The sequence below is a fragment of the Pezoporus flaviventris genome, unplaced genomic scaffold (assembly GCF_033815535.1).
Source record: "Pezoporus flaviventris isolate CSIRO_AGI_PZ_B2104156 unplaced genomic scaffold, CSIRO_AGI_Pfla_v1 ptg000008l, whole genome shotgun sequence".
Classification (NCBI taxonomy): Eukaryota; Metazoa; Chordata; class Aves; order Psittaciformes; family Psittacidae; genus Pezoporus; species Pezoporus flaviventris.
Genome location: NW_026892556.1, coordinates 2026143 through 2087243, shown reverse-complemented (window position 1 = coordinate 2087243; position 61101 = coordinate 2026143). Strand labels below are relative to the sequence as shown.

General features: G+C 53.5%; 2 protein-coding genes across 4 annotated transcripts in view; both read left to right on the top strand.

Moving 5' to 3' along the window:
* YRDC (yrdC N6-threonylcarbamoyltransferase domain containing) overlaps window positions 1-445 on the top strand; it is a 3242-nt gene extending 2797 nt beyond the window's left edge. For all 3 annotated transcript variants that reach the window (XM_061449887.1, XM_061449886.1, XM_061449885.1), the window contains exon 6: window positions 1-445. This exon is cut by the window's left edge. The gene's annotated coding sequence lies outside the window, so the exon portion shown is untranslated.
* Window positions 446-25322: 24877 nt separating this feature from the next.
* Window positions 25323-60863, top strand: EPHA10 (EPH receptor A10). Its single transcript, XM_061449859.1, has 17 exons — window positions 25323-25418; window positions 26343-26407; window positions 27627-28296; window positions 42418-42573; window positions 43242-43571; window positions 48884-49008; window positions 50698-50860; window positions 52104-52212; window positions 52428-52483; window positions 53735-53860; window positions 55348-55533; window positions 56214-56275; window positions 56381-56584; window positions 57910-58059; window positions 58226-58419; window positions 58518-58682; window positions 59558-60863. Exons 1-17 carry the CDS (start codon window positions 25334-25336, stop codon window positions 59670-59672), a joined length of 2961 nt encoding a protein of 986 aa, XP_061305843.1. The 5' UTR covers window positions 25323-25333; the 3' UTR covers window positions 59673-60863.
* The last annotated feature ends 238 nt before the right edge of the window (window positions 60864-61101 follow it).

The following is a 61101-nucleotide window of genomic DNA, read 5'->3' as shown; positions in this document are numbered from 1 at the left end:
GGATGAGGGTGTGTGTGTGACCCACCCTCCCCTTAACCACTTATTCCATGTCTTGGTTTATTGTCTCTGCACTGAAAGAAAAGCAAAGATGGAGAAGATGGTTTTGAGCTTTTACAGTGTTAGAGCCCTGGTGTTCTCTGGCTGTTTCTTTCTGTTCTAAATGTAATCAAAACCTGCTACTGAGATAAAGCTATAAATGCTTTTGAAAACTAAAGTATTCCAATGATCCTTGTCTAGGCAAGGGCTCAGAAGGACCTGGCTTCCTCCTAATACCAAGAGTGAAACAAGCTCTTGGTGTGCTGGTCTTCGTTTTTTAGATGTGGCTTCTCTCTCTTGACTTTGTTCTGGAAACAGTGCTAAGCTGGGGAGTAAATAGGGAACGGATGGAAGTGTCTCCTGGTATTTATCCTTCATTGAAAAGTAAAGTAAATGGAGCTATTGTTAATTTGAAACAACTCGGATGATTTTCTTATAAATGCTGATTTTTGGACATTGTTGTCCATCACTTCCAAGTGCTCAGTGAGAACAGTAACTGTTCTGTGAAGATGATCTCTGGTCTGACCCTGAGAGCAGCCTGCAGAGCTTTCATAGTACTTCCCACTGGCTCTGCTCCGAGTGTTGTGGCTGGTCAGAGGCAAATGTAGCCTGGGCTGACCCTGGGGATGAACATCAGGTTGTTGGAGGCACAGAAAGTCTTCATTTGCTTTCCAGTGCTGGTGGCATGAGCCAAAAGAGAAACCATTGGATGCAGAGTACATGTACGTACCATTGTATCCCATGGAGCGGACATCATGCTTGTGTCCCTCCACCGCCAGCAGGGCTATGAAAGTGGTGTTGCAGAGAGAGTGGGAGTCTTGATGGCCCGGGATTCAGGTGGTGTCTCCAGGAACCACCTGCAGGGAAGGAGGTGGTGGGGCTCAATGGCACTCCTTTTTGATGGGTGGTTTTAAATGGCTCTGTTGAGCCCATCATCCCACAAGCAGCTGCTGTCATTTTCTTTTCAAATAGCTTCCTTTGGGCTACTTGCAGAGGCCAGGCTGCTGAGGGTGGGTGCTCCAGGGAGGTGGGAGTTGCTTTGTCTTTCCCTATCTAGTGTCAAGGACAAGGACACTGCCCAGCCATCCACAGCCCAGTGAATTTGCTGTCGCTGTTCTGCCTCTAGAAGCTGTCTCTGGGAATTTATGAGTGGGCAAATGAAGGAGCTTGAAGGCAGGGTGGGACCATCCAAATAGCAACCATTTGGAAGCAGTGAGTGTGAGGGGAGAGGTGCAACAGCCAGGTCTAACCGGGTCAGCTGGTTGCATGGCTCAGGCTGGGTCTTCATGCTTGCAGTGTGACGTGTGCTCAGCAGCATGGCAAGGATCAGTTTTTACTGGAGTCCCATCCCTGAGCCCACCTGACTCACCTGCCCCGTTGTGCAGAAGGCCCCAGGAGTTCCAAATACCACTGCACCAGGACCCCTTCTCACTACTGCATCGCTGGAGATGATGCTCATCCTGAACAACTGCATCCCCTGATGCCTCCATCCATACAGGCTTGTTCTGGGAGCTGAGCAGGACCCAGCCTTTTGCTTCCAGGGTGGCCCAGCCACGGGAGCCGTGTCTGCCACCACTAGAGCGAGCTCCGGCCACTGCAGGGAGCCTTGGAGCCAGCACTGCACCGGCTCTATGGCTCCTTAAAGGCATTAATAAGTGAGTGCTGGCCTGGGGCTGCGCTAACATGGTCTTGCTGTGGTGCAGAAGGTGGTTTGTGTGCTGAGCTGCCTGCTGCAGGCAGGGGGACAGGACCTGGTGCCACTCCTGCCTGTGCCTGGCCCTGGCAAAGCCCACACGGGGCTGATTTTCCCCAGTGCCATGCAGTGGTTATGGATCTATTGCTCGTGTCTCAGTCGCTGCTAATGGACTGTAATGCACGTGGGGCTGACCCCCAGAATGATGTCTTCACAGAAATTGCCTGTCTCTGGAGCTTCTGCTGTAACAGGCCAGAAGCACCAGGCTGGGTGAGTTACTGTCATCTGCAAAGCGTGTGCGTGAGGGGTCTCTGGGTGCTTTCCCTTCTCTGAGCCCTTGCTCTTGCCATGTAACCTGCAGCATAGAGGTGTGACTTGATGGGGATGGGGGGGTTCCAGCCTGGAGCCCGGCAGGCAGACTGGGTGCTCTGCTCTCCCCAGCCTGATGCTGAAGGTGAGCCAGAACCAGCTGCCCTGATGCCTGGCTTCCCCCACACCTGGGCACAGATGTAAAGGCTGCTTGGGGACTCACAGAAACTTCTCATCATAGTGAGCAATTTCCCTGCCGATTCTGCTCCCTCTCTGGATCTGCATGGCGAGCCTCCCTCCATCCTGTTCCTCAGCTCATCAGCTATTCATTGATCTTCACCAGGCTCCTCCAGGCCTCATTCATCACTCTCACGCCTGCCATCCACTTTCCAAATGTTTCCTATTTTTCCAGTGATGTATTTCCCTGCTCAGACAAGCTAATCTGGCCCCATCAATAACCAGGGTGCAGCGTGCTCCTCACCTCTGCACTGCCACAGGCACAGGGACGCTGGGTCAGGGGCCTCCCAGGAGCTGCTGCCCCTGGCTGCTGGGGCTCATATGCAGCAGCTCATCCTTTCCATGGGGATTTGGAAGGTGAAAGTGATGCCCTCACAGCCAGGACATGTCTCTGCTTCTGGCTCATCCCATGCTGCTGGTGCTCAGCATCCCTGCGAGCGGCAGCTTTATTTGTGCCACCGGCACCAAGAGGATGAGCCACACTCAGGAGTGGGTGAAGCAGCTGCTGGCCTTGTTCCCATGCAGGAAATGCAGGCACTGTAAATCCCTTTATTTCCTCTGGCTTCTGGGTGGCTGCAGGTCACTGTAGCTGCCAGCGTGATGTACTCGGCACCAGCCAAAATGACCAGCCTTTCCATCAGCATTTGGGCACTGTCAGCGCCTCCGGAACACATCAGCATGGAGCAAACCCAGGCTTTGTTGCTCCTTCAGGTTCCTGGTGCTTTCCAAAGCTGCCATCCTGCGTGACTTTGTGCCAGGAGCTGTGCGCGCAGCGTGCGAGGGATGCGGCATCGGGAGCAGCAGCCGTGGTGAGTGCCTGGGATGCTGCAGGCTGTGTCTGCTGAGATGTGGCGTGTAAATACAGCCCTGGACATGCTGAAGGGACAAACAGATCCTGCTGGAGTGGAGAGCTGGAAACACTTCCATCAGCCAGTTCATGGATGAGGGTGACCCTTGTGGAAATCATATTGGCATGAGCGCTCCGAGCAGGAACCACTTGGCTTGCATTCTAATTAGTGCTTGCTCTCCACATAAAAATGCATCTTTAGAACCTCATTAACGGAGCCAGTTCAAACTGATCGAGATGATTCCAACGAGCAGGACCAGACCAGGCTGTGTCGGCATCAGGAGTGAAGCTGCTGAGTGTCCGACCCTTCCCATCCCTGTGGAAGCCACTGGGGCAAAGTGCTGCCAGGGTTTGTGTTGCATTGGGAAGCCTTGGGTGAGTGATGGGGTCTGCTTCTCACTGTGATCTTATCGATGGATGGCTCTTGAGTGCTTCCCTTCGTCCACAGCGCCACTCCTGCTGCAGCTGGTGCCTAAAAGCTTGTGGCTTTCCATACCCATGTGTACTTTGTGCAACTGTTCCATGGCAGAGGTGGTTGTGCTGAGAGCATTTCATAGCTGCAGCAATGAGTGTAACAGGAGAGGTCTGTGGAGCAGCACATGGGAAGGGGCATCCATGAGAGGACCAGTGCTTGGCTGGGGCTTTTCTGCCTCTCCAACACGTCTCTGAGCCAGGGCTTTGTTGTCTCAAGAGGAATCTGCTCTAAAATGCTCCTTGGAGTTTACCTCTGGAGATTATAGGGGCCTACTGCAAAACCCAGCTTCCTTTTACACGCTGTGCATGCAAATCCTCTTCTAGTGTCCTCCAGCTCTGGAGCTGGCGGGATGCCTGGCACCCTTCCACAGGATGCTGGTTTAAGGAATTAGCCTGCAGAAGCAGAGACAGAAGGGACCTTGAGGCCATCTGGAGCACCCGCTTCCCACACAGCATCTCCCGAGTCACTCCAGACACATTTGTCAGATCCGCTCTCAGCTCCCTTATGTGGAGGAGATTCCACCTGGATGCTGCTCATCTTCATCCCGTTTTCCAGTGCCTTAAAGGACGTTTACCGGGAGTGGGATTTTTGAGGGGACCTCGCTCTTATCCCCTCCCTTTACCAAAGAGGCTGTGATTTAGCCTTTCTGGGATTGATACCTTGGATATGGCTGCAGGGTGAATCCCTAGGGAGAGAGCTTTGGGCAGCACAGGTCGAGGTAGGGATGTGCCATGGGGTGTGAGAGGCTGGGTGCTGGAGCGATGAGCAGCTCGTGCTTGCAGGGAGGATGGCTCCAGAGATCAAGGGGTTTTCACTGCGGGGTTGTTAAATTAACAACTCATTTAATTACATTCTGATTGAATTGGATCCTTTTTTTTTCCTCTTCAACATCACCAGCAAACGGTTCTGGGCACAATGAATGGTGCCCACTGCTGCTCATTCATTGCTGCTGCTCAGGGGCTGAGGTTCCGCTTGCAGCCTGAGCCGTGGGCCGGGTCCAGGAGCTCGTGCTGCCCATGCTGTGCCATGAGCTGCCCCAGGGGCCAGCCTGCAGCTCCCCACGGATCCAGGGGGTCTCTGGGGTAGGGAAAGCCCTGGATCAGCCCCCTCCATGCAATGAAGCTGTTAATTGTTACTCAGCAGCCAGCTCTCCCCTGTGCCTGTGATGATGCTCTCCATTAACTCTGCCCACCAAGCAGCTGGGAAGTGGGCTGGCTGCAGCTCCCTCAAGTGCAATTACTTGGTTACTCCGTGATGCAGGCTGTCATTAGGCACAGCTTGTTGTGATAAGGGTGGCTGGCGAAGGGGGAACTCCTGAGCCTGTGGGAGCCACAGGGTCTCATAGCCTGAGTGCCCCAGGCCTGTGATGGCCCAATTCGTGCCCTTCCTTCATGGGGCAGCTGCCCCACACAGAGCACGCTGGCCCATGGAGAGGGAATGGGATGGGTCCCTCTCTGCACTGCATCTCCCCACCTCATCCAAGACCTGGGCATCTCGTGGAGCCCTTCAAGGGAGGCAAACTTGTGGTGGCCAATGGGTGCCTGGGGGTGACTCTGCATGAGAAGCGAGAGCATGGAACAGCTTCACCCTGCTTCTTGTTGGGGATGAACCCCAAAGCAGGCCTTGCTTCTGCAGGAGCTGTCATTGCTGGGGGCTGAGCTGCTGAGAAACCCATTGAGTTAACCTCAGGTTAGCCAGGAGAATGGGAGTCTCTTCTTGGAAACGATACCATCGAAACCATTGCACCTGAAACGATCCCCACTGGAAGCGCAGCTGGAGACAGTCCTTCATTCACCGTGCTCCCATACTGATGCTGCAGCGTGACTTCGATGAGCCTTGTCCAGCTGCAGTTCTGGGCAGGGAGCCCTGGGACGGGCAGGCTGGTTCCTGGTGGTTCCTGCATAGGTGACCAGCAGAAGATGCTTTCCAGGCTGTTCTTGGTGTACAGTCGCATCCTTTAAATACCCTTCAGACGCTGAGAAGCTTCCTGAGGTGTGGAGACAGCACTTCCCTGCCTCCAGGTGTCTGCAGGCACAAGAAGAGGGGAGTCTCCAGGGATTTGGGGGTTTAATCATGAAAGAGCATCTTTAAAAACTGCAGCGTGAGCACAACCATTGGTTTAATGATTCCGAGCAGCTCTGGCTGGAATCCCGTGCCTGTTCCAAGCCTGTGCTGGTGGTGGTGGGGGCACAGCACCTTGCTGGGGATGCAAGTGGTGGAATGGGGACCGTGGTGGAACAGGGACCACTGGTGCCTGTCTGGCCCTGGGAGCCAGAGGGGCTCTGCAGTGCCTGGGTGGGGGAGGCTGGTTTGGGTTGAAGGGACCTTAAAGCTCCTCCAGCTCCAGCCCCTGCCACGGGCAGGGACCCCTTCCACTGGAGCAGCTTGCTCCAAGCCCCTGTGTCCAACCTGGCCTTGAACACTGCCAGGGATGGGGCAGCCACAGCTTCTCTGGGCACCCTGTGCCAGCGCCTCAGCACCCTCACAGGGAAGAACTTCTGCCTAAGAGCTCATCTCAGTCTCCCTCTTGCTCAGCATCCAGCACCTTCCTGAGAGGCAGCAATGCTGAGGTGAGCGTTGGGTGCAGAGCCCACGTCTGGCACCGACCCTTCTGTGCTTAACGCTACTGCGAGCAACCTCTTGGAAATGCTTCCAATTAGGCGAGCACATCTCTTTGTAATCTGGATCCCTGTTGTGCTGTCAGAATCAATTCAAATTTAATTTGCAGGAGGTGTATATTGGGCAGCTTTTTTACTTAGCACAAAACGGAGAGGAAGATAACATTGATGGAAAAAATAATGCGAGTTCATATCCTCCTTACCTTAAGGAAGGAAAAGAGATGCCAGACAAACTTGGCCAAATTTACATTTTAATGGGAAATGTTATGACTGCCTGCTCCAGGAGACACAAATTGCTTTCCGGATGGGACCCGGGCTTTATACCCGAGAGCAGGGAATTAAATCGAGCAGCCTTTGATGAGATGAAAGGGATCTCTAGAAACGCAGGCGCTGCCACCAGCCAGACGTGGGGATGCTGCCTGTCCCTGTCCCCATCACCCTGAGGGGCACGGGCAGGATGGGCTGGCGGGAGGGAGGCTGCTGGACACAACCTGTGCGTTTCAAACCCTGCTTGGGCAGACCCCCTTTAAGTGGGTGATGGCAATGGAAGGGCTGGCTAAGAGCAGGCTGTCCTTGCTCCCTTGGCAGCGAGGAGCCTCCAGCAGCATTGACTGCACTTGCACAAGTGCCACTTCAGCCTTTCCCGCTGGCAGCTGCAGCCGGAGCCCTCCATGGGGTTTTGCTACCCTCCGGTCTCATTGTTCCTCATCGGAGCATCCCAAGCTCCACGGGGCCATCCGGATGCCTCAGTCCTGCTCACAGGTCGCTGATGTGCTCTCACCCACCCCTTGCACCTGCAGCACAACAGCAGTGAGCTTTCCTTAATCCCTCTGTGTCCTCGGAGCATCCCACTGCTGCTGGGGTGTCCCCGCTGTCCCCCAGCCTGGTCTCGGCTCCACTCCGTGTGTGTGGTTGCCCCATCCTGCAGGATTTGGGGGGTTTTCCAGCCTCTGAGCTTGGTTTTCAGGTAATTTCCCTGTGCTCGAGGGTTGGGTTCCTGCACGCATTGGATGTTTTTATATTGGCAGCACAACAGGCAACCAGCTTTATTGGCATCAGATATTCTTGTTAGCAGTGACCAAGGTGTCTCAGCACTTGAACTGACAGTTCATCATTCAAGTGGCTCAGCTCACCACCTATTTATTTACTTCCAGAAGTTGCTGGTGATTATTTGTCCTGCTTCTAAAGCTGCAGCTGCCAATGGGGACTGGCTGCGAGTAGTGCTTGGCTGTGCCCTTGACCCTTCCCTTGCTGTGCTGGGCTCTCATAGCCCTGGAGGGGCAGAATCGGAGGCCAGCCCTGGGATGGAGGGATGCAGGCACAGGAGTAGCTGCAGGCTGGGATCTTGCATCCACAAAGCAGACGGTGCTTTTCCAGTTGTCAGAGCAGTTGTGGAGTGTAAGCTCAGTGTTGGATGGCAAAGGCATCACTGAGACAAGGAGACAGCGCGCTTATAGGGGATGCTTCCAACCCAATCAAACGAGCAAAACCAGCGCTGCTAGAGGCTCAACCAGAGCAGATGCTCTGGCACCCATGAGGCTGCTTCCCTGGGTGAAGCAGTGTCACTGCCTGCAATCCAAAGCAGTGATAAATCATAGGTGACCTTCAGTGATGTATTACTGCCTTGTGCAAAACACTGCTGTTTCTGTTGGCCTGCTCCCGGGCATCTGCCTGGGATCACAGTAATTCCAATCTTTAGCATCATAATGGGTTTGTCATGGCTTAGATAATGATAAAAGGCTGGGGATGGAGGGGACGAGCAGATACTGGAGGCAGAGCAGTGCCTGCACCAAGCGGCAGCTCCCACCGGTGTTTCCTGATGTGGGAAGTGGGATCCAGGCTGCCGGCTCTGCAGAGCCAAACGGGATCGCTGCGAGGGGATGGAGAGAGGTTGGTTGTGCTGCTTTCAGGCTGGCAGGCTCTGCTCCAGGCTGCACGCTGCTCGCAGCAGTGACTGGTGCTGGTAGTGCTGAGCGATGGGAGCGGCGCTGCAGCAGATGTTCTGGTAACGACATGGAGCAGCCCGGGGCGGATGAGCGCTGGGGGATTGGATTTCACAGCAGTGTGCCCCGATGCGGAGCCACGTCTGGAGCCTGTAGAGCTTGTTGGTCACAGACTGGAGCTGCATAATGGGGCTGTGGTGTAGAGGTGGGTGCTTGGTCCTTCAGAAGCCTTGTGGGCACCTATTTGGGTCTAAAGTACAGGGGTTTGTGCTTCAGCGTGGACAATCGGTCTTGTAGCATCCCCCCTCCAGCAGGGATGCTCTGCGCTGAACCACATCAAGGGCTCAGGACCCTTCCTGCCAGCGCTGGTCCTGAAGGTCCTTGTTCTGAGTCTCCCCCTTCTCGCTCTCGGATGCTCTGCCTCTGTGTGAGCATTTCAGCATCCAGGAGGGCTCTGAGGACACCCTGCGGTGCTCAAACCCAGGCCAGGCCCCAGATGCAGGTGCCGGGCTTGGCTGGAGGCGATGTGATTTCCCTGCAGGAAAATCACAGCGAGAGAAAAGACTTTCTGGAAGCAGAAACTTCCAGTTTGCGAGGCCAAATTTGCATTTTGATTTTGGGAATCAATAGCTATTTACAAATAGTGCTCCTGCACTGCTACGGGTCATCCATCAGCTTTGGGTTTCTGCTCGATAGAAGCCATTACTGGCTGCTTGTTTGTTTGCTTGCTCAATATTAGTGGCTTGTTCAGGTGCTGCAGGTCTGTGTTCCAGTGACAAATTACAGACTCGTGGGCTTCTTTTTTTTTCCCCCAAGCAGGAAAATGCAGATGGTGATGTCAGTGCGGTGCCACGGAGCCAGGGCACGCTGCCAGGGCAGCTGTGAACATCTGGGATGAAGTGATGCTATGGAGGGCATGTCCCTGTGCACTGAGCACCAGGTGAGCCTGGCTTGGGGTGGGCAGGGTGGACCTCGTGCTGCTGCCTCCTTGCCCATTCAACCTCTCCCTCATGGAATCACAGAATGGTTTGGGTTGGAAAGGACCATCCAGTTCCACCCCCTGGAGTTTATCCTTGTGCCGATGACAGGTAGAAGGACCAGGGCTCTTCGGGTGCTGCTTCTGCTTCCCCAGTCTGCCTCATCCTTTAGAATCACAGAATCAACCACGTTGGGGAAGCCCTTTAAGCTCATCCAGTCCAACCCTTACCCCAGCACTGCCAAGGCCACCACTACCCCATGGCACTGAGGCCTCGTCTCCATGTTGTGTGAACACTTGCAGGGACGGTGACTGCAGCCCTGCCCTGGGCAGCCTGTTCCAATGCCTGAGCACCCTCTGGGGCAGGAATTGGTCCTCAGCTCCATCTAAACCTGCCCTGGGGCAGCTTGAGGCCGGTTCCTCTTGTCCCATCCCTTGTCCTTGGGCAAAGAGACCAACCCCACCTTCCATCCTGGCCGTGTTGTTGGGCTCCCATCACAATGTGCCAGAGGGGAGCATGCAGGGCTCTGCAGGTCCGAGGCTGTTTGCCGGCACTGGCTCTGTGCTATTATGGACAAATTACCTGTGGAATGCCTTTTTCATCCTGAAAGAACTAACTTGATTAGCAATTATTGGTGCAGAACACTTGGGGAGTCTCTGCAGAAGGTGAGGACGGGCTGTTTGGCTGGAGCTGCTGTCACTTTTGTCATCTAATTATCAGAGTATTCAGTGCCAAGGCTCTGGACAGAGAGAGAAAAAAAGCCCTCAGTGTAATTGTATTGGTCACATCTTGTAGCCACTAATTACTTGCTTCACAATTAAGGTTCCTCTGGCTGGCTCTGGAGCTGTCATTGCCTCAGCTTCGGACAAAGAGCTCCATGCTTCTCGTTGCACAGCTTCCATGTTAAATGTGGGGCTGTGTGGGGAAGGGGCTCGGCCCCTGTGTCACCCATCTGCTGCTGCCGAGCTGGTGGGTGCTGCTGCAGTCTTGGTGCTCCCGGGTGCGCCCTTCAAAGGAACACCCATATAATCCATCACCCCTGCACCCCGGATCCCGCTAATGCCCATGGCTGCCGTATGGGAGGCAGGAGGAGAAAGGCAAAGTCCAAGCCTGGAGGAGAGGAGCGACAGGCACTGAGCTTATTTATTGTTCCCTGTTTTCTTCTAACGAGCATCATTTTCAGCCTGTTAATTGTGGCAGGACGTGAGCTGGGCGCAGATTGATTTGGACCCCACCGTCGAAGCGGTCAAACACTTAAGGCCCTATTTTCCGCTCTCTAACCAGACACGGTGCTTGTTCTCCTCGCACACTGTTTTACACCGGTTTAATTCCAACACTAAATTGAAAGCAAATGAAAAAGCAGCTTCCCAGCCCAGAAGGCCTTCCTGGCACGTGTGCCTGAGAACAACAGCCCCTAGCAGGGACATGTGTCCTGCAGCACCAGGTAGCATAAAGAGCCAAGCAGAGCCAGCAGACAGACAGGTGGATGGAGGAGGGCTCTACATCTTTAGCTGTTCATGTGCCTTGTTTGTGCGAGGTACACGGTGCTCCTGCCATTGCAAACTGCAACTTCAGCCTTGCAGTGCAGATGGTTTGGTGTCTGTTGGTCTCCTGCAGCCAGGGTCTCGGTGTCTCTTGGCTCCCAGCCTGGCCCTGGTCCATGGGGACCTCCAGGGCAGCCCAGGAAGGAGATGAGGGGCTTGCAGTCACTGGTAAGGGATGCACCGGTTCCAGGTCTGGGTCAAGGTGCTGGAGCTGGGGTTGATGCTTCCCCCTGAGCATCGTGTGCTCATAAATCAAACTCTGGATGTGAACTTTAGCAGCATCCATAAATTCTTCATTTATCATTATTAAAGATATGTCAACATTCCAGAACTGATTTATAGCTGGTAATTTAGATCACGGATTGCCTCTGATACAGTAAACTATTCATATCCAAAGTACGTCATGCGGTTTTCCACCATTAGGAGTTAATGACTCATAAAACAGGGCCAGAAGAGGCTGTTAGTGCGACTGAAGGGAAGGCTGTTGGGGTTTCCCTCCTGAATTAACACGAAGGAACCCCTGATAACCATCCCTGTGAATGCCCCATGGGCTGGGGTGGGTCTGGACCTGGTTGGGATGGCTGGGACTCGGCTCGCTGCCACCACCGAGGCAGAGCTGTGCCAGCCACTGTCAGGCTGCACAACCAGGTGCTCTCCCCTTCACTTTTACAGTGCATATGTTAAAGCTCCACTTCTCCTCTGCACTGACAAAGCTTTAAAGTCCTTCATCTCCAGGAAGGACCATCTGCTGCTCCAACGCCATGGAAACAGCTTTCGGCAGGTGAAAACTTTAGTTCAGTGCTTTAATTTAGTGCAAGGTCAATAACTTATTGTGCACTTTACAAGGGATTTCTTGCAAGCCTTCAGTAAGGCTGTGGGGTTTTTTTTTGGTAGTGATTTTGTGTTTGTGTAAGTGCCACGGAATTGACATTATAGAGCGAGACAGATTGGCCCGTCTTGAACAGCGTCTCCAGCAACAGCTGCTGAATTGATGGGCTGTGTTGGCATACCTTCAGAAATGACACATTAAGGCCTAAAATAAAACTATTCGAACATCTAAATTAAATGGAATCAAAGCTTAAATCATAGCTAAGTACATTTGCAGAGGCTGGGCCGTCGTGCTGTTGGGGGGTGATGGGAAGTGGGAAGGGGATAGAAGCCCAGCCTGGTTTGGGTTGAAGGGACCTTAAAGCTCCTCCAGCTCCAACCCCAACACCTTCCACTGGAGCAGCTTGCTCCAAGCCCCTGTGTCCAACCTGGCCTTGAACACTGCCAGGGATGGGGCAGCCACAGCTTCTCTGGGCACCCTGATAAGAAGCTTCAGGTGTGTGGATGGGGCTTTTGCAGACCTTGGTCTGATGGGGATGAAGCCTCCTCCCAGGGCGGAAGGGGCTCGGTGGCCTTGCGTGTCCTGCTCAGTTTCAGAAGGCTCTGAGATGGGTTTGTACTGAATCATTTCCCAATTTGTTGGTTTTTTTTGGCTCTATAGGGGATGTTTTGCATTCCAGTGCCTGATGAGTGAAAGCTCTGCTCACCCGCTGTGACAAACTATTGTATTTTGGTTAAAATATCGCGGAGAGATGCCGGCGTGATAGAATGTGCAACGTTATCTCTAATACGCAATTATATTTCATAATACGAATTAATTAAAATCTTACTCTTAAATGAAGTAGCTAATTGCAGACCTTTTAGCTTAATAAAGATAGAGAGCGGAAAGGGATAATGTATATGGTAATTATTGAGTTAAGCAGAATGTAATGTGCATCCGGGGCTCGCCTTGGACATTCTCAGTCAATACTTAATTACTTTACTGCTCTCTGAAGCCTCTGTGGCACCTGGCTGCTCTGCTCGTGTTTCCTCTCCTGAGACATCATCCCTGCTGTGATTTACCTGCGGCTGCTCTTTGCAGTGGCTGGTGGGTGATGGATGCCATTGGGTCCCATGGGACGACGTGCCCCGATGGGCTGCAGCCACCTTGGTCCATGCCTGCGGCGTGCTTGGCGCAACGTGGCAGTGCCCAGCTCTACCTGGCTCCTTCCCGTGGGGCCTCTGCACAGCTCTGGGCTCTGGGCGCAGGCTCCACTTGGTGCTGCACAACTGCAGCATCCTGCGGATCTCCTTGGGGTCTCTGCTATGGCTCTGTTGTGCAGGGAGGAAACGTGTTGTGAGATGTGGATCTGTGCTGGCAGCTGGAAAAGCCTCCCAGCCCCGTGCAGCCTGGCAGCGTGCGTGCCTGGTGTGCCCCGTGGAGACCCTTTGCTTCTCCAGCTCGCCTTGATTGAGCGGCGTTCCCGGCATCGCACAGCCCTTACGGGAACACGGAGGAGAAATGCATTTAGCAGAGCTGAAGGTCAGGTTTTGAGAGTTGACGGTTACAAGGTCGGGAACAGGGAGTTACAAGAGAAAAGAAAGCACAAACCGCAGTCATTGCTGGGTGCAAGGGCCAGGCTGCTCCCTGGGCTCTGCTCCGGGTGCCGCAGGGCTCCTGCATTGTGCAGCAGCACAGGGATGCACAGAGCCCTACTCCCTGCCTGGGGTCTCTGCAGCCCTGCCTGTGTTAATCCTGTTTGCTGCCAGTGAAAACAAGGCAATGCTCCTCGTGCCTTCCTATGGGGCGGGATGGATGGGAAGTCCTCTGAGACCCAACTGCCATGTTCCCTTATGGGGATGTTTGGTGATGCTGAACAACGCTGGAGAGCTGTCAGCATTGACCACAGCATCCTGGCACTGTAACAACGGGCAGACAGCTGATATGAGCTTAATGACTGAATGCAAACCTAATGACTGGCAGGCAATGGGACTCGCTGCCTGGGGAAGCTGGAGCTTGACACAAAGCCAGAAGTGTCCAGCTGGAAAATTCTGGCCTGTTTGGGAAAGGCCACTGTGAGCAGCAACACTTGAGCTAGCTGGATTGAGAACAGCTCCAAAAGAGCCAGCAATAGGTGGAAAGAGGGATAAGATGCACCCTGGGTTCCTCAGCAATGGATCTGGGCAGGTTGTCCTGGTGAGGCAGGCATCCAAGGTAGAGAATGGGAGTGCAGGAGATCTAAACCACACGTGCTGTCAAATGTGAGACAAATTGTTGGCTACAACACAGCAAACCGAGATTAGAGCAAGAACAGCAAAGTGAGAAACACTTTCTGCTGTAAGCAGAGTTCATCAGGTAGGAAGAGCTGCTCTGGACAAGGACCTGAGTTTATCAGTGCATCATTGTTCACTCTGGCCTGTGGGAAATGGATGGAGCTGCTGCACAAGGAGGTTTTCCCAGCAGATGCACTCACAGGGCTGTGCAGAGGGGCTCGAGCACCACGCATTGAGCCACAAGCGTGTGTTTGCCCCCTGATGCTTTCAGGTTTGTGGTGGTGAAGGGCTCGGTCCCATCCCTGGGCATGGCTGAGGCCAGAAGAGCGTGCTGGAGGGCTGGTGGCAGGAGAGACCTGCAGGCTGCGGATGGAGGTGTGGGTCCTGGCAGCACATGGCCGGGTCCTGCTCTGCAGCTGGACCTGGCTCTGCATCCGCCTGGTTCATCCTTCACGCAGCACCCCTGCGAAGGGCTTGAACAAGGATGAAAGCCCCCTCCTTAGGAAGAGAGGCTGTTTTCATTCGTCAACTTTCCTCCTTTTCAGTCAAGTGCTGCGCTGCTTGGCAGCTGCTCTGTGCCTGCAATAGTTATGTCAAAGCCTGGGGTGCCATCAAGGGTCTCTGGCCATCTGCAAGTGAAGCGCTCCTTTCCAATTACCGGCACTGGCATCCCGTGTCCTCGCTGGTCCAAGCTGATGTTTGCTAAAGGATATTAGAAGAATTAGGAGATATATTTCTCTCTAATCCTGTCCCTAATGACAGCAGAATCAAGCTAAAAAGCACCAGCTCGTGTGCTGTTGTTTTAGGCAAGAGCCCAGTGGTGTTAACAAAGGGTTTTATCATTCTGGGGGCTGCACTGATGTAGAGAACAGAATATCCAAGGTACCAAAGCTGGATGAATTAAAAGCTTAACAGCGTGAAGAGGTGTTAGAGCACCAAAAATCCTATGGGAACTTGTCTGGGCTGTTCCACTCCTTGACACAGGTGTCCCTACCAGACAGCGTTATCCTTCCCTTGGGGGTGTCCTCATGCTCAGCTCCTGGATTTCCTCTCTCCAGGAAGGAGGCTTTAGGGCTTCCCTGCCTTGCTGGCATCACTTATCAGGGGCAGGCACAGGACTTGCCTGCCCCCACGGGTGCCTTCCTCACCAGGAAACGGGAACAGCGGAGGGGCCTCACTTTGTCTTGGATGTGTTTGGCAGGGATGCAGCACAATGGGGCTGTTGGGGGGGGTCAGAGATTCTGTCACTGTCTGTGTCTGTGTTTTGGCTTTTCTCTCATGCTGTCAATAACTGCAGTGTGTCTGCAAAGGTGATGCTCCTGCATGTCCAGCTGGCAGGGAGCAGTGGCTCTGGGGAAGAATAGCAGGGAGTGGATGCTGCTGAGGATCTTCTTCAGTCTTCGCTCTTCTTTCCTGGCAGTACCATCGAGCTTTCGAGCACCTCTGCTCTCTAATCCAATCAGTCCGAGGGAAACTGGATTTGCTGCAGTGCCTGACCACTTAGGTAGCTGCCTGCAGAGGAAATTCCAGCTCTGTTTTACAGGAGTGGCCCAAAGCTACCCCAGCACCTTTTAATGCAGAGATTTAATGCACAGACAGGGCTCCAGGACCTGCACCTCTCCCTGCTTTGTGCTGCTGCTCAATTCCAGCACTCCTGGCTTTCAGCAGCACTGACAGGTACGTTCCCTGGGACAGAGGGGGATATGCAGGTGGGGAACTCCACTATCAAGAGCCAGTTACTGCCCTCTCCAAAGCCCTGTGCTGGGGACTGATACAGCAGCTCACCAGGCAGCTCTGTACTGGTGGCTGTGTGTGTTGATAAAGAGAAGAAGCTTTCCAAAGGACTTGTGACCACAGTCCTATGGCAATGGCACGTTTGCAACTGCTGCAGGTCAAAATGTGAAACGTGAAAACGTGGCTTTGCTGCTCCAGGGTCTGAGCATCGGCTCCGGATGTTCCCGAAGGATGCAGCCTGGGAGACAGAGGCTGCTCGGCCAGGGCTCACTGGTCCAACTTTGCTTTCCAAGTGACAGGAGAGCCCTAAATTATCACTAAATTACTACTCAATTTCTTATGGATCTGGTCCAAATGCCACTTTTCTGGCTACATCCCATGTGTTTTCCAAGCAGCAGCAGGACTGGGTGGTAAGGAGGGGAGATTTGATTACTCCTGTTAATGCTCCTTTATTAAAGCTCAAGTGATGGGAGGCCATGGTTTCTATCTGCCTGGAGAGTGTGAACCTGGCAGAGCTCTGGCTCTGGGTCCAGCTCCTCCTCCTGGAAGCAGAAGAGTTTCTGCTGGGTCCTTGGTTCTACCAGGATGGTCAATGCCACAGGGATGCTCAGCCAGCACGCATCCCAGCACCCATGCAGCCCAAGGGCTCTGCTCTCCACCAAGGTACCATTTGGCAGGGACAGGGGATGCCTTGGGTACTTGGTACTGTGGGTACCTGGTGCGATGCTGCTGTCTGCCGTACGGATTGCTGTGGCTCTGCTGTATCTCCAGCAGATGCCTTGGCCTCATGGACATGTTGGTGGGGATCATGCAGGAGCTGCATTGCTGGAGCTGTCACCGCTTCACCGTGCTGCAGGCTGGGGTTTCCCTGGGGATGCGTTAAGGGATCTATGGGCATCTTCCAAGGTTTTCTCCTTTATGATTCTTGATGGGTAGATAAAAGGCCCCTTTCTTCCTTTAATGGAGTCTCAGATGTTAATGGCCTCGCTCCAGTCAAATTAAGGTGCTTTGGCCTGGTTTACTCTAATAGAGGATGATTGAGAAGCGTCTGGCTGGGTCGCAGTTGGCTTCCTCGCGTGTCTCGTTGTGCCGCGCTGCTGCCACCCCTGCTCATGAGGAGCTTCCTGGAAATTCAGGAATGAGAAGGCTGGAGGAGCTCATCCCTCCCGCGGCAGGGGCTGCAGCGTTCCCTGTGGATGCATCTCGGGACGGTCGCAAGCAGGGGCTGGCGGTGGGATGGGTATGGGGAAAGGCTGTGCTGCGGCTGCACCCATCCTGCTTTGTCCCTGGGGTAGCTGGGGCTGCAGTGAGTGCGGGAGCAGCCCTGCCTGCCTGCCCCTTTGCCACGTCCAAGGGCAAAGCAAAGCGCTGGAGTCTGCAGGGTAATCAGAGCTATTAGAGGCACTCATGTGTGCAAGAGGGTGTGAAATGCAGATGGATGGAGGACTCCGGGGAGCAGCAGACAAGTGGGGATGTGCCCGTGCCGGTGCTGAGGCTGGAGGGGAGCAGAGGCTGTGGGAGCCAGCACAGGGCATCTCTGAATCAGCACAGAGCAAATCCCCATTGCTGCATTTTAAGTGCGTGCTCCTTGCTCTTGTCCTGCCTCTAAATGATCCTGGAAATGTATCGTCGACTTAACTGCCTTTTAATTAAAAGTCAGGGATATTAGAAAAGAGAAAGTCAATTCCTGTCACAATTAAGCTGTGGTTTGAACAATTGCAGCATTTCAGCAAAGGATCCTCTCTGGACTTATTGATCCGTGTTGTCATAACGTCTGCTTTATTACCACCGCTCAGACCATCTTCAGTGACTGTTTTGCCTGAATTATGCACGGTATCTGGCAGGCAGAGGAACCTGCCTGCTGCCAGCCCCAGCCTACAGGGCAGCCAGGCCCCCACGCCTGCTCCTCAGGGCTCATCTGTGAAGCCAAAGCCTTCCTCTTCCTCTCCCTCTGCAGACGGGGGGTACAGGGAGGTCTCCATCGCTCTCCCCTGTGGAAGTGACAGGAGTGCAGGACACTGATTCATCCAAATCCACCACGATGCCGGCCCCTTTTAAAGGCAGAGGTTCCAGTTATGGTTTCCCTGCCCTTTCAAAGTTCTAGCAAAGGAGGGGGTCTTGGAGAAAGGAAAATGGATTTCTCATGGCTTCAAAAGGGCCCTGACACGAAAGGTCAGAGTCTCTGTTCCTGCAGCAGATAATGAGATCTCTCACAGGCAAATCAGAACACTTGGATTTCAGCACAGAGGAGCTCCTGGTTTAACCCAGGCTATTGGGAATAGCAAGAAGAGAGGGCACGTGCTGAAGTGCTGTCTGCTGTGGCATCCTGGCAGCGGGGATGCTGCAGCCCCAGTTACCCAGGGCTCGGTGCCGTATCCTGCTGCCCCACGGTGCCTGGCACAGCCAGTGCGTCCCTGCAGCTTGGACAGAGCCTGCTGGCCTCCCCCTGTGCCGTCACTGCTCTCTTGTGCTGCGGTCCCTGTGGATGCTGTGATTCCTGGAGATGCTTTCTCTCCTGGAGCCACCTCACCCGGATGTAGGGATGGGGAAGGAGAAGCCTCACAACCTCAGCAGCATTTCGTGCAAAGCAATGGGCAGAGCTCCCAAGGCTGCAGCCCCCTGGATACCGTTTGCTTCGTGATAAATAGGATTCATGTAATAATTTCTGGCTCTTATTAATGTTTTTAATCCGCAGACCTCAGGAGCACTCAGGCAGGGAGAGGTGAGCCAGCAAAAAAGGGAGGGATGCTCAGAGAAAATGGGCAGAAGCAGAGAAAAGTGAGCAGGATGAACTCTTTACCTCTCTATCCCATTAGCACACCCACCTCAGACTGCTAAATCCTGTTAGGAGCAGGCAGCCTGCAGAGCAGGAAGGCAGCACGGGGCACTTGATGCTGGGTAGTGCCGGGGCTCAGCACCATTTGGGGTGTTGGGAATGACTCCAGCCCTGCCTGCCCCTGGCTCCAATTGTCTCCCCCTTGGGACAGCCTCTGGCTTTGCTCTTTACCCCTCTTACTTGTGGGTTAAGTGCCCCTCAGGCTGCCTGTTCGTGCCTAATGGGAGCAGTGCCTCATCTTGTCCTCCGCCGATGTTACCGGTCTGCGGCTTGTGATTAAACAGGCTGTCAGGCGCAGCTGTTTACAGATAATAGTGCTGCTTTCTCTCCATTCCTCCACTATCAGACTCATTAGGAAGGTTTATGGGTGAATCAATCAGTCTGGGATTGAATAACGTCTAAGAGGCATCTGCGCGCTCCGTGCGTCCAGATGTGACTCTGGTGACCCCAAATCACTGCACAGGGCAGAGCCCCGGCTCCACACCAAGGTGACCCCAGCTCCTGCTGTCCCTGCATGCAGACCCTTCCAGGGCTGCATCTCCTCACTCTTTCTCCCAGACCGGAGCCAGCAGTAACAGCCTGGGTTGGTAAAATTCCTTCTGATGCTTCATTACAGCAGAATCTGCAGCACAGGCAAAAAGCCGCTGTTTCCACTCATGCTGAGGGAAACGTTCATGCATTTCCAGAGGAGGCTCCTGGTACGGATGGAGCTTGGCCTTCCAGATCCAGCAGGAACACGCTGCAGCTGCAGCTGGGAACAGGTTGTTTCTGCCATTTGTTGTTCTTTCCCTTAATTCTCATGCAGATGGGACACTCACTCCAGCTTTTCCTCCCTTTCCGTCTGTTTAAGCAGGATTTCTGTGAGCCTCCGAAGTGATCACGCTTTGGGATACTGAAACTGAATTTATCTCTCCCCTTTCCCCCCAAAGCCCCTTCCACAGGGGCCAGGGCTGACCCTGGGAGACAGACTGGGGTGCACCGGTCAGGGAGGGCTCATCCCTCCATCACTGGGATGCAGCTGGCATCCCGAGGGGTCAGTGGTGGCGGTCCCTCTGTGGGGGGCTGCCTCCAGCCCCAGCATGGTGACAAGCAGAGCAGAGGCACCCAGCGGCACGGGAAGCCATCCAGCTCTCCACTCTGCAATTACTGGAGAGCTTTAATGGAGCTGGATGCAGCCGGTGCCTTATTTAAAGTCTGCCCAAGTGCAGAGTCCTGGAGTGCAAAATGCATCTAGGAATTAGCCCCAGCTGGAGTAAATTGCTAATTATCATTTGCAAAGTATATTACCCTCTTTTTATCCTGGACAAATGCAACAGCCTCGCTCTGCAGGACCTCCCTGTCCCCCTCACCCTGTGCCTAAGGGATACCTGGCGAGTGCCTTGCGGTGATTGAGCTGCTGAGTGAGGCCCCAAGTGTCTGTCTTCATCAGTGCACCGTGCAACTTGCATCTTTGATGGCCTCGTGGACAGGAGCCCCAAGGGAATCCACTGCAGCTCCGTGCCCTTGTTGCAAAGGGAAGCTTATCGAGGGGCCGATCAAAGGTAGGGATCTTGGTAATCGATTTGAAACGGTGATCAGCGCAAAGACTTGAATGTGAAAAAGCCTTTGACAATCAGGGGAAGCATCGGGAGCTCTGGGAAGAGCAGAGGCTGTGGTGAGGGCTTGGCACTGGCCTCTGCCATAGCCACTCTGGCTTGTGAGGCTGGACTCTCACCCATGTGTGGCCATAGAGCCAACAGAACCAGTCTGGCCACAGGTGCTGGGCACACGCTGCCCATCCCTCTGCAAAGCATCAGCAGCCTGCTGTAAACTGGTTTCCGATGCCACTGGAAATGAAACCCCTAATGACAGCACTTCAAACAGAACTGCTGCAAATCTCTGTAAGTGATTTTAATGAAACCAGCCAGGAATACAAAGAGAGCAAATCAAAGCTGGGACAACTCCTTTGTTCAAATTACACGTAATCGGTACCAAAATTATGATAATGGCTGTTTGCACCATTATACTTGAGGAATATCATCATTTCTATCAGAGACCTCAGGTCTCAGAGGCTCAGACTGAGCGCTCAGTCTGCAATTCAGCCTTTCAATCAGAGCAAGAAGCAGCCGGTCTGTGCTCAGTGCTCTATTCAGTGCCACCAGCAAAGCATCTCTGCAGGGCAGGACCTGCCTCCCTGGGGAAGCTGGGGGGTCATTGGGGTGCCAGACCACCCCCAACCCCGTTATAACTGTGCTGTGCACCCTCCATCCTGTGTGTGCACAACACTGGAGCTTGCTCTGGCTGTGCCCACCAAAGGAGAGCTGGGATTCACTGGCCTCATGTGCTTGGCACTGGCTCCAGCTCTGCCATGCACCTCCATCCCCACGGGCACTGAGCTGCATGAGTGGGCATGGGTCCCCTAGGAATGGCACAGGGAGTCTGATTAATGCATGTAATAAATCTGCAGGATTAGGTGGCCCGACTGCTCTTGTGCATCTGTTGGTTCCTCCTCCACAGAGACAATGACATCAGAGAGCTCTTAAAATAGGAGGGTTCTCCCTTACGGGGGTTTTGTGGCTGGAGCTGAAGGCAGCACCAGGACTTGTGCCCAGCTTGGGATGGAGCACCCTGGGACGGCTGGATCCTGGGAATGCTGCTGGCAGCATGGCACTGCCAGGACCAGGGGCCCTTTGTAACCCATGTTGGGTCCCTGTGGCTGCAAGTGATGCATGGCAAGCCCTGGACCCTGATAGAAGCAGGGGATGCGGGGTTTCTGGACAGTGATTTGCACTCACCTCATGCATGGCACGGCAGCATCTCCCGTGAGCCTCCTGCTGCTCCCAAAGCTCCAATGGAGGTGGGGAAAGGCGAGCAGCATCTTCCACACACAGCTCCCCAGCTCCATAAACGCCTTGGCTTTGCCCTTCAGATTCTGCCACCGGATGGCAGTGCCTGGATCCCTCCTGTCTGCTTCTAATCGATAGCGTGTGATAATCCGGCTCCGGTCGAGCTGGACTTTCATGCTGAGTGGATCCTTGCCCCCAGTGAAAGGCTGCTTTCGTATTGACGATGACAGGACGGAGTATTACTTATAGAAGTGCTGCCTGGAGCTCTGGGTTTTCTCAGAGTATGACGAATGGGAGGCATTGACAAAAATGAGCCCTTTGCTGTGTTTTACATTACTTGCTAGGACGTGGACCTCTGTGGGCTGCCTGGGAATCCATTAGCAGGAGCTGTAAAGATGCTTCAAGGCATTTACCCAGATTAGCTGCCGTTATGTAGGCAAGGATCTTTTATGTGATTACCTTAAAAGCTAAAGAGCTGCTGCAAACTATTTCTAGCGCAGCGATCCTGAAGCAAAGTGCACCACGTCTGACAGGGAAATGCAGCCCTTAGAAACAAATGCGTAGCTCTGCTTGCTTTGATTCCCATGCAAACAACTCAGGAGGTAAAAGGAGTGAATCCACAGAGTATTCCCCTTTTGCAGCCCAACAGCTTTGGCTGTGATTTATGGGGAAGCTTTACAGTAACTTCCCTCCTCGCTGTGATTTCTACCAGTTAGCAGAGAGGAGATGGTGCAGGGAGGGGACGGTGCTGGCTGTGATGGAGCAGGGAAGAGGTGTCTGAGCCCTGGGGTCAGCAGTGGGATGCTGAAGGGCTATTGGTACCCGGTGCGGATCATTTGAGCTGCTTTCCTCAGTGGGATATTTACTTTACAGATGCCTCAATGCTGTTGTCTGCTCTGCCTCCACCCGTGTCACACCAGTAACACCAAACCTTGTCGTGAAGCATGGTTTTGTTCTCTGCCCAAACCAGCATGAGGTCACACAAGTCCCTTGTCTCCATGGTAAGGAAATCCTTTCACGTGTGGAAGAGGACGGTGCAAAAGCTTCTGTGAGGTTTCTGCTTGCTTCAAGCCGCATCCCAAGACCCACATCCTCCTGGCTCCTTTGTCCTTTAGCATAAAAAGTCATTTGTCAGCAGAAGAAACCAAGGTTTTGTTTTCCAGGCCAGATCTGGCTGTCCTCCCACTGAGACTTTCAACTCTTTATCTCAGGAATTGATGGTTTTGGATTCTGATCCTCTTTCCTTGGTGTTTGTATTGATTTCTGTTTTTTCCAGGAGGGTTATTTTCACTGTGGTTTCAAACCTATCTTTCTGTCTGCACTTACAGCAGGTAATAGCTCAGCTCAGTGAATTACACATTTCCAGGGCTCTGCTGGCCCTGGCTCTTTGCAGAAGCTCCCCTGGCAATCTGGAACTTGGGTATCCTGGATATTGCTTTCCCACTCGTGTGTCTCCAGGCTCATGTGGCAGCATTCAGGATGAGGGGAAGGTATTGTGCCATCCTGGGGACAGCATCTCCCTCTCCTGCCCCCCAGCCATGTCCCTGGTGCTGGCTCGGCTGTGCCCCAGCCTGCCTTTGGGCTCAGAGGCCAGTCCCTGTCATTCCCTGTGCCTGATCAGGAATTAATCCAATAGTCTCCATTGAAAAGGCGTCTCTGTTTCCTTCACCGCAGCACTGGCTTTTAGTCATCCAGTCTTGCAGAAGAAACATTCATGAGATCCTTTCCCCCAAACAACACGATACTTCACAATCATAATTAAAACACCCTCTGGCTGCTCTAATATTAAGCTCTTATTAGTGCTTGGAATAATATTTCAGATAAATGGGAAAGCCTTGTGCTCTATTAGCATGACATCCTCTTCTCCTAGCGAAGCATCTCTCTAACCTCAAAGCCTCCATACACCTCCGTGCGCTCTTCCCTGTTTGGCTCTTTGATGACATGAATACCTACACCTCCCCTGGGTTTCGGAGGTGAATGGAGCTCTCCCAGGGGGATGTATTGATTTGCTCCACGACGTTAATACCTTCCAACGTACCAGCAGCAAGATCCTGTCCGTGAATACTAAATGGCAGGCAGTTGTGCCCTAGGGGCTGGTAAGTGAGATCCCATATATTACACCGTGTGAGTTGTGTGTCATATTAGAGCAATCTAGTTTTAAAGGGCATCTTTCAAGCACAAACTAGCTTTCCCCCACACTTGACTGATCACACAAATAACTGTGATTAAAGGTCAAGTGCCTGGGTTTTTCTATTTTACTCCTTAAAAATTTATATGCAAAAGAAAACCTCGAAGTTAACATAGCGTGAAATTGTTATGCAGTTATGAGCCTTTAACGACGACTAAATATCACTTTTCTTCCTGGGTGGCTTGAAAAATCTCCAGTAATAATGGGTCACTTCTGCTTTCCACTTGAGGAAGATCATAAATAAGCCCTGACTTTTGCTTCCCTGCCCTCTAATGTGATGGAGGGAGGGTTTAATCGTATGAACTTGTGACTCCAGCCACCAGGGCGGTACCCCGGGCTCACCGGGAGCATCGCTTGGGCTCAGAGCACTGATGGGATGCAGCAGCACCGCAGCAATGCGCCAACCCATGCTGAGCTCTCACAGATGGAAAGAGCATTGATAAATGGATGGGGATTTTCTCCCCCGTCAAGATAATGCAGGGAAAAGGTAGTGGCTGTGTTTGCAGAGGGGCTGAGAAATAGAGGGAGGGATAGAAACACTCTCCAGCTAGGCTGGCTGTGTCCCCTTACAGGTGTCTGCCCTGGATTAGGTTTCACTAATGTGGGAGCTGAACAGAAAGGTTTGGGGCTGAGCTGGAATATGGGGAATTGGTGCTTTGGGGTGGGAAGACATGGAGAGCAAGTAGAAATATTAGAAGTATATATTGTCAAATCCAATTGTGAATCCTCTGCAGGCTGGCTACAGCAGCAGCATCTTCCTCTGAGCTGGCTGAGAGCCCCAGGTTTCCAACAGCTTTATACTCGAATGCAATGCCTCCCAAACGTCTCAAAAGAAAACATGCCTTAGGTGTTAATAAAATGCTTGGAAAGGCAAGATTCCTGCGGAACAGACTAAAGAAACATCATGCTCAGGGTTTTGAGCTGGTACCTGAGCTGCTCACGGTTCCTGGTCCTGCAGGGACTTTCAAATAGGTTTCACATGGGTAGTCCCAACTGACTTCAGGAAGAGAGAGCTTAGAAGCTGGGGTATGAGGCAAATGAACTGCAGTCACCATATCTAATTAATCTTATTATGCAATGTGCAAATCTGAGCCTGACTGGCAGCAGGCTTCAGTGGGATGCCCGCTCCAGCAAGCTTCTCATGCGTGGGGCACCGCAGAATTCAAGCTTTAGGGTCTAACGCTTTGAGGTGCTTAAACGGAGCGTGTTTGTGCAGACACACGACACTGCTCTTCTCCTGCAGCACCGGGACCTGCGGGAGCCTCCCCATTCAGTGCTGGCCACTGCAGTGCTGCCTTTCTCTGGGGCTTCTTTCTGGCTGACTCTTAGGGCAGCCGCTGGGCTGGGAGGACCTGGTGAAGAAGCGGAGAATCAAATCTGAAGGTAGAAAGGCAGAGCAGAGGGCTTGGCATAAAACTGGTACTCCTGGGGATCACTGAGAGCTGCCCTGCTCCTCTCCTGAGCCCTACGGTGCAGAAACAAGGCTCTGACTCGCCACTGGCTGCCTGTTAATAGCAACAGGGAGCAGATGTCATCCTTGGAGCGATGGGCACAGCACTGCGGGTTGTGGTTATGGTTGTGACCACAAGGATGCAACATCCCAGCATCAGGAAGGGCTGTCTGCGCCCCAGCGGTCCTTCCGCTTCCATGGGGTGTAGAATCAGCTGGGTTGGAAGAGCCCTTCAAGCTCACCCACTCCAACCCTTACCCCAGCACCGCCAAGGACACCACTGAACCACGGCGCTGAGGGCATCGCCGGCAGCCGGGAGCCCGCAACCGGACGCACCCGGTCGGGGCTCGGGCCGCCAACGCCATCAATAGGCTTCAGAGTGAACGCCTCGCCCACCCCGCCCCTTCCCGCTGATTGGCCGTTCCGGCCGCGGCCCCGCCCCGTCGTCGGTGATTGGCTGTGCTGGGGCCGGAGGGGCGGGGCTCAGCGGCCGGAGCGCGGCGGCGGTGGCGGCGCGGGGCGCGCGGAGTTGGCGGCGCCATGGCGACGGCGCGTGGCGGCTTCCCGCGGGCGCTGCCGGTGCTGCTGCTGCTGCCGGTGCTGCCCCGCGCCGCCGCCGAGCAGGGTGAGACGGGACCGGCACCGGCATCACCGCACCGGGCACCGGCATCACCGCACCGGTACCGCTCGGTGCCGCCCCGCTGCTCGGGCGTTGCGGTGCCCGCAGCCACCGGGAGAGGCCGGTGCGGTTCGGTGGCGGCTCGGCTGCGGTGCCGCCGGGTCCGCTCCGATGCCGCCGGGTCGGGTCCAGGAGCCCTTCCCCGCCGGGAGCGGCGGTGGCTCCGCAGGGGAGGAGAGGGACGGGGCGGGTGGGTCCCGGCGGGGTGCGTGGGTCTCCCGTGGAGAGGGGACTCGGGTCCCCGCCGTTACCGGAGGCGCTGGGAGGAAGAGAGCTCCTTACCGCGCTGGACCGGGGGGGGAGCCGTCCCGGAGCGCTCGCGTGTGAAACGGGCGAGGATGCGCCCGGTATCAGCGGGCGGCTCGAACCGGGGGTGAGGCGCGGCAGAGCGCGCAGGCAGGGACCGCTGCTGGCTGTGGAGGAGCCCCGGAACTGGGAATATGGGGAAATGCTCTTCTGGAGCCCGGAGAATCGGCTGCTCCGTGGGAAGAGGGTGTAGTCTGCCAAGGGAACTCCCGCTTCAAAGCAGCCACCGATATATTCCAGCTCCAGGACACGCACGGTACCGCTGCGGTGGTGTCAGTGGGGTTGTCCTGCAGAGCCCCTTGGGAAGGACCGCAGCCTTCCCGGGGTGTCACCCTCGTTAGGTCAGGGTGTTAATGGCATAGCTGAGAGTGCAGCCTAGAGCTCTGCAGCGGGAGTCCTGCTCCGTGCTCATGCTGGTGGAGACGCGGTGGGAGCTGCTCGCCGTACTCCAGGACCTGGCTCCCATGCCAGGAGGGGTGCACAGCACCGAGCTTCCCAGGTGGATATTTACTGGCATTTTCAGGGTCACTGAGTTTGCTTTCTAACGTGTCACCTTCTCTGCAGTTGTCCTGCTGGATTCAAAGGAATCGCAAGCGGAGCTGGGCTGGACCTCGCACCCATCCAACGGGGTAAGTGCAGAGCTGGGGCTGCCTTTTGGTGCTCGGTATTGCAAGTCCTGCAGCGTGAGCATCCTGCTCACGTGGAGCTGGTGGAGGGGGCTGACTGCCACCGGGTCACCTCGAGCTGGGGGCGTACGGGCAGCTCGGCATGAGCTGTTGTGTTAGTCAGCACCAGGCACATCGAGGAGCAGAGCACGGGTTATGGGAGCAGTGTGCTCAATGCGGAATGCCCCCTCCAAATGAATTTTACACTCCTGGGCTAAGCAAATGAATAGCAGCAAGTTAAAGCTTTGTGTTGTAGCACGAGCTCCGGAGGAACAGCTCGGCTCTCGCAGGAGGGCTGTGCCTGGGGTGGGATCATCAGCCCAGCATCACGTAGGGTTGGTCTGATTCAGGTCCAGGGTCAGTCTATAACCGTGTTCAGGAGGACGTGTTGGGAAACTCAGGAGTTGTGTTGCCTGTGGCTGTGGGTTCATTTTCCAGCATGGAAGCAAAGTGTTCAGAGGGAGTAGTGCTAGATCGTGGAGTCATCTGTGTTGGCCAGCTGTTAGTCTGCTGAAGAAATACTATTTTGGGTGGTTTTGGCAATCTTGCATAAGTCTACACCCAGGAAGAATTGCTTTGGGAGGTTGCCAGGTCATCCTTAAGGATGTGAGGGTGGAATCATAGTTTCCCTGATCAGAATCTCTGCTGGGAACTTTGGGGAAATACCATTTCATTTGCAGTCAGAGGGTTTGTCCTGTTCCAGCTCAAACTTCCCCTGATGGAGAAGCTGCTGCTACTGGTCACAAAGATATTTGTCCCCCTGTGATGGTGTGACTGGAGTCACATCTCCTTGGCCATCTTTGGCTTCTCTGGATAGCCCAGCCCCATCTGGCTTTATGCTGTGCAGATGGTCCTTCCTAAGGGACAGCATCTAGGGGATAAAGTCTCTGGCTTCTCAGCAGATGATGTGTCCCCTTTCAGAAGGTCTGATGCCAGTGCTCTTGTTCGAGGTGTGTCTCCATGTTTGTACCTCCGCAAGGAGCCCAAGTGTTAGGTGGTCCAGCAGCACCACTGTGCTCCTACAGCTTGAGGTTTTGGTGGGCTGAAGACTTGTATTGCCTATGATATAACGGGCTGTAGGTGGGGAGAGGCTTGTGGTGGTGGGTGTTTTTCTGCCAGGGCAGCTGGCTCTTGCTCATGGCAGCTCACGAGCTGTTTACAGCCCTTTGCCTTCTTTCCCCAGTGGGAAGAAATCAGCGGGGTGGATGAGCATTACAAGCCGATACGCACGTACCAGGTCTGCAATGTCATGGAGCCAAACCAGAACAACTGGCTGCAGACAGGCTGGATTGCCCGGCGCGATGGCCAGAGGATCTTCATCGAGCTGAAGTTCACCTTGCGGGACTGCAACAGCATCCCTGGCGTGACGGGCACCTGCAAGGAGACGTTCAACCTGTACTACGTCGAGTCCGACTCCGACCTGGGCCGTAGCATCCATGAGAGCAAGCACACCAAGATCGACACCATCGCCGCCGATGAGAGCTTCACCCAGGGGGACCTGGGTGAGCGGAAGATGAAGCTGAACACGGAGCTGAGGGAGATTGGGCACCTGAGCAAGAGAGGCTTCCACCTTGGCTTCCAGGACGTGGGTGCCTGCGTGGCGCTGGTCTCCGTGCGGGTCTATTACAAGAAGTGCCTGGCGACCGTGCAGAACCTGGCCGTGTTCCCAGACACGGTGGCGGAGACGGCGTTTGCCACTCTGGTGGAAGTGAAGGGCTCTTGTGTTGCTCACGCCCAAGTGGATGTGGATAACCCCCCCCGGATGCACTGCAGCGCTGAGGGCGAGTGGCTGGTCCCCATCGGGAAGTGCACGTGTGGTCCTGGCTTCGAGGAGAAGGACGGGGGATGCAGAGGTAAAAGCGGCTGTCGGTGTCCTCTGGCAGCCTTTCTCTGTGTCAGTCCGTGTCGCTGCCAGACTGCTCCAGTGCTGGAGCACGGCTCAGACAAGTGGAATTGCCTTTGGTCAGCAGTGTGATTCTTTTAGCTGATTGCTGCTCCCGAGCTAACGGCCAGACCTTGATTTGAAGGGTGGCAATTGGGTAAATGGGGTGCGCTGCTGGTAGCTGCTCTGCAGCACGGTGTTGGCTGGGCAGGCGTGCCAAAGCTCTGGGTACCATCAGGCATCTCCCATGGCTTTATCTGTAGCTATAAAATTAATCTAGAACATTAATATCCCCTTTGTCACGCTTTACACACGACTTAATAATTCAGGGACTTTATAGCTCTTGAGGTTATGTTTAATGACAGCTGTAAAAGTGGATATAACCTTTACATTAACAGGTCTCCCTCTAATGAGCCTGCTGCTGTGACCACTTTGATCTCACTTTCAAAGGCAGGTGAGAGCCAGGCATGGGATCAGCCCTGAGTGTGGGATCCTGGCTGCTGTGCTCCTCCTCTCAGAGCGAGGGAGCCTCTGAAAGTACTGTGAGGGGTGGCTGCCCCATCGCTGGCAGTGTTCAAGCTCCTCCAGTCCCAACCCCTGCCACGGGCAGGGACCCCTTCAACTAGAGCAGCTTGCTCCAAGCCCCTGTGTCCAACCTGGCCTTGAGCACTGCCAGGGATGGGGCAGCCACAATTTGTCACCTGGTAGAAAACAGATGGAGAGGAAAATGCCTATAAGTAAGTCCCAAAGAGGCACAGCTCCGCCGTGTTTGAGGTGTGCGGTGCCGCAGGAGAGCGAGCTTTCCCTAAGGGATCAAGTCTGCCCTTCAGGAGCTACTTGAAGCTTTCCAGATTGAAGTTGTGCCAGCGCTGCCGCCTCGCTCCGGGAGGTGGGAATCCTTTCCCAGTGCTCCAGGCAGCGCCCGTTCGCCTGGTGCCCTCCTTTAAGGCGACCTAATGAAATCCATCGGATTGAAATCTCAGCACTGCTCCTTGCTTCAGTGGCTGCGTGGCAGCTCGCCATGCTTTCCCCATCTGTTTGGAGTGGGAATTTACATAGTGAGTCCCAGCAGGCTTTTGCTAATGTTTCAGGTTTCTCCGTGTTGAGTTTAAATAATTCATATTCTCTAAGGAAAAACATTTGAAGTAATTTAATGGCTATAATGAAGTTCCCCCCCCATCCTTTCCCAGGAAGCAGGTCATTAGTCACTCTCTGCGGAGCAGCGTCTGATGCCTGGTCAAATAAGTTTTGGAGGGTTGAGAGCTGTGTGCTTGGTTTCGGAGCCCTGCATTAACACAGAGTGAAGCGAGGAGCTTTGAAAGGCTTCTGATGGAAGCATCAAGGGCTGTGGAAATTCTTCAAGGACAAAAGCCCTTGAGCTGGGGCAGGTAAATACGGTGTTAGTTTGGGGGTGTTAAAGCAGCAAATCTGGCTGTGCTGTCTGGTGGTGATGGTGGCTTTGGGTGGTGCGAGTCCACTGGCTCCTCCTTGCCTGTGAAACTGCTTGGCCACCACCCCTGTTGCAGCTCTTCTGGCCATGAGGGGTTGGACCGTGGGTTTATTCAAGGGCCAGATGCCTTGGGAAGCAGGGGTTGACCCTCACGCAGTGCCAGGGATGCCCGGTGGTTCTCCAGGCTGCCTTTGGTGCTGCTTCCCAGCTCCTGGTCCTCTCCCTTGTCCTTTATCTTCTCTGAGGACTTTCTGGCTGCCTCTGCAGTGTGGGTGTCTGAAAGCAGTTGCTTGTTCACCCCATTGACTGCCAGGGTGGCTTCATGTCCAGTGGTCCTCCAGGGCCTGGCTGTGAGCTGGATCCAGAATGGATCCAGGCTGGTGCTTAGGGCCAAGTGTGTGGCTTCTGTGCAGCAAGAAGGAGCTTTATTCCTTTATTTGCCACTGACCCGGTGAAGCTGTTGGAACTAAATCACAAAGCTGGTGTCCCCGTAACTGTGATTTAAGCGCTGAAATCATCCTGCCGCCCAGAGAACATTTGTATCCTCACACTGAAATCAGGAGATGAGAAAAGACTAATAGGATTTACAGCACTGCTAATGACTGCTGCAAGAAAGCTGAGCCTTTTCACTGTCCATCTTCCTCTATGGCACCACTCCTCTGAAGAAGCCCCAGTGTAGCTGCCAGGCTTCCATGGCTTTCTGATGCATCACTTTGGGGCTGGTTGAAATGCAGCCATCTCTGGGGGGGGACCGAGCAGCTTCAGCATCTGTTTCACATCTCCTCTCAAATAAGAGGAGAGGTTCTGTCACGGTAAATACATTTGGGCTGCTTTTATGTGGCTAATATCTATCTATAGCCAGACGCTGGCTTGCGCTTACCCTGATCTTAACACTCAAACCTGCTTCCAGCCGATGCACAGCAGGCATCCACAGTTGCACTGTGGATGATCTCCTGCCCACCCCTATTTGGTTTTCGGGAGGCTTCTCAGCACTTAGGTCTTCTTGCTCTTAATTTCACCAGGCAGGAGCTGTGGCCCCTTCCTGCCATTTACTTTGTGGTGCCTTGCAATAGCTTTTGTGTAAATGAAACAGCGATGGGGAGGATCGGCCTGACATTGGCGGTGAAGTTGTCTCTTTCTGCTTCACCTTTCCCATCCGATCCCTTGTAATATCTGCGAGGAGAATTTCAACAAAGCCCAAGGTTAATATTTACCAGCCAGATTTGCTGCAAATGAGACAACTTCAACCAGACGTTGAATTAATATGATGGAGACCGGGTTCCAGAAATAGCTGTCAGCCACTCTTCTTTGACAGCAACGTAAATCTGTGCTCGAGAGAAGTTTCCTTCTCAATTTGTTTCCCTCCACTTCTGACAGCACTGGGGGGAGCTGGCGCAGTGGTGCTGTCGTGCTGGGCAATGCTCTGCTTCCAACACTGGCATCGTCCACGGTGGGCATCCTGGCACCGTGCTTGTTCCAATAGGTGATTGTTTAGTGGCTGCATCTCTTGCCTACACAGGAATGATGCCGGGTTTAGGGATGAAATAGTTTCTAGTGCTTGGGCACACGTTAAACAACGTTTAAAACACAGCTCAAGGGGGGCATGGAGCTGTTGGAGGGAGTCCAATGGATGCTGCGAGGGCTGGAGCAGCTCTGCTCTGGAGCCAGGCTGAGAGAGCTGGGCTGGGGCAGCCTGGACAAGAGAAGGCTCCTGAAGGGGAGACCTGAGAGCAGCTCCAGTGCCTGAAGGGGCTGCAGGAAACCTGGAGAGGGGCTTGGGACAAGGGATGTAGGGACAGGCCAAGGGGAATGGCTTTAACCTGCCCAAGGGGAGACTGAGCTGAGCTCTTAGGCAGAAGCTCTCCCCTGTGAGGGTGCTGAGGCGCTGGCACAGGGTGCCCAGAGAAGCTGTGGCTGCCCCATCCCTGGCAGTGCTCAAGGCCAGGTTGGACACAGGGGCTTGGAGCAAGCTGCTCCAGTGGAAGGGGTCCCTGCCCATGGCAGGGGTTGGAACTGGAGGAGCTTTAAGCTCCCTTCAACCCAAACCACTCTAGGATGCTATGATTCAGCTGTACAGGCTGCTGGCCCATCTCATCTAGGTCATGCTTTGCCTAGACAGGTTGGACCAGATGATCCCTGAGGTCCCTCCCAACCTGGGATTCCAGAATTCCATGATTCTGTGATTCGTTCTAATTTAAATTATGGGTATCATCTAGTTGCATGCCCCTGCCATAGGCATGGACCCCTTCCACTAGACCTGGTTTCAGTCTGTACCGGGCTCATCCCTGCAATGTCTGTGTGAAGGACTTTGGAGCTTTACCAGGCAAGCTGATGTGGCTGCTGCTCTGGAAACATGGGGATAAGATGAAAGGCACAAGTCACACTAATGAGAAGGAAGCAGCCTTTGCTAATGGGAACTGCTTGTGGTGTAGGATGTAGTGCACGCTTGACACTGCATTAGGCAAGAAATGGCTTTTCTGATCTACTGAGGGATTCATCAGTGATCTGCTGAAAAATGAAGGGCACCGGCCTGCAAGTTCTCTGTGCTCATCAGCCTGAGCTCCCTTATTAATGGCTGGAACCGGGTGGCGAATCTAACACTGTGTGTAGTGTAATTATGCTTTATGGCAGCTTATAATTGCTTGTGTTAATGAGGAGACGAGCTTTGCGACAGCGCAGTCTGGCTTCTGGGGTGGCTCTTTGCTGCTGCTCTTTTCCTAACTCATTTTCAGCCTCACCCCCTGGTAATTCCATACAGGACTGTGCCCATGCAGAGGCCAGGCTGCTTCTGCTGCTGTGGATGGGCTCTCGGGTGCTGTAGGTCTCCTCTGGATCACTTTATCCTTCTCTCAAAGCCCTCCAGTGATGCCTTTGCTGCCTGCCTGGCTTTATGTCTAACACAAATCGCCCTTGCAGTCACTTAAGCTTATAACTTCTTGTCCTAGCGCCAGTGAGCAGTGAGAACACTTCTCTTGTGTGCCTTGCTACAGATCTCAGGCGTGTCAATAACATCTTTCCTGTGCTTGGTTTCTTGAATAATAGGGGATGAAACTGATAAGCAAAGCTTTTGAGGAGATCATCCTGCCTGGTGTGAGTACCGGGTTTGAGGACAAAAAACCACAGCTGTAAATAGTGTGAAATGGAGTAGTTCCTTCATTGCTGCCGGCTATTACTTGGGCTTACACTTGGTCAATGCTTTGAGCAAATTTAAAAGGAAGTCCTTGAGTTTTATTTTCCAAAGGGAAGTGCTGCAATAGAGAAAGCCCTTGCTTTTAAAAACCATCATCTTCCCATCTGTGTCCTGTCGTACCTCCCCTTTTAGTGCTTGTCTTGTTGCTTCTTAACATCATAAGCTGAATGGTGCTGGACCCGTTCACTTTGCACTCATCCATAGACTCATCACCCATTCATTTTACACTCATCCATTGACTCATCACTCATTCACTTTACATTCATCATAGGCTGCCCTGATGTGTGCCTTTGCCTGGCTGTGGTACCCGACGGCAGCGTTTGTCTCTTCTCTTCTTTGGGACAGGGAAATCAATGGGTCCATCCCAGTGTCCGCATTGAGAGATGCAGGTAGAGAGGGGTTTGTGCTAAAGGCAGGAGCCCCAGGCTGCTTTGGCAGAGGAGCGTGTGCTTGGGCTGAGTTTCTGCTTTGGAAGCCACCAGTGCACGGGTTGGGTGTGCGGGGGGCTGTGGGCAGCAGCAGTGCAGGGCAGCACCCTCCTGCCTGCAGCAGGCTGTGCCGCTGCCTTTCCTCTGCCACTGAATTTGCAGACATCAGCTTTAAAACCAGAGAAAAAAGGAGCCCCAAAGCAGTGGCCTGGCCCTGAGAGCTCCTGACACCATCTTTCTCTTAATGACAGCAAGCTCCGAGCGAGGCTGCTGTCCTTGCAAGTCTCAAGGGCTGTGCGGCTGCCTTGCGCATCAGCAGCTCGCTGCTGCGAGGGGCCAGCGGGCAGGGATGCTCCTGCTGGGGCTTGGTGGATGTGAGAGGGAGGGAGGAAAGAAAGCATCCGAAGGCCAGATGGGGTTTGCTGAGCAGGCTGTCTCCTTCTGGAAGATGCTTTTGGGAGCTGAGTGTGTGTGTTCTGTATGGCCAGGGCTTGCTCTTGCTGGGCAAAAGTTTGGGGTGGAGTGGGAAATGGTATTGGTGAGATGCTTTCCTCTGTGTTGCTTGTGTCCCATCAAGGCATTGTGTTGCTACAGTGTCCTTAGGTGGAAAATAAATAGTTCAATTAAAAGTTAGAGAAATTTCAGCAATTAAATGACAGCATTTTGTCAGTTAGTGGGAAGATACCTCCTGAAGCCTGAGGTCTACTTTCCTGTTTAAATACAAAAATTAATGGATCCAAATGTGCAGCGCCTGGGGCTTTTGATTTGTTTCATCTTTTATAGGTTAGCTTACAAACCTGTATGTGCTTCTGGAGTTTATTTTATCTTCTGAGTGATGCTTGAGTATTATGCATAATAAGTTTATTTTTCCTCCTGGGATTCTCTAAGTTGCACAAAGCACCAGCTTTTACTTTCATCACTGATGCAGCCACCAGCATCCCACAGACAGGCACAGCAGGGCCGGTGCTGTCAGGGCTGGAGCCAGGCATGCTGTGGCTTCATGGGGTACTTGTGGGGTGGGAAATGGGGCTACGCATCAAGTGGGGGCTGTGGGAGTAAATCCGTGCCTGTTGCTGAAGGAATAATCCCGGAGGAAATTCCCACTTCAAGTTGCCTTGTGAATTATGGTTTGGCTTTCTCCTCTTGCATCTGTGTCCTAGTAGGATGTGTCTGGAGCACCTTTGTGACCTGGGCAGGGTGACAATTGGAAGGCATAGAGAGCTTTGTGTTAAATGAATTTGGAGCATCCACCTCCATTGGCAGTAGCTTCTGTGGTAGCCGTGATGTCTTCTGGTAGATGCCGCTTTCCATCGGTCACGCCTATGAACCCCCCATGTAAAATATGCTTTCTCTTCAGTCCCTTTTTGGAGTAATGATCAAGCTTGCAGATATTTGTTATTTGGGATCGCATATTATATTGGTGTTCTACAGCGTGTCTGAAATAATTATGGCTATGGAAATTGTGGCAGAGCCAGACACAAATTACTCGATGACACTTAATTTTAGGGCAAACTACTCAGAAAATTACAAGCAGCACAATTCATTTGCCAAATTCTTGTCAGACTTAAGGTTATAGATACCTGGCTGCTGGGTGGACATGCATGCGCGCTAGATGGACGTGGCTCTTGTGTTGTAATACAGGGGAAGCATCTTTTGCCTGAGGCTGAGTTTGGGTGAGGGGATGCGCTTGGCAGGACCGGGTGCGTTGGGGATGCAGGTCAGTCACTCCTTCACAGGGAATCATTTGGGGAGTTGGAAGAGACACCAGTAGATTGCAGTTGGCTCAGTGGCTGTGCCTGCTCTAGTGTGTCCTTGAGGAACATTCCAGCATAAATAGCCATGAGGTTCTGCCATAGCACTGAATTCAAGCAGATGTATTCTTTTCTATGTTTCAGGCTTGTCTTAATATTCTTGGGTATTTAATTTGCTTTTGGGCTAAATCAGTGAATTTAATTTTGAGCTATTAAGAGCTCATTGTTGGAGATGCACAAAGATTTAGCCTCTGGATGTAGCTTTTCATTTCAATGCTCTTCAAATGATTTAACAAGGGCAAAAATTATAGAGGAGCATTGTCCTAAAGGCTTTGGAGATGCTGGGAATGTGCTGGACTGTCGGCTGCTGAGGGGTGTTATTGAAAACCAATTATTGAAACTGAAAAAGAAGTCAGAGGACAAGATGCTGTTGATTTCACCCAAGTGGTGCAGCCTGAAATGCCCATCCTGGCAGGCAAGGAACCAGGGTAGGAAGAGCTGGAGACCCGATCCAGGGCTCGTATTGATCGCTCCTTCGCGCTGACTTTGTCCCTCTTGCTCAGGCGCGGAGATTGGACACGATTTCTTTCCCTTGCTCGCCGTGGGGCTCTGTCACAGCATTGCTCTCTGCCTGCAAAGTATTGATTACAGCTTTTGCAATAAGACAAGGCAAGATTGCAAAGCCAGCGTGGAAAGGGAAGACAGGAGCCTCTCTATTACCCAAGGACATTTGTTGAGGAGGCTCTTTGACCAGCTCAATACACCACTGGTGCTGTATTTTGTCGGTGGGTTTTGTACAAGGTGCCCTGTCTGGTTTGGGGCAACTTGTCCTTGTCCACAGACATTCCCTGACCGCCGTCCTTCCGGGATATCCAGTCCAGTGCTGACCTTTCTGTTCCTCCTTGGGCCTGCTGCCCTGTCCCTCCTCCCGCTGTGCTGGCATGCAGCACCTCTCCTCTTAGGCGTTGATGAAATGTTTGGGACGTAATAAATAGTGACTTGCGTGGCTTGATAATGGAATTAAGATAGATGGAGGCTGGATGCGCCAGCCTGGTCCGGGGAGGGGTCAGCGGCAGCAATAGCTCCCGAGAGACACGTTGAGAACAACTTCATATTTTATAGGACTGATGATAACGGTGAGTTTGCAGGGACATGAGAAATGGATGGCGATGCAGTGCGTGGCGTGAGGACCTTTAGTGTGCCTCAAGGTACGTCAGTGACAGGCACATACACATCTATTCTCTGTGCTGCTGGGGTAAGGTGGGCACTGGTGTGTGGATATCTCAAGTACGGGCTGTGTGTTGGAAGGAAGGACCCCAGGGGTGGGGTGAGTGGGAAGGGGGATGCTCTGCATCCTGCCTGTGCTGGGCAGAGGACAGGGCAGACCTGCCTGTAGGGAATGGTAGGTTCCAGTTTGGGCGTCAACTGAGATAGGACCCCCATAATGATGTAGACCTTTGTCTTGTGTGTTTTCCCCCCATCCTATTCTGATGGTTGCAATGGCACGTTTGACCATTGCTGGGTGAAGGTTGGATGCAAATCTAGAAGCTCAGTCTGTCCTTTGCCAGGAGGGACTGCGGATCTGCTGGGGTGCCTTGACCCATGGGTGCTGCAATGGTTCTCGCTGCAGCACCCCCTTGGTGTGGCTGTTAGCTTCCCTGGGCTGCTGCCTTTCCTAACCAGTGTTTTTATGAATGCCTACTTCAGCAGAGCGAATTAACACACATTAAAAGCAGATGAACTTTGTCAAATACAATTCCATGACAAAAAATGGCAAGGAATTGATTTTGGAAGACAACCGAGTTGTAGTGTTAATTATAAATGACTGTATAGGCGTTCTGAGTGAAACTGCAGGCGTTATTGATTCACGCTGGCACGCACGCAGCTCCCCTGCTATCTGCAGGAGTTCAGCAACATGGGGAAGCTCAATAGTGCTAACGCAGGCAGTGTCCTTCATGGGGTTGTTTTCCTGCCTTCGAAGCTGTCTGCAGGGTTTGTGGGTCAAGAAGCTGACCTGAGGCAGTTTGAGGAGGGCAAAAGCAAGGCACAACCCATCAGAAGCAGTAAGAGTAGAAGCAGAGGGGGCTGAAAGCAAAGCAGCAAACTCTGATACGAAGAAAACGATACCAGACAGCAAGGAGGGATGAGCGTGGCTACGAGGGCATTGCTGGAGCTCACTCCTGAGACACAAAATGCCTTCCACAGCCAGTGAGGGGTTTGTCCTGCTGGTACCCAGAGGAGGTGACCCAAGGCTGTGGTCTTTACCAGGCACTGATGCTGGTGTGAGTGTGCTCGTGCACATGTGGCTGTGCTGTGTGCCCCTTCCCATCCCCTCCACCCTGCAGCATGGTCGCTGCTGGACCCTCAGCCTGTGTAACCCGTTTTTTTCCAGCTGTGAGATGGGCAGGAAGTATGTTTGATCAGTTTTTCTTGATTTTCTATTAACATTAATGTGAAGTTGTCTGAGTTAAGTAGCTTTATTCCTAAATCTGTGGCACAAAGCAATTTCAGCCTAGTATTTAATCTTCCATCTGTGTTCATTCTCCTAATATTTCATGCTAAGCTTCAGTATTTACTTAGGTCTCAGCCCCTTCCTCTCTGCAAAGTGATGAACTTTTTAATTAGAAGAGACTTGTGTAAGCTGCAGGAAATGGGTTTTTGGTTTTACTGCACCCTGAGATGTGTCTGGAGCAGTGTTGCTGCAGACAAGGCCAGGTTGGATGGGGCTTGAAGCAACCTGGTCTGGTGGAAGTTGTCCCTGCCCGTGGCAGGGGGTTGGAACTTTAAGGTCCCTTCAACACCACATATGGGTGTAGGAAAGTCCCATTTGCAGCCACAGGTACGTGGTCCCCAGGTGAGCGGGTGGCAGAGGGGAAATATCCTTTCAACCTGGGATAGCCCCTTGGCTCGCTCCCCTGGATTTCTGCTCCTTTAGGGAATGTTGTCTATTCCCTGTGAGGAGAGTTTCTGCCAACACAACTGCAGCCAGATGTGCTACTGGCCTGTGGTCTTGGGAAGGGCGCATGTGGAAGCTGTGGATCTATGGGGAGCGGGATGCTCTCTGGTTGGAAGCTTGCATTGAGCTGAACTGCTCCATGGGAGAGCAGCAGCAGGAGCAGCACCTAGCCAAAAGGCTGTGGGAATAGGATTCAGTTTGCTCTCCTTGGTTAAAAGCCATTTTTTCCCCTTGCCGATGTGTAAGCCAACATGCAGAGCCAAGCTGTGGATCCTTAAGGGCCAGCTCCTGTCTGGTTGTGCAGTCAATGTGCTGGCTGCACCTCCAGAGACCCGAGTCCTGTTTGTCTTGGATGGCTTTGTGCAAATCATGTGGTGGTTCTGTCCCAGTTTCCTGCTTGTCAGTGGGGTTAATGCTTCCGAAAAGGAAACTAAGGTTCACTTAATTGCTGGAGAAGCCCATCACTGCACCAGTTGGCTGTCATAAGTGTACAAGGTAAAGCCTGCTGACCAGCTGGTGGATACTGCCAGAGTGATGGATAACTTCATTTTACTGCTGCATGCGAAATCTTGGCCATGCTTCACTTGAACAGTGACCTATGATCAACCCTGGTGCTTACACAGCCTGCATCCTGCAGTCAGGTTGTCCTACTTGGTGCGCTTAGTGAGTCACTTGTAATCGCTGTTCATGGATTAACAAGATAAAGCTGTGCAAGCTCTGGTGCCCTTTTTGCTCCTTAATCGGGCACTTTTTAAGGCAAAACTTGAACTCGCAGCTCACTGTGGCTTAGGAAATGTTGAGATCCTTGCTGCTGAAGGAGAAGCTTCAGCATCCTTGGGGCTGCGACTCCCAGATCCCTGGCTGGAGAGGAGGGTTCTGCCTAGGAGCCACTGGATGGAAAACCTGGTTGGCAGGCTTCATGTGGCTGTGAGATGGAGATGTCTGAACTGCTGGGGAGGGCAAACCAAAGCTGTCCCATGCCAGCTGAGTAGGAAACCATGCGTTTTGCAGCTCTGCGTCCTCAACTGCCCCTGCTCTCCCTATGGCACAGACTGGGTGAAAGAGGACATTGCCTTCTCTTGATAGAGCCATCTGCTCTTGTCTGAGGAGCTGTGCTGGATGAGTTGGTAAGAGAAAACCTTTCCCATGGGTGCATCATGCCAGGTGATCTGCCAAGCTGCAGCACAGATCAATGCTGCTTGTTCTGCTACTCGTTTGCTCATGTGTGCATACAGTGTTCTATCAAGGAGGGAATGCGTGCTCTCTCTGTCAGTGAAATGAATAAGGCATGCCTGGTGAACAGGGAGTAGCTTGTGTGGGCAGAAATGATGGAGCTGGAGAGAGGCAATTAATCTGTCTGACCCATCCTGCTGCTTCTCTTTGGCTCTAGGAGAATGGCTTATTGAATTTTATTATTTAATAATTAAGTTGCAGTAGTAGCAGAGGACGAGGAACAGGCTAGAAAATAGCAGAGGGGAAAAAAGAGGATTTCATTCTATAAATTGATGGCCTGATCTCTTGCGAGCTGTCACGTACCCACAGCAAAAATGAGCACTGTGAAATCACAGGGACACTGAAACCAGCTGGGGACCAAGAAAAACACTTGTAGGATGAGGTGGAAGAGGGTGGGAGTTTATCTGAGAAAAGAAACGGAGATGCACACATGATGCATCACATGTGCCGGGGTGCTTTTGTTCTCCCCAAGTGTAAGGTGCAGGCAAGCAAGGAACAGCGTTAACAGCAAACCCACCGGCTCCTCGTGGGATGTGCTCATGCGGGGTCGGAGTGCCTGTGTTTATGGGACCTGCAGCTTGAGGTGGTTTGTACATTATTAACTCACCTCCTGAGAGACACTTCTGTAAACTTCTAGCTCGTAGAAAACATTGAGGAACAGCCCCAAAGAGCCTTCTAATTGAAGAGGTTCCATTCCCTACAGCGAGATGCCACCTGTACGCGGCTGTCAGGCTCACCTTTAAATCCAAGGCATGGCAGCTCTGTGCTCAGGCTTTGGTGTCCAGATCCCATCGGGTTTGTAAACAGGATTGAGCTGTTGTGCTCTGCCTGACAAAGGATGCGCGCAGGCATCGCGTGCCAGCGTCGAGGCTGTGATGCAGGGATGGGATGAGCTGCTCCCTGCAGCCAGGGAGCTGGAGCTGCAGCAGTTACGTGCAGCACTGGAGCCCGTGAGCCCCTTCCCATCCTGGCTCTGCTCTCTGGGTGAACATCTCCCCATGGCCTCCAGCTGCTGGAAGAAGGCGGGTTCTGAGCCCTGGCTCTTGAACCCCTTGGGTCACAGCTGCAGAGCTGGGAGGAAATGCTCAAGTGTTCGGGGAATCGTAGAACCCCAGCCTGGTTTGGGTTGAAGGGACCTTAAAGCTCCTCCAGCTCCAACCCCTGCCATGGGCAGGGACCCCTTCCACTGGAGCAGCTTGCTCCAAGCCCCTGTGTCCAACCTGGCCTTGAACACTGCCAGGGATGGGGCAGCCACAGCTTCTCTGGGCACCCTGTGCCAGCGCCTCAGCACCCTCACAGGGAAGAACTTGTGCTTAATGTCTAATCCAGATCAACCTCCGATAGAGGGAAGTCTCTGTTTGTTACTTGGGCATGGCTGGAATGGGCCTGAGGAGCCCAGATCTGCTTCCCACAGGCTTTGCTTGCGTTGGGTGACAACAGCACAGGATCTTGTCCAGCAAAAGCAGGGTGTTTTTGTTGTGTCTCTTATGGATGGAAAGGAAAAGTCTCTGCTGTGTGTGGCTGCTCTCAGCTCTGCCAGGCTGCTGTCTGTCATGTGCCGGCAGCCAGGGGATGAAGGGACCATTGGGAGTACAAACCTCAGCCACGGTGCTGCGGTCCCTCCCCATGTATGACTGCACTGAGTTCCAAGGGCTCTGTGGTAGGTGGAATAACCTCCCCTTAAATGCTCCCATCTCAAGCAAGGATCCTGTCTGCCCCGCGCTGAGCCTGGTGCTTTGTCCTCAGCTCACAGCTGTAGCTGCCAGTTTTATATCATGCTAAAAATTAATGAACCAGAGTGCACCAGCATCATCTGCTTGGAAGGAAGAGTCTCAGCAGCCAGCTCCTTAAAGATGATAAGAGAGGGACTGTGCGAGCGGAGCTGCTCATCGAGGAGCTTTACAAGTGATTAAGTTTAAGCATCCCGGGAGCTGATGACGGGGTAGGAGACAGCAGCACCACAGCAAGAGGATGCAGAAGCCAAGCAAAACACGAGATCCCGCTGAGCCAAACTCCTGCCAGCCCCTGCACCAGCTCCAGTCCCTGGCGCTGGGGCCACCAGCGACGCCAGGCGTGCACGCACAAAAGGCTGTTCCCTTTTCAGATGTTTTAAGGTCAAACTGAAGCTGTTGCCAGCTCCTTTATGGAGCTTTACAGCCTTTTTTTGTTGGGTTTGTAAAGTGGAAAGTCTTTCATGCAGCTTCTGGGTGTCCTAGCAGGGGGATTGCTTGGAGGATGCATGCTACTTGTAGTGAAGATCAAGCAAACCCTTGTCCGGTGTGCGAGTTGTTTGTCTATCAAAGATGCTTTTCAAAGGGAAGCTTGGGTCTGCCCTGTTAAAGCAGCTTGATCCTGCTGCTGGTTAACTCCAGCACGTACCCGGGTGCCCACGGTGACTGTGAATGATGCACAGTGGTAAAGCTGTAGCTGCTGCTGACATGGCCTTGTGACTTGGGTTTGTGTGTGGAGCTCTGGTGAGGGATGAGGTCTCCAAGTTCTCCCTTTTCAGTATTCCTCTCCTTTTGGGGTTGTTGCTGAGTCTTGCTATGGCTCCGGTGTCATTTCTGCTTTGCTCACCTGACACTTAAACCCAGAGCCGTGTGTTTTCCATATCCCCCATCTTTCTGCAGCCACCTCATCCTCCAGAGCCTCCAGCTCCTTCCATGCCTTGCTCCAGCTGACAGCTGATCATTCCTCCAGGCTGGAAGCCAGTGCAGAGCAGCAGCATCCAAATGTCCCTTCTGGATCAAACCAAAGGCGCATCTCTCTTGGTGCCAGGGTCATGCAGGACTGAAGGCAAGGAGCTTGGAGGCTTGTATTTACTGGCCAGTGGTAGGTAAAGGATGTACAAGTGTACAGGGAAATGGAGTCATCAAACGTGTCCCGAATTCACCTTGTGGTGCTCTTCCTTGTCCCATTGGCAGTGCTCAAGGCCAGGTTGGACATAGGGGCTTGGAGCAAGCTGCTCCAGTGGAAGGTGTCCCTGCCCATGGCAGGGGTTGGAGCTGGATGAGCTTTAAGGTCCCTTCCAACCCAAACCAATCTGGGATCCCATGATTCCCATAACTCTCTTTGTCTTTTCAGCTTGCCTCCCTGGATTCTACAAGCTTTCCCCCCATCTCCCTCTCTGCTCTCCCTGCCCTGAGCACAGCTTTACACATGAGGAAGCCTCCACCTTCTGTTCGTGCCAGAAGAACTACTCCAGGTCTCCGTCAGACCCCCCCTCTGCCTCCTGCACACGTAGGTCTCGCTGCAACATCTCCTTGGAAAGCAAGGAAATAGGGATCCAGACTGTCCTGCAGCACAGAGCCAGGGGATGCCCGGGATGTTGTCTGAGGCCCCATGCATGGGAGCTTCACCTGGGTACAGGGAGTCCTGTCTGCGCTGTGGTACTGCTGCAGCAGGGAGGGGATGTGGGGTCTGTCCCTGTGCCATGCAGCTCGCAGGCTGGTGAGACAGACGTGAGGTCGGGCTTGTGGGCTCCCCAGTAAAACTCGAGCACAGTCATTTAGTCAATAGAGTTGACAGCTTTTAATTAAATGGCCTCTAGTTAATTGGATTGGACTCCAGCTTCTCCAGTGATGGATGCTCTCCAATGATGAGAAACCCTCCTGCTCTGCCCACGAGTGTCTGATGGGTGGTGGGGTCCCTGCCGCTGAGCCCCAAGGCGGTGCTGGGTGCTGCGTGAGCCTTGCCTTGCTATGCAGGCACATTCCTCCGGTGGGAATCCTCCCTTTGGTGTCCCCACCATGCTGCACCCATCAATGCATCCACATCCCGTTGTGCTCCCTAAGACCACGCGCTCTTGCCGTACCACCAGCACCTGTGCTGCTGCTCCCATAGGTTTGCCCTTCCCCCTGGGTAGCACTGATGATGCTCTATGACCTGTGATGCTCTTCTGCTTCCAGGCCCTCCCTCCGCCCCGAGGAACCTGGTCTACAGCCTGCGGCAGTCATCCCTGGTGCTGGAATGGAGCGCTCCGGCGGATGCGGGCGGCCGGAGCGACCTCACCTACAGCCTGTGGTGCGCGCGGTGCCCCACGGCTCCGCGGGGCCGCTGCGAGCAGTGCGGCAGCAGCGTGGGCTTCGTGCCGCAGCAGACGGGGCTGGTGGAGCGCACCGTGACCCTCGTCAACCTCCTGCCCCACGTCAACTACACCATCCGCGTGGCCGCCCTCAACGGCGTCTCCGGCCTCAGCCCGCAGTACGCGGAGGTCAACGTCTCCACCGGCCTCGCAGGTACGGGTGGGACCCATGAGGGTGGTTGCGGAGGGGAGGGTCAGGGTGGGTGTAAGGGAGAAGCTCTTCCCTGTGAGGGTGCTGAGGCGCTGGCACAGGGTGCCCAGAGGAGCTGTGGACCCTGTGCTGTCCATGTAACGCCATCAGTAAACTGCAGTAGATTCGAGCCTGCTTTCGGGAAGGGACAGGCAGCGCTGCTGTTGTTAAAAACAAGAGGTTAAAGTCAGCATAGGGAATGGTTTGGGTTGGAATGGACCTTAAAGCTCCTCCAGCTCCAACCCCTGCCACGGGCAGGGACCCCTTCCACTAGAGCAGCTTGCTCCAAGCCCCTGTGTCCAACCTGGCCTTGAACACTGCCAGGGATGGGGCAGCCACAGCTTCTCTGGGCACCCTGTGCCAGCGCCTCAGCACCCTCACAGGGAAGAGCTTCTGCCTAAGAGCTCATCTCAGTCTCCCCTCGGGCAGGTTAAAGCCATTCCCCTTGGCCTGTCCCTACAGGCCCTTGTCAAATTGATTTAATCTTTCTCTTCTGCCCTGGTCTGTGGCGGTTTTGTGTTCTTCCACCTCACATCACGTTTCCGTTCCCTTATGTGAGGGGCAGCAAGTACCCAGCCCTGCCCCGGGTGGCCAGAGGGGCTTGATCCCTCCTCAGCTGTCAGTTGTGCCTAAGGAGAACCAGCTCTGCCTTATGTCCTTGTCTGTTCCTCTGTGGTTACGCTATGAATTTGCATGAACCCCCTTTGCCAAGCCACAGTTAATGGAGATGGATGATCCCCACGTACCTCCTGGCAGGAATTGGCCAACAATTTCATCTGATGAGATTAAACTTTGATCTTGTTATAACTAATTTTCCCACCGCTTGATCAAGTGTTTGTGCACACGGTGTTGCTTTCCCTTCCCTCCTGTAATGGTTCCTGTGCATCCGTGGGGTGGATGCTGTGCTGCAGACTGCTCTCCGGTGGAGGTGTCGCTCCTCATTAGGATCTCTGCTGTTCAAGGATGGATTTAGCTCTGGGAAGATCTCGTGTCTTCTGAGCTCAGGCTATTCCTGAGCTCGGGAAGGGTGAGCTTGACAAGGTCTAATAATGAGCCATTCATCCAGAGGCTTCCTCCTGGTGTCAGGCAGAGGGAAGAGGGATTGAAGCTGCCTCCTCACCTGCAGCATCAGGTCTGAGCTGGGGACAAGAGGCTGGGTAAGGGCATTGAGTGCCTTGTGCTTTGTAGGGAGTGAAGCAACCGCTCCATCACAGCAACGTGTGCCTTAGCTGTTTGTTCAGAACAGCTTTTCTTCGGGGTAAGTGGGAATCTCAGCCCCTCACTCGAGGCTGCATACTCCTGAAGGAGCTGAAATGCGCGTGAAGAATATGGCATAATTAATCTTGTGAAGTGCTCGGAATCAATGTCTCTTGTGGAGCTGTCGAGTCTCCGGATGCAGATGGTGGCTCACAATTAGCCAAGCAGCTGAGGCTCAGGAAGCTTCTTAGAACACTTCAATCTTGTGCTGCTGAAGGTGTGCCCTCCTGAGACAGCGCCAGGCTGCCCTGGTACCCAGTTGCTCTCCTTTGGCACTGTGGGCATGAAGTGACAGTGATGATGAACCTGCGCCCGTGGGCAAAGAGGGGGAGCTGCTCAGAGAAAGGGAAGACTTCAGAGGTGTCACAAGCAGTGGTGACTTCCTTGGTGGCTGCGATGCGATGCTCTCAGAAGTCATTTACAGCAGCAGGGAAGCTGCAGCTTCAGAGGAAAAATTAAACAAAGAAACAAGACCCTATTTAGCTGTCAGATCTCTGCTCCTCTAAATATAGCTCCGAATGCAGCTTTCGCACTGCCCTTCCCCTTCAGCAGTCACAAGGGGGAATTAGCAGTTGTTCATTGTATTTGCAGGGGAAAAGAAAAGATGCTCTTTAGTCTGCAGGAGGCCAAATTAATACTGTGTTTTTTCTAATCGGGCCCCAGCATGGGACTAAATAAAAGTGTTTGAGGAGAGAAGGGAGCTGTTTACCTGCAGGAGTAGAGCTGCATTAGCTATGTAAATGCCTGCTCTGGGACGATGTCATTTATATTCCCGGCAGGGATCAGCTCCGATCTTAAAGGGCTTTTAAATCTGTTGCAGATTAATAATGCAGCCGGGGCTGAAATGCATTCTCCTCTCTGAGACTGTGGAGAAGTGGTTTGTGCTGAATGAAGTCTCGTGGAGTTCTCTGCCTATGCAGCCCAGCCCCAGCAAGAGCATGCAATGGGTCTGCAGGATGAGGGGCTGGGCTTGTGGGGTCTTTGCCATCCATGCAGCAAGATCCACCCCTGGAAGAGCTTCATAGGAGCTGATGAGGCTGCTTTTTTCGGTTTGGAAAGAAGGATCCTGGGGCAGGAGTTGCTTGGGGCAGTGGCCAATGCGTTTGCTGTGCTGGGGAGGATGCTGGTTGTCCCCAGTGCTGCGCTGCAGGGTGGCAGGGATGCTCAGGGTGATGGCAAGCTCTGTCCATCTGATGGCTGCTCACCCTATATGGGGACCAGCAGACAGCACCAGAGGATGGGCTGTGTCTGCTCCTGTTTGCTGTGTGTCTGCTCTGCTGCCCTGGCAATGGAAAGGTGCAGAGAGAGCGTTCCTGGGGCTGGGTGGGCACCAAAGAAGCTCTTTCTGCTGCAGGCACTCTTGGTTCTGCTTCATCTCAGAGAGGAACGGTGCTTGCAGTTGTCCCTCTTTGGGTTTTGGATGCAATGGGTTGTTCATTGGAGGGACACGCTGCCCACCCCTGGTTTTACTCCTTTTCTGCCAGTAGACTGGTTAATTAAGAGGACTAAACCCACATCCAGCTGAAGGGAGTGTATGAAATGAGGCACAGTGCTGAATAATTTAATGTTTGCTTTTTCAGAATAGAGGCAATGTTGGGGGAGCTTAAAATATTGATGGGGAACACGTTGGTTTTTTTCACAGTGTGAAATGCTTTATGGTCTGTGTGATTTTCTTTAATGCCTTTTAGACAGGTTTGAGGCTAGCGCCTGCTTTTCTGGCATGTACCATGGGCTCTGCTCTGCAGCCCATCACCGAGTGGGATTACTCCTGATGACTTTGCTAACAGTCAGGACCACTTGTTGGGGTGTTTTCAGTCTGTTTGGTAGATTCAGAGATACAGGAGGGCATCTGTGTGATGATTTATTGATGGGAATCATATAAACCAGCAAGGAGCACTTAACTTACTTTACAAGGAGCAAAACCCAAGTGGAGTGTTGGGCTGATCTCAGCTGCCCCTATCACTTGTTGTTCCATACAACACGCAGGGATGTGCACTCATGCAGAGGCCAAGGGCTCGTGGTGGGGATTACCCCGCTGTCCAGTGATGAGCTGTGAGCGTGCTGTAGGTTCCTGTTTGTGCACGTGGGGTCAGCGTGTGTGTCTGCAAGGCTCCACTCCAACAGCAACAGCCTGGACCAGCCTAAACCTGGCTCTGGTGAAGTGGAAACCAGGAGCAGCTTGCAGGGTTTGGAGCCAAGGTGGGGCACGTTCAGCCATGCTCATTATGGGCGTTTGAAGAGCCACAGGAGGACATGGGGCTTCCTGCTGGTACCAAGCTCACACGAGCGCAGGGGGCTCCTGGCTGCTCTTTCAGCAGCAGCCAAAGGGACCTGGAATCAACAAGCAAATCATCATGAATAAAACATCAGGAGGACCTTTTTTCTTCAGCAGAGATTAATGAGCTAAGTAACAACCACAGCATTTCACGGACACTTAGGGTGACTTTCCAGGGACTCCATAGGAATCTTTTGGGGATGCTCAGGGTCCAGCAAACACCCTGATTTTTGCAGGAGAAGCAGGACAAGCCAGAAATAGCTGATTTCCCCTTGCAGCTTTCATTGTGCTTGTGCAGGGTCACTGCAGCTTGCTCACCCGGGTGTGCTCTGGTCCATGATGCTTACCAGGGTGATGCAGGGAGGACCGTGGCTTCCAGCCATGTCCAGGCTGATGCTGTGAAGGGCAGGTTGGGCAGCCCAGAGCCACGCATTTGAGAGGCTTTTGTGCCATTTCCCATTTCCTCCTCACCCTGAGAGGAGACTTTCTGCCACCCAACCAGGACTGCTTCTGGCACTGCCCTGGGAGAGCTGTGAAGACCTCACCTGATGTGTTCAGCCCATGGGGAGCTCAGTTTTTCCAATGAATCCTAATTTCCTCACTAATGAATCCGAAGCTGAGCAAAAGCCTCCAGTAGAACCCTTATTATAGTACCAGGTATTTCATTTCCCTAGCACACAGCAGCCCCTTCCTCCCTGCTCTTGCTGGTGGATGCCCTGGCTATGGGCAGATGATCACATCTGAGCTGCTGCTGCCTTGCTCTGGAAAGGTAAGGGATGCTGTGTCCTTGGCTGGCTCCTGAGCTGCTGCAGACAGTCTGACAGGTCCAGCTGGCTCTCTGCTGGTGCAGGAAGGGAAAGACTTGGGGAAGAGCAGCCGGGATGCTGCCAGCAGGCAGGGATGCTGCTGCTGTACGGGCACTGAGCACAGCTCAATGGCTTGGAGGCAGGAGAAGGTGGTCAGAGGAGGAGACAGCACGGAGAAGGCTCTGGGAATGTGGAGATGAGTGCAGCAAAGGCATCAGCATCCGGCACAGAGCCTGTGGATAGCCGGGGACAGCGAGCTGCCGTGCCAGGGAAATCAGCCTGTTTGGTGCCAAAGCTGGTTAACATGGGAAGAGCTGCCGAGTGCATCCCGCATAGTGAGAGGAGCTAAACGGGAGCACAGGTGCCAAAGCACACTCCTGCTCAAAGAGGTTGTGCTTCCCAGAAGTCCTTCGCAGCAGGTTTGGAGCGCTGCATGTTTGCTGGTGCTCGGACCCCTCTGCAGCACCACGGGTGGAGGATTTGCAGGATTTTTAAGGTTTTTTTTTGCCTGGTTTTGGTCCAAGCATCGCCAGCTGCCCACAGGTTACAAAGCTGCTGTGTTTTACCGCTGTTTTCTCCCATTGTACAATCATCAGCTTAGAATTTGCCCTGTTTTGGTCCTGGTTCAGAGCGTGGCAACTGGCATCTGCAGCAGGAGCACCACTCTTCAGCTGTTTAAATTGCTGAAGTTTCCACTGTGGCATCACTGGGCAGAAGCAGAAAGGAAGTTACCAAAACTGAACACATTTGGGCTGGCGTGGGGCTTGCAGCCCAGGTGAATGCCCCATCCCCGGCAGTGTTCAAGGCCAGGCTGGACACAGGGGCTTGGAGCAAGCTGCTCCAGTGGAAGGGGTCCCTTCACTTGGATGCAGGGGGATTTGGGGGCTGCTGGAGCAGGAGGGGAGCTCACCCCCTGCTTTCCTCTCTGCTTCCTCCAGCTTTAAATCCTATCACCGGCATCCGCACAGATAAAGTGGAGCAGAAGAGCATCTCCTTGTCATGGCAGGAGCCGGGCCTCCCGACCACAAACGGCACCGAGTACGAGGTCAAGTACTATGAGAAGGTAGGCTTTGGGGAATGGCTGTGGGGAACGGCTCTGGGGAATGGCTGTGGGGAATGGCTTTGGGGAATGGCTGTGGGGAATGGCTGTGGGGAATGGCTGTGGGGAATGGCTGTGGGGAATGGCTCTGGGGAATGGCTCCATCTCTGGGGAGGGACTCTTCATTAGGGACTGCAGTGACAGGACAAGGGGTAACGGGTTCAAACTCAAACAGGGGAAGTTTAGATTGGATATAAGGAGGAAATTCTTTCCTGTTAGGGTGGTGAGGCACTGCAATGGGTTGCCCAGGGAGGTTGTGAATGCTCCATCCCTGGCAGTGTTCAAGGCCAGGTTGGACGAAGCCTTGGGTGAGATGGTTTAGTGTGAGGTGTCCCTGCCCATGGCAGGGGGTTGGAACTGGATGATCTTAAGGTCCCTTCCAACCCTGACTATTCTGTGATTCTGTGATTCTATGCCCCAGCCAGCTCCGTGTGCTTCCCTTGACAGTCTGCCCCGACCATCTCTTAATTTTAAGCCCGGCTTTTATTTGACAGGGGGTGAGATTTTGAGAGGAAAAAGCAGCGGGCAGAGAGCAGGGACAATGCTCTAAATCCAAATAAATGCAGTTTATGAGGCAGTTCCACAAATTACCTTATCTGCGTGTGCTCAGGCTCATTATGGAACTGATTGCATGTCAAGCAAACCGCGCAGGTGACATGGTGACGTTCTGTATTTAGAAACAAGCTACCGTGAAGCTGATTCATATTAATGTGATTTTCAGCCTCTGGTAGATTTGAAAGGAGAAATCAGTGTGAGAGGGCGAAGGCTGAAGCCCGAGATGGTAATTCCTGTGCAAATGGGCTGCAGCAACAAGATGCTCAGGGGATGTGAAATGAGGAAACATCCTGCTTGGGCAGGGAATTTGAACTGGTTTAGTAATTATTGACTGCAGTGAGGCTCTTGATGCTGACACGAAAATCAACTTAGTTCCTAATCCTTGCTTTTAAAGCTGTATTTGAACTGTGGAGATTCAAGGGGGAAAGCGTATCAAATGGCAAATACATTCCACAGTGGTGTCCCTGGGTTGCTGCACTGGGATGCTCCTTGGGACCGATCCCTTGTGTAAGGAAGGCGCAGCACACACATGTGGGATCTGAGGGAGGCTGATGCTGGGGCAGCAGGACACAGCCCAGCCCTGCTCTCAGTGGGAAGTAGCAGCAGATAACCTGGTCCAAGTCTCGTCTTCTCACTGGGGAGCTTGGTCAACGGTACCCAACATGGCTGAGAGAATGATCTCTAATGGTGGCTGCACAGAACCACGGGAAGCTTTGTGGGAGCCGTTGGAGCTTGGTTTGCTTTGCAAACCCACCTGCCAGCTTTAATTACTCAGTGTCTGCTAATACAGGGGTATTTACACCAGGGCTCAAATGGCTGTAGCAAGGGAACAGGAAAGGACCAGAAAGTACCAGCATCCTGTCCTCTGCCTGTTTCCATAGCACATCACCAGGCTCCGTCTGCTATTTCGTGTGACCTTTCCATGTAATTCCTATTAATGAGACATCCAGCAAATGTATTCTTTCCTTTGAAAGCTTTCTGTTTAGATAGAGTGTCCCCATGGGACCCAGAGGCGAGGGGAAGATCCAGCGGTGCTGTGCCTGCACCGGGGCACAGCCGTCAGTCCAGCTCTGTCTCAGGTATCTCGTTATTTCACAGGATCAGAGAGATCAGAGCTACTCAACTGTGAAGACCACATCGACGGCCGTGACGGTCAATAACCTGAAGCCTGGCACCCTCTATATTTTCCAAATCCGGACATCCTCCTCTCCGGATTATGGGAACTACAACCCCAGCATCGAGGTGGAGACACTGGCAGAGTGTAAGTGCTGGTACCTGAGACATGAGGGAGGCTCTTTGAGCTGAGCCGTGGGGATGCTGCTGCTCCCTGCTCCTGCCCCACATGCTCTTGGTTTCCTGGAGCCTCTGGCTCCTCTGCTCTGGGTCTAAGGGGATGCGCTTCCCAGGGATTGCTTTTATTGCATTTCCTATATGATTCTGAGCCCTGCCTCTGCTCTGTCTGTCCTGGAGGAGTTTGTCCTTGCTCTTCTCCGTGCATCAGTGACCTGGGCACAGACTCTCTGCTCCTTGACTGAGGTTGCCCAAGGAAGTGCTCAGCAGAGGCAGTGACCGGGTGCTGGTTTGCCTTGGTGTGATTTTGGTGCTGGAACAGATCTCACCAGGTCCCTTTTGTGGTGCCACCAAACAGGCACTGGAAGGGTGTGAGTGTTGGTCCCCGATGGTATACATGCTGAGGGCACAATCCTGCCTGGAGATGCAGCTGGTCTTGGATGCATGCCCCACATCGGTGGTGACTGGTTTACCCCCACTGCCATCCTGGCTCATGAGGCACTCGGCTTGTTAGCTGTTTGGCTGCCTCAGGTCAGCCAGCATCAGTGTTATCTGCTGGGGCTTTTCCTCTTCACAGTTTCCATTCATAACTATAGTCCAGAAGCATCTTATTTCACTGATTTAAAAGAGGGCTTGGAGAGACGGTTGGACTTCAGCTTAATAACCCACCCTGGCTAGAAATGAAAGCCCTTAGATGGCTGGCTCAGTACGACTCTCGCAGATTGTGTTTAACAGGGCTTTAAATTGCATCCATTTGCCACACAGAAGACATTTGCAGAATGAATTGAAGCCAATAAAAGTTTTATATAGAATGTAGCTTTCTAATACCCCTGTTTGCAAAAGCAGGAAGGGAAGGGATTAATGTGATGAAGGAAAACTATTTGTAAGCTATAAATTTTAATATGTCCCTCTGATAAACGGGAGCCTTTCCTCAGTGCTAATTAACAGGACCAGGAGCTTGGTGTGTGGCATCGCTGGGGCTGCTCCATCTGTGCCTGCAGCACTGCCCTGCACGTTGGTCTCACTGCATCGGCTCAAGTGCAGTAAAACTGCACCAGAATGGGGATTGTGAGGATGGGGAAAAGCAGCTCGGTGCTAAGGGTGGCTTGTCCCATCCTTGCTGGAGGATGCGGTCGGCCCTGGGAGGAGCAGCCAGGGCTGCCCCATTGCCCTCCTGGGGTGCATTGCTGACCACCTCTGCGTCCCTCCCGCAGTGTCGGTGGCCTCCAGCGAGCAGAACCCTGTCCTCATCATCGTGGTGGTGGCCATCGCGGGGCTGACGGTGCTGGTGTCCATGGTGATCGGCACCATGGTCTGGAGGAGGTGAGCGGGGCTGGGGCATGGACCGAGGAGGACCAAAGCCAAGTTGCCCTGCAGCAGGGCTCTTGGGAGCATTGGGTGGTGCTGGCTCTAAGCATGGGAGCTGGGTTGAGCCTGCTGGGGCTGGACTCTGTTCCTGAGCACTGGGACTTGAGGCTCTTATAGCCAGCGAGAGGCTGCTGCCCGTGCAACAGTGTGCATCTTCGTTCTCATTGCAGACAGTGTGGATACAGCAAAGCCAGCCAGGACGGGGACGAGGAGCTGTACTTCCATTGTAAGTGAAGCCTGGCCACCATGGCTTTTATGACTGTGTGGGCATCCCTGCATTTATTGCTATTAATAACCCAGCTTCCAACAAAGCAGCCCTGAGTGCTTCCTTTTGAAGGGCTGTCATCCTGCATTATCCCAGAGCAGGGGCTCAGCACAGTGAGGCTCCCTGGGGACAGCAGGCTTGGCAGCTTCCTAAGCCAGGGTCCATCCTTCCTGCACCCGGGTCGCTGCTGTGCCGAAGGAAATGGGGATGCTTCAGCTTCCCATGGGGTGTGTGAATCATTCTGTCAGCTTCCCCCAAACGGCTGCATGAGAGCACAGCTTTTGTTTTCTGGGGCTACTCTTGATTATTGAGCATCAGTAATTAGACAGACAGCAGCCGTCAAAGGAAATTCAGATATCAGGATTGATGAGTTTATCTGATTCCTGGCATATGCCCATGAAGCGTACACATGCTCTTGTGCTCCCCGAAGCATTTCAGATGCAGCAGAGCCTGCGTGCTGCTTGGATTCAGCTTGGCTGCTTCATAGCATCCCAGACTGCTTTGGGTTGGAAGGGACCTTAAAACTCACCCAGTTCCAACCCCTGCCACGGGCAGGGACCCCTTCCACTGGAGCAGCTTGCTCCAAGCCCCTGTGTCCAACCTGGCCTTGAACACTGCCAGGGATGGGGCAGCCACAGCTTCTCTGGGCACCCTGTGCCAGCGCCTCAGCACCCTCCCAGGGAAGAGCTTCTGCCTAAGAGCTCATCTCAGTCTCCCCTCGGGCAGGTTAAAGCCATTCCCCTTGGCCTGTCCCTTTGCAAGCTCTCCTGGAAGCAGGTCAGCCTCGATCCACACTGCTGTCCTGGACATGCTCCTGGTGCAGGATTGCTGCCCCTGCAGCAGGTGGTAGACACCTGTGGGAGGTATTTTGCTGCCCATGCTGCTAATGGAGGGGACCTGGAGCATGGGTGGTTGGGATTATAATCATTTCTCTTGGCAATGGAGATGATTTGGATACCTGAGGATTAGCATGAGTGGCTCGGTCAAGGAGAGAGCTGCGCTAGGGTGAAGGAGCTGCTCGCCTTTAACTCAGGGGTTGTGGCACTGCAGCAGAGCAATGAGTTTCATTTAATCCCACAAGAAATCTCCTAGCAGCCTGAAATAGGAGTCTTTTGCTTTACTGACAAAAAGGTGGCAAAAACCTGGTTAACGATGGGTAACGTGGGAGAACAGGCTGAGCCCTTCTCATGCACCTTTCTGCCTTCCCTGCAGTTAAAATACCAACCAGGAGGATGTACATCGACCCTGACACTTGTGAAGACCCCATGCAGGCCGTGCACCTCTTTGCCAAAGAGCTGGATAACGCTAGTATTAAAATTGAGAGGATCATTGGGACAGGCAAGTTCCTTGCTGCATCTCCTCATGCTCTGGCACCACGGGCTTTGCTCTCGTAGGTGCTTGCAGCAGGGAGATGGGAGTGTGGTGCTTGGGAGCTTGATTTTTGCATCCCTGTTTGTTTTTCCGAGGCACTAAGCACAGGCAGGGAGTTTGGAGCAGAAAGCGTCAGCAGTTATCTGCATCTGGGCACTGTGACAGCAGCATGAGGACTATTTATGAATTCGTGAACCTAATGATTTATTGATCTTCATCAACTTTGCTGCCTGAAACTTAAAAGCAAGTTAACATCCCCTCGGTGGGCCCTAGAGCCCTCCTCGCTAATGTGAGCCAGGACATGGGAAACGTGAGGATACTTGGCCTAAAGACAAATTCAGCTGCAGAAGAAGAGGTGGAGGAAGGGAAGAGGGAAGGTCTTTGCCCACCAGCTTGAAGGGCAGGGTTGAAGGGAGGAGAGGAGGGCACTCAGGAGAAGAGGAGGTTGTCTCTGTAGCTGCTGAGCGGAGCAGCTGAGAGGAATCCCACATCCCTTTGAGAAGCGAATCGGTGTTTGAAAGATCAAGGAGGAAAATTAGCCAGGAAGACATTTCCATGGAAGGGGTTTGGGAGTGCTTTTGTCTCGTGTCTGACCTAAAAAGTACCTGGCTTTTAGATCAGGGAAGCTTTTCTTAGCTACACATTTTGCTATAAAGCCAATATTGGCCTTTTATGTTATGAATTTGGTTATGTTATGAATAGCTCCATTGTCAAGTGCGTGGCTGTGCAGAGTGGGATGTTCTGCCTCATAGAATCATCCCAGCATCCCAGCCTGGTTTGTGTTGAAAGGACCTTAAAGCTCATCCAGTTCCAACCCCTGCCACGGGCACTTGAGCAGAGGTGGAGAGAATGGCTTAGAGGTGTAGGAAGAGGAAGAAGCAGCTGCGTTGCATTATCGCAGGTTTTTAGCATCACATGCTGGTGCTAAACTCGTGTGAAGGGTTCTGTGCTCAGCAAAGGTGGGGGAAGATGTTAAAACAGGCTCTGTGGGGGAAACTTGCAGCCACGCAGGCCTCCGGGTGTTTGAGTTTATGGATTGGCAAATCCTGTGATGAACAATGGGGAAGTCTTGCTTGCTGACACAGCAAGACACACCACTTGTGCCCCGCAGGAACGCGTTTTATGCTTCCAAAGAAAGGGAAATGTTCCCTAAAGGGAGCTGGCTTCCAAGAGGAGGACTGCTGCCCTTTGCTTTGCGGCAGGTATATGTATAAGCTGTCTTTATAACGCATTGCAACAGCTCAGTACAACACCACCCTCACACAATGCTACCACGAGAGGAAGCTGTGAAGTAAAACGAGGAGGTTGCTCCTTCTTTCCCGGCCTGGAACTGGCCGAGGGCAGTGTGACAGCCCGTGATGGAGTGGTGCGACCGCGATTGCGGGGGCAGGCGCGTGCTGGCGGGCAGGGACGTGGGGCCCTGGATGCCGTTAACCCATCTCTGTGCTGCGCAGGGGAGTTTGGAGAGGTCTGCCGGGGGTGCCTGAAGCTGCCCAGCAAGCGGGAGCTGCCGGTGGCCATCCAGACCCTGCGGGCAGGGTGCTCGGAGAAGCAGCAGCGTTCCTTCCTGGCAGAGGCGTGCACCATGGGCCAGTTCGATCACTCCAACGTCATCCGCCTGGAGGGGGTCATCACCCGAGGTGAGGGGGAACACATGGGCTCTAGGGCACTCTATGATGCTGTGCAGGCGGTGTGCTGGAGCTGTTGCTTTGGAGCGGTACCGTCGGCTCTAGAAATGAGGGGCTTTTCCTCCTGTATTCGCTGGTTTAGCGTTCTGCTGATTAATAAAATGCTCCTGGCTAGATTAATACGTCCAAGGAGTGGGGCTGGCTTAAGAGCAAAACTGTGCACTCTTAATAAAAGCAAATTGAAGTGAGGTTCTGTCAGTAAAACGGATGACTCTGCTCCCGGCTCTCGGACTGCTCTGCGGATGCTGTAGTTAAATGGATATCCATGTAAATCCAAAGGAACGCGAGCAGCTGTGCCGATTTAACTGCCCTTTTTATTAGGTAAGGAAACGTTTCTGTTCTGAGCCATGGGCTGAGCGGGTTGCTTTTGCTTTCACTGGGTTGTGCTGTGCTTCGTGAGGGGGTTTAGTGTCCTGGTAAAAGGAGCGTCTCGTGGGATCCCAGCTGAGGAAAACCTCGGACCCATTGCTCATTGAAGACTATCCTAAGATGAAATCCTTGTCTTCCTTAATAGCCAGGCAGCCCAGGCTAACCGTGCTGGACGTTAGCACCCAGGTTTCTAACACCCACAGTGTCAGCACTGCCTAAGCCATGGGCAGGACTCACGCAGTGCTCCTTGTCTGTCCATGCAGGGAGCACCATGATGATAGTGATGGAGTACATGGGGAACGGTGTGCTGGACTCTTTTCTCAGGGTGAGTGCTGTGGGAGCTGGGTCTGTCACCCTCCTGGGCTCTGCTGGGGGGGTCTCTTGATGGGGGCATTGCTCACCTTTGGCTTTTCCTCCTCTCATCCTCCAGAAACACGAGGGGCAGTTCACGGCCACCCAGCTGGTTTGCATGCTGCAGGGGATTGCCTCTGGCATGAAGTACCTGGCAGAGATGGGTTACATCCATAAAAACCTGGCTGCCCACAAAGTCCTCGTGAACAGCAGCCTGGCTTGCAAAATAACCGGCTTCCGACGGCCACAGGAGGATAAGATGGAGACCATCTTCTCCACGATGGTAAGCTGCCTTTCCCGGCTCCGTTGGTGACGTTCCCTGAAGGCAGAGTGCTGTCAGAACAGCTGCAGAGGTGGATCTCCCTGCCTGTGATACATGGCTGTGGCCAGGAGTGCTTGGACAGAGGACACAGGGCTTTGCAGCCTGCTCTGAATGCTGAATAAGGACCAAATCCAAAGCCAGCCAGCTTCCACAGGTGGAGTTCATAAAACATACAGTGATTCCACTCCAGAATCGCTATTTTTCCTAGGCTCCCACTTCCTTCCTCATGTATGGATGCTGGCTCTGCATCTAAACAGCTTCTTTCTCAGCTAGAAAACAAAAGCATTTAGGCAGGAACTGCATGGATCTGCCCAGCTCTGCTCTTCCCAATCTCTGACCACAGCCCTGCTGCCTGTCTGTGTGAACAGGCAGAGGCACTGGGTGGCTGGAGGCAGCCCTGGCAGCCTCAGGGTCCCTCCTGTTTCATCCTTGGAATGAAATTCATGGCTTCAATTTAGAATCCAAGTCCTGCTTGGTTCACACTTGCACCAGGCACTGCAGCTCCTGAGTGACTGTGAGCCCCTGGGCATGGACCCCATGGATCCCCCCACAGGCAGCCCCTCGCTGGAGCCACCTCTCCATCCCTGCTTCTTTCACACCCCTCTTTTGAGGGTGCATCAATGCGTTTTGAACCGCAGAGCAATCGGATGTGTTTCAGTTGGTACCAGCTGGGGCTGTTGGTGCCTTGCGTTAACCAGACATTCATGTAGGAAAGAGCATCAATTCCTCAAGCAAATGAGCACTTATTGCTTGCAGGGAGCATTGGGCAGCCCCAAGGAGGCAGCAGCTCAAGTGTGCTGGGTTTGGAGCTGAGCGAGGGCAATGGAGAGCTCAGCAGGAGCCCTGGCTTCGCCCACCACGGTGCAGTGGGGCTGTGGCTTTGGGTCAGGGTCTCCCTGCTGTTAATGACAATTGGCTGTGGTCTGTGACCTGCTGCCAGTAGTGCAACCAGAGGGCTCTGCAGACAGCGAGACAGGGATTGCAAACAGCAGGAGAACAAGCCAGGATGGAGGGGCTGTGTTTGCACAGCACTGAAGCCGTTCTCATGAAATATTAAGGTATAAAATGCCATCAGCTCTTCCCAGAGACGTTCTCCTTACCCATTAATATTTTAGGACTTGCATACAGCGGCATGGCTGTTTCCAAATACATCGAGGCTAAAGTTTCCTGTTAGTACTAAACCTACACATGGCTCGTGGGCTGCTCGGTGTCTGCCCTGTGATGCTGGGCAGGCCGTGATGAAGAGCTACATCCTGCTCATCATTTCTCCCCTTCTCCCCATGCAGCGTGGGAAGAGCCTGGTGCTGTGGTCAGCCCCCGAAGCCATCCAGTATCACCACTTCAGTCCGGCCAGCGACGTGTGGAGCTTCGGCATCGTCATGTGGGAGGTCATGTCCTACGGCGAGAGACCCTACTGGGACATGTCCAACCAGGACGTGAGTGCCTGTGGGGTAAATGACGGTGTTGCCATTGCTGATGGTGTGCGGGAGGCTCCGTGGGGTGCGGAGGAGCTGCCGCTGCTCTGATGTGGGGTATGGGTGCCCCAGGGGTTTGCCTTTGCTCTGGTCCCATCTCCTCACCTCCTGCTCCCTTGTGATGAAGGTGATGAAGGCTGTGGAGGACGGGTTCCGCCTGCCCGCCCCGGTGAACTGCCAGCCCCCCCTGCACCAGCTCATGCTCGACTGCTGGCAGAAGGACCGCAGCCAGAGACCCAAGTTCTCGCACATCCACAGCATCCTCAGCAAGCTGGTGCAGAGCCCGGAGCCCCCAAAGTGCCCCAGCTCCACGTGCACCAGGTGAGCATCCTCTTGCTTTGCTGCCTCCTCCTTTGCCTGCCAGGTCCCACCTCAGGCGTGCCACGTCCTCCGTCCTCACCACCCTGTTGTGTTGGCAGGTCCCACAGCACCTCCATCCCCCTCACCGAGCGAACCTTCTCAGCCTTCCCATCTTTCAGCTCCGTAGGCGAGTGGCTGGAAGCGATAGAAATGGGCAGGTACAAAGACAACTTCACCGCTGCGGGCTACTGCTACCTGGAGTCGGTGGCCAGGATGACAGCCCAGTAAGTGGCTATAACCTGGCTATAACCTTGTGTCGCTGGGTGCAGCGTGAGTGAGCTCTGCTCTGCACTTAGGCATCACTAAACAAGAGGACAGCTCTTCCAAAACCTGTCTCTAAGAGCTCACTGGTGGGGCTGGCTGCATGTTGGAACAAGTCCAGAGGAGGCCATGAGGATGATCAGGGGCTGGAGCACCTCCTGTATGAAGATAGGGTGAGAAAGTTGGGGCTGTTCAGCCTGGAGAAGAGAAGCTGCATGGAGACCTCAGAGCAGCTTCCAGTATCTGAAGGGGGCCTATAGGGATGCTGGGGAGGGACTCTTCATTAGGGACTGCAGTGACAGGACAAGGGGTAACGGGTTAAAACTTAAACAGGGGAAGTTTAGGTTGGATATAAGGAGGAAATTCTTTCCTGTGAGGGTGCTGAGGCACTGGAATGGGCTGCCCAGGGAGGTTGTGAATGCTCCATCCCTGGCAGTGTTCAAGGCCAGGTTGGATGAAGCCTTGGGGTGGCACGGTTTAGTGTGAGATGTCCCTGCCCATGGCAGGGGGGTTGGAGCTGGATGATCTTAAGGTCCTTTCCAACCCTGACTCTTCTATGATTCTATGTGTTGTGCATCTCAGTTGCTGTTGCCTTTCCTTTCCCCAAAGCAGAGTTGAATCCAATGTAGTTTACTGGTTCTATGCTATGTGGACAGCACCAGGTGGCAGGGATGGGAGCTGTCTGCTGTGTGTGCTGCAGGCTTGTGTTAGCCCTGCATCCCTGGGACAACAGGTTGGGGCTTTCTCACTGTGGCAGGTCTGAAGCCTGCCCTGCCCTTGATGGGAGCTGTTGGTGTTGGGGCATTTCAGAGCTGAGGCTTGTTTTCCATGGCGGCAGGGACATCCTCAGCCTGGGCATCACGCTGGCGGAGCACCAGAGCACCATCCTGAGCGGGATCCAGACCCTGCGGGCGCAGGTGATCCAGATGCATGGCCGAGGTGTGCAGGTGTGAAGCGGAGCCCCACAGCGGTGCAGAGCCCCGAGCCGGGGAGCAGGCAGCCACCCGGCCCCACACCGGACCAGAGGTGGGATGTAGGGATCACTGAGCTGCTGCCAAACCAGCGGGGCAGGAGCGCAGGGCGTCAGGAAGCCAAGGATTCCCGGGATGCGTGCCTCGGTGGATGTGGCTCTCCCTGGCACTGTTGTGTGTGATGAGTCGAACTGATGATGCCATTTCACACGGTGATTGGGTTAACAGGGTGGATGGACCTTTGTGCGCTGCCGAAATGCAGAGCTGACAGCGCTTTCGTACCTAGCATCCTACTGGTGAGATCCATGGGTGTTTTTATGCGAGCTGACACGTTCCGGCAACCCCACAAGGAGCTTTTTATTGCTTTTCTTTTTAGAGACCGGAGCACAGCTCCCACCCAGCGCCCATCTTCTGGAAGGTGACTTTCCCCATCTGCTATGCTGAAGGCAACTCTTCCCCAGCCACCTCCCTTCTGCTCTGAGTTGCTTCCCTGTGTCTTGACGCCAAGGTTGGTGGGCAGAACCAAAACACTCTCCACTAACGGGCAGAGCAAATGGTGCTGAATGTTTCTGAGGCTCTCTTGACAAGACAATTGCAAGGGAAGAAATGAAAGGCTTGGTGATGGCTCCCTTCATCAAAGAGAGGTGAAGCAGTGGAGCCCTTGGACTGCCCTGCTGATGCTCTCAGCCTTTTGTGCAGGTCCCAGCTCCCCTGGAGCCCAGCAGTGGGGTGGGAGCTCACAGACCAGAGCAGCAGCAGGCAGCACGCCTGCCGTGTTATGAATAGCACTAATTCAACCCACAGCAGCAGCAGGAGCATCCCAGTTCAGGCAGAAATGGGATGGAAAGCCAGGAACTGCTCTGAGGTCAGAGAGACATCAGGCAAGGCTGTGCTTTGGGAGGGATGCTTCCCATGTCCTCACTGCGGTGTACCCCTGGCCACTGGAAGGGATGCAATAGCTGTGGTGAGTGCTCTTCCCTTCCTCCTCCAGTTGCCCCATTCCTGGCTGGGAGCAGGGAATGCCTGGCTCTGCTGTGCATGTTTTCCAACCTCACATCAATGGCTGGGCAGAGGTCCATGGGCGAGGGCTGCAGTGCCAGCATTCCCCACAGCACCCACGGTGGGTTGCACCCCATTCTCCGGGTGTCCCTCTGCTTGCTGGAGGGACCACGCACCCCAGGGGGGCAGAGCGGATCCTTGCATCCATGGGATCCGTGGAACCCTGCTGTGCAACCCAGGCAAACCAGGGCACATCAGCACTTTATTTGTTGCAGCGGGAGCGCAGTACTGCCTGCCCTGCACACTGGCAGTTCCCACTGCTGCGGGCCTGATCCCTGACGGAAGACATAAATAACATCTACTTAATAATACATGTTTCCTTGAAGTTAGTTAATTAAATGGGTCTTTGCAG

Excerpts from the sequence above, each read along its gene's own strand:
- EPHA10 (XM_061449859.1), top strand. The coding sequence starts at position 25,334 with ATGGCGACGGCGCGTGGCGGCTTCCCGCGGGCGCTGCCGGTGCTGCTG. Across the intron at positions 26,408-27,626 it reads CCTCGCACCCATCCAACGGG|TGGGAAGAAATCAGCGGGGT; the intron begins GTAAGTGCAGAG and ends TTCTTTCCCCAG. Across the intron at positions 55,534-56,213 it reads GGAGGGGGTCATCACCCGAG|GGAGCACCATGATGATAGTG; the intron begins GTGAGGGGGAAC and ends CTGTCCATGCAG.